Source organism: Anabrus simplex, chromosome 10 (assembly GCF_040414725.1).
Source record: "Anabrus simplex isolate iqAnaSimp1 chromosome 10, ASM4041472v1, whole genome shotgun sequence".
Taxonomy (NCBI): domain Eukaryota; kingdom Metazoa; phylum Arthropoda; class Insecta; order Orthoptera; family Tettigoniidae; genus Anabrus; species Anabrus simplex.
Window position 1 is genome coordinate 79,295,159 of NC_090274.1, and position 72,089 is coordinate 79,367,247.

The 72,089-nt window shown below is 39.3% G+C and overlaps 1 long non-coding RNA gene across 2 annotated transcripts; it reads left to right on the forward strand.

Annotated features, from left to right (window-relative positions):
* Nucleotides 1-16,196: 16,196 nt before the first annotated feature.
* LOC136881974 (uncharacterized) lies at nucleotides 16,197-55,331 on the forward strand. 2 transcript variants are annotated; one of them, XR_011018743.1, is made up of 4 exons: nucleotides 16,197-16,401; nucleotides 25,509-25,589; nucleotides 53,848-53,971; nucleotides 55,242-55,331. It is a non-coding gene; the product is annotated as an uncharacterized lncRNA (long non-coding RNA). The 2 variants fall into 2 exon arrangements; XR_010861060.2 differs by lacking the exons at nucleotides 16,197-16,401; nucleotides 25,509-25,589 and adding an exon at nucleotides 48,355-48,443.
* The last annotated feature ends 16,758 nt before the right edge of the window (nucleotides 55,332-72,089 follow it).

The following is a 72,089-nucleotide window of genomic DNA, read 5'->3' on the forward strand; positions in this document are numbered from 1 at the left end:
ATATGGTAATGCAGATTTGTCATATGTTCGTTTTTGGGTAAATATAACCGCGGCACTTTTGGTGTGTGTGATTTCTAAACTGTGGTCTTCCATCCACTTATGTATATGGGAGAGGGCTGGGAAGATGGAGTGTCGACATTGGTCGACGTTATCTTGTGTGGTATAGATAAATATGTCGTCTGCAAAATTGCAATATACGTGCATGAGGCGTTACTACTCGTTCCAAATCATTTGTATATAAAGTAAAAAGTATACCACTTAATATATCCCCCTGAGGAATCCCGACATTGGCCTTTCGTGGACAAGCGTTAAGTATATAATTTTTCAAATTTAATGTTCGATTTAGTAAAAGGTTTTTAAATATATGAATAAGGGGTAGTGGGAAGGTTAACTTGTGTAGTTTTTGAAACAAAATGTGAAGATCAATATTATCGTAAGCTTCTTTAACATCTAGAAAAACCGCTATAGTATCTTGTTTTCTGCAGCGTGCTAATAAAAGGTCCGTAAGAAAAATATTTAAGGCGTCTGTGGTACTTCGTCCTTTTATGAAGGCAAATTGACATTTCGGTAAATCATTATGATACTCTAATTGCCATATTAATCTGCGGAGTAGGATGCGTTGAAAGGTTTTACGTAGACAGGACCCTAAGATTATACCTCTGTAATTTTGAGGTTGTAAGGGATCAGTACCTGGTTTATGTATTGGAATGATGTCAAAAGTATTCCAGTCTAATGGTATTAAGGCATCTGTTAAAATTTTATTATACCGGTTAAGAATAATGTATTTAGCCTTAATTGGTATGGAGCTGAGCATCTTGTAGGTTATAAAATCTGATCCTGGGGATGTAGTTTTTTATGTAGGGCGACTTCTAATTCCTGATATGTAATAGGATTCATCAAAGTTTGATATTTATTAGATGTGTATGAACCACTTAAGAGATATTCAGGCTGAACAAAATCGGGTGTTAGATTGCAATAGAATTGATATAATTGGGGTGGAGATAAAGCGATAGGTTGGGATGAGAGCCTAGCGTTACTAAGAGAGCGAATTTTGGTCCAGATAATCTTGCTGGATGTAGTACTGTTAATACTCTCTACAAAGGTTTTCCATGTAATTCGACGTTTATTGTTAAATAAAACTCTAATTTTTGCACAGATTCGTTTATATTGTATATAATTAGTAAAAGTAAAATGTTTTCGTAAATTTTTCAGCAGGTTTCTCCGTCATCTAATCCAGACCTTACATTCTTGATCCCACCAACGGATGTTGAGCGTCGGATTATGGTTGGTTGAAGTTTTGTAAATGATTGGATGATAGATGTCGAGATACGATTTTATACAGTGTAAAAGTGAATCATATTCCGCGGGTGTCGTTTTAAAGGTATGACTGAAATAATCCTGAATAAATTACGAAAAGAGATCGTAATCCATATTATTCAGATTGCGTATGGGTATTCGAGGAAGCGTGTGATGAGAAAAGGGCTTGTGATTAGACCATGTAACGAGAATGGGAAAATGATCACTACCATGAAGATCCTTAATAGTTTGCCAAGATAATTTATACGCTATATCCGTGGTACATATAGTAAGATCGGCCGCGCTCGGAGCATTTGTAGGGGCTGTTAGCCGGGTGGGTGTTCTATCATTAATTATGGTGAGATTTACTTCAAGAGAAGAGGTTAAGATATGAGTTCCTTTGACGCTATTGCTCTTGCTTCCCCAGCATTGAAGTTTCCAAATATAATATTTTGCTTCGCACCGGTAAATTGGTGAAAAAATTGGACCAATTATGGTAGGAACCATGTATGTCGGGAGGACAGTAAAAGTTAGAAAGAATAAAATCGTTTATTTGTATGCGCTGAAAGTAAGTGTCTGCTATAGCCTGTTCCGATTGGAGAAGATGATAGGGTATGCAATTCTTAATTAAAATTGCAATTCCACCATACCCTGGACCATCTAACCGTTCGATAGTATATCCCTTTATGCGAATGTTAATACAATTTGAAAACCATGTTTCTTGTAAGAAGATAATATCTGGTTGGAATTCGTTAATGAGTAAGATTAACTCAAGTCGCTTGTTTACCACACTCCTACAGTTCCATTGCACAATCTGCATGCTTAGTATCTAAAAGGGGGAGGATTTTTTCAAGTATCAACTTTAATAAGTGTCTCCATTGGACATTTGGACCCATTAGCTCCATCAGATTAACAAAGTCGTCCTGGATCTCTTTACGTATATCTTTAACAGGGGTTACTTGTGATGTGGAAGGGGTTATTCCCTGATCATGTTTGCTAGTAAGATTAGTAGGGGCCTCCGGTGTAATACTATGGGTAGTCGGAGTTTGGGTAGCTGGTGATTGTTCCGTTGGGGGGGTTCGTATTATATTGAGATAGGTCTCCCTATCATAACCCGGACTTGGGGGTGGACGTGGTTCCCTGTGTACATAGGTAGTGATTTTGCGTTTACGCGGGTTGAAATTATCAGGTCTGGGTCCCAGAGTTTCAGCTAAGGACGGAAAATGATGGGGTAGTATGGTAGGATTATAGGTAACGGGCTGCAACCTATTTTTGGCTTCTTCAAAGGAAACGTTTTCAGAACACATATGCTTCTTAATAGCCGTCTGTTGTTGGTGTACGGCACATCTGGAGGATCCTACCTGGTGATTCTGATCACAGTGGAGGTATTTGACAAGCGTTTGTTGACAGTCTTTCGTGACATGGTTATTGCTGCATCGGCCACAACGAGGAGTTTTTGCCCTGCAATTGGGAGCTGTATGTCCGTAACGTTGACAATGCTTGCAAATAATAGGATTAGAGATGAAAACCTGAACATCCAAAATGACGCTAAAAATAGAAATCTGCTGAGGGAGAACTTGGGTTTCAAAAGTGATCTTCACTGTTCCTGTCGGAACATACTCGAATGAATCACCATTAGATTTTCTTCGTTTAAGGCGCTGGACTCCTATAACCGGCACAGGTGAATCTATAAATTGCTTAATTTCATCTTCAGTTAACGACAAATCCACTCCCCTTACTAAACCGACCCTGTAGACATTTGAGGAAGGTATATAAGCTTTCATGTTTTTCTCTCTGAGAATGGTGTGTTGCATAAAATGATTAGCAGCATCAGCTGTAAAACAAGTTAATTGGATCCGATTTTTTCCTTTTCTATGAATAGCTTTTATACCCGGAATTTTTCGCTCATAAAAGAGCCATTGGGTGTAAGTTGCCCACATTTTTGTTATCATTTGCTTCAACAAAAACAAGATAGGGGCCCATATGATTGCCAGGGTATCTTGTCGCTGGTGGAATTTTACTTCTGGGGACCGTATGTGAATTAGTATTCTAGTCTTGATCACTTATTTAGTGTTCTCAACACATCAATCAATTTTCTTGTCTTGTTCTGTTTCTTTTGTAATCCACAAGTCTAAACACGCACAATGATGTTATCGCTGCACACTCACGCCTTAGAAATGCATGATCGATAAAGCTATGCCTTGATAGAGGAGGAGGAGGTAGACGAGGCGGAGGAGGAAGAGGAGGCTATAACAGTGCCGCCATCTTGTGTAGTAACCTCTAAGTGCTGGGCATCTTGTTGTAAACTAAGGATAGTCTCCTTCAAGATGGTAGATGAGAGGTTAGGTCCGCGAATGGATTAAAGTTTTACTGTTTAATGATGATAGCTAACGGAATTTTTCAAATTACCCACCACCACATTTCAAAAGTAGCAGCTAAACATAGCAGCACGGTGCTCTGTTGATTAAAGATGGCAGCTGGATAAAATTTCATATTGCCGCCACCACATATTAAATGTATGTAGCTAAAGATAGCAACACGATGTTTTGTTGATTAAAGACTGCGGATGACAGCTGGCGGAATTTTTCAAATTACCCGCAGTGCCGTAACGATAGCAGCACGGTGCTCTCTTGATTAAAGATAGCGGATGACAGCTGTCAAAGAAGCATGCAGATTTTAAATTTCCCACCACCACCACCACCACCACGATAAGGTTTAGTACCGTAAAGATAGCAGCACTGAGGTGAGCTATGCTAGATGGAGGATGACAGTTGTCAAAAACGCACGTGGATATTAAATTACCCGCAGTATCGAAAAGATAGCAGCACTAAGGTAAGCTATGTAAGATGGCAGATGAGAGCTGTCACGTAGAAATTACCGCCACCACATTTTAAAGGTAGTAGCTAAAGATGGCAGCACTGTGCTCTGTTGATTAAAGATGGTTGCTGTCAAAAAGCATTTAGAAGTTTTCAAATTGTCGCCACTACATTTCGAAGGTAATTAGCTAAAGAGGGCAGCACTAAGTTCAGCGATGCAAGATGGTGGATGACAGGTGTCAAAAAAGCACGTGGAAATTGCCCGCCACAACATTTTAAAGGTATGTACTGAAACCGTACAGTGTCCTGTACAGCTCATGGGAATGATATGGGCCTTTATACTCCATTAAAATTACTCCTACAGGTCGCGTCATTGGTAGCAGTATGGGCGAAGGGGATCGAGCGGCGTTCTGCCAGAATGGAACCCGCGAAAAGAGCGCCTGCGAACAAAGGGAGGACAAAGCAACAGCCAAGCCTCCGCGGAAATACGCTCTCAACTCGCAGAGAGAGATAGAAGGGGACGCGATGCTGGAGTAGTCAGATACGCCCCGAGGTGTGGCCTAGCTTCCCAGAGTTCCAAACGAACATAAGGAACTTCCGGTTTTTTATGCACGTGTCACGGGTGCCAACGTCGGACTTTGGCGCGTAAACAATGGAATGATATTTTAATCCAGACATAGGAAAATTATGTGAGACACACCCTTGAATAGAGCGGAATTTTCTGCGTTCCCCAGACTAAAAATATGTAATAACTTATGCAGGGGAAGAAATGAGGTCACCAGCTGTCAAGATGTAACATATCGCTAACACATGTGGATACAGCGGCGTCACCCAAGCCAAGAGTCGCGCTCAAAGTTTACTCCACCTCCCGAGGGACGCTTATGAATTAATCAAAGGCGGGAAGCAAATTACATAAAAACTGCTGATCGTAGGTCCAGCACGCCTGGCTCAAATGAAAGAGGAGACAGAGGGCTACAAGATGCAATATTTAAATATCGTCAATTCTTGGTACGAGAGGAGCTCTTGTTCTAAATGAACCGTGAACGTTGACGCCCCCAAGCTTCCGGCGGGCAAGATAATATAGGCCGAGCAGGCCATTGCAGAGACAGTTGTTCTTTTACGGTCGTTGAGAAGGACACTGTGTCCCGCGGTGCCCCAGTTTAAGTCAGAAACCCTTGACCGCGTATTGAAAGCGCCATTGTGTCCAGCACGCTTTGTGAAGTGAACGGGAGGCCAAACGAGCCTAGGTATTGTTTCTGTGCTGCGTGTCAAACTAGTAAAAACCGCGAGCATAACTTACCAACAAGTAGCAGAATACGGCTGAGAAACTGCCGGTTTAATGAGTCAGTGAAATTCATAATTTGGTATCACCCAAAGTGTTGCTTTGAATCAGGGGCTCGAGTCTCGTGAGCCACCCGATTCTTACTGTGAACGCGCCCGCCGTGGTTTGAAAGACCGCCTTATTCGTGGGTGTAAATTCTGAAATAGAGGCCGTGTGACGAGTGTAAAGTGTACCCATCTTGGATTACTGTAAGATTTCAGCTGTGACGAGTCCCCCAGGATGTCGGACTTGTATGGACCAGGGATGAAGGACTGCACGCCCGCCGCCTACCGAGTGGTCATGGAGTACTAAGAACTTCACCATGGGTCTCCCGTGGAAGGAGAGACAACGGCCACCAAACAGATGAGTGATGTCCAAATTTAATTTCTAAGCATGACATAACCCGGGGATAGGATTAGCGTTCTTTTGTAAATATCAAATGTTGTAAGTTAATGCATGTCCTATATGGAAATTTTTATTGATTTTTATAATGTTGAAGTAAAATTCAAGGGAGCTAAATTCCCGGACGACTCATATTTCTTTCTTAATGATTAGCTTATCGTGAGGGTTATATTTTTAGTAATATGTAGAATGTCCTAGCAGATATGGGAACAAGGTTAGGAGAATATTTGAGTTTCCCGTAGGGGAGGTTGGAAAAATGGTGTTGGCGAGCAAGGAAACATGTCGAGATGTTGGTAGTCACTGTCCCACGTGGTTGTCAAATATGCCAGGGAAACTCATGGGTCAGTCAGACAATGCATGCCTAGCTTACAGATATAATCAGTGCATGGACTGCAAGAAAGAAGAAATCCCGACCGGGAGAGGTACATATTGTGTGATTTAGACAGGTGTGTGGAACCATGTGCAAGTTTCCCGTGATTTTTGATTAATTGGCCATAAGGGTTTGGAGTGTTTTTTTTTATCTATAGCCGGGGTAAGACCCAGGGGCAGGAGTCCTTAATCTTTGGTCAGAAGGTTTAAATATAAGTGTATTTATGTGGTATGAACGAGGAGCCATGAGAGCCATAGGCCCAAGGGAAGAAGATACGCGATATGAGACGTAGTGAGAAGGCCGAATAGGAATTTACGATGAGATGATTGAGAAGTGATCGTGCCCACAGTCTCAGTGATAATAATGAGAAGGGAGTGAATAAAAAGAGTATTTCATGGAAATTCCATAATGATATGAATAAGCAAATGAAGCGGGCCATGAATGTGTGTCCCCGAGATGAGAGGGTAGACGTGTGAGCGAGAGAAGAATCAGAACGGCCGTGCGAAGTGAATGGCCGGCCTTCCTTTTGTTGTGAATGTCAGGCTCTCGCCCTCGTGACAGAGGGATCCCTTTAAACCATTGTGTTAAGACTAACTTGGAGCCCTGGGTCAACCTCGCGCTCCCCTCGGTTGGTTTAAATGGCCTAGCTAAGAATACTTGAATAATGATAATATCACGGTGATTTCTTTTGAAGGTATTTAATAAATGAGTAGGGATCCCCCCAGATATCCGGCGATATGAGATTGTAACTATTCTAGGGATCTACAGAAACCCACAGTACCTCTCGGTCGGGAGTCGGCCAGTTCGACCCCGGATTATGATGGCGCCCTTGAGCGGGTTGCTCCAGGCGTACGCCTTGGGCCGGAGACAGTGATAACCATGTTTTTTTTCTTTTCTAGGAATGGCTCTCCTGTGTGCATGAAGTGTATATATCCATATATCTGTGTATGTTTCGTAATTATGTGCACATATTTTTGAGTTCAAACAGAACCTATGTGCACGTTGTGTGGTCTTGGTGATAGATGAGGAGTCCGGGGTTTAGCAATAATGGTATTTGTGTTTGTTTGTGCATTATGCAAATGTGTCTTTTAATATGATATTATGTAGTGTAGGCCCCGGTTATGGTTCGTGCTTAAAACAGCTAGTAATATTTGTGTATAGGGACATCAGGTCATCTCACGGTGTGATAGACAGAATAATGTACAAATTTCATGAACGGTATGAATTAATGGGAAAAAATGAACGATAGCAAGTCGCAAAACCTCAATCATACCGTTGTGCAGACGACGCCCATGGGCGATTCGTATTTTAATGTGATTATTATTTTCTTTCCTCCCATATGCGGAGAGTCATTGTATAGAGCTGTGTCAATTTTTTTTAAATTGTCATTTTGAATAAATTTGTATTCGTAACCCCTATTTTATGATTCTTGTCATTTGTAGCAGTGTTAAGCAGTATCCAATAGGCATTTGAACCCAGAGATCCTACTTTCATATCATAGACATAAGGCTCCATCTTAAGTATTAGTTTTTTTTTTTTCGAACGTACCACTTCCCCAAGTGCTCAGGCTGCCGGGCCGGCACAGAAAGTAGGAAGGGGAGCGGTTCGAAGCTCGTTAAGCAATTCGACCCGCTCTTCAATCCAATCTCATCCGTGGGTGTTTACCCCGTTACGTGGAGGCATTCTTATGCGTGGGTCATCCATTCGAAGCCCGGTAGGGTGTATACTTGGCGCCCTTCGTGGCCGGGCATTGTTTATAGTGTACGCTGGAGCATTTTGAGTAATAGATAGGCCGCCCACAGGGAGGATAGTGTGCTATGATGGAGTCAAATTGCCAGGTTCGTGCCACAATCTGATTACATTTGGTATCGAACGGGTTGGCAGTTATTTGGAATGGAGTACCCGCCACGTAACCGAACGGATGGAGACGTTAAGCACATGTCCGAAGTGCTAAGATTCATAATTATAAATTGGATACTGCAAGGGTTGTTCTGATTGTGTGATACTCAGCCGGACTGTCATGGTCATCGTACGGGTGTGCGTAAGTCACAACTCGTGATGATAACTCACACAAGATCAGCCATGAAAGGGAGCGACGTGAATAATAAATAGGATAGGAAAATGACAAGAACAGAAAAATCATGTGTCCAGTTTAAGTGGAAATCCGCATGAGTGTCGCTCATAAATTCAAAATGGATACCCGGGACAGACTATGAAGTCGTCAGTTCGTTGGGAGACAGTGTTATGGTTCTCTCAGTGTGAGGTTAAAACGGCCGGCAGAATTCTTCAAATTTCGCCAGTTACGGGTATCGGCCAAAGATTGTGCGCTGAGGTAACAACATTTGGCAGATATAAGTATGTTTTTCGAGAGGGCTTTATACGCCGCGGATAGAGCAGGGTACCTCAACCCATGCTCTAATTTTTGCGCAGTGACGGATGCGATGTTGCCAGTTTGAGACGGGTAATTGTCTGCTAACGTCATCTTACCAATCTCAAGGTGATAACATCCATTAGTGACTGGGGTATGCCATGTTTCCGGCATACGTAAAATCGAGCCCACGGTAGGCCGCGCGCGAGACCGGAAAACTTATTCCAGGATAAAAGGGCTAACGTAGAACCAGTATTATTATTGTTATTATTAGTGTCAAATGATATGACGGAATCTCCTATACAATGAATTGTGACGTTAATATGGTAGGGGGCGTGACACAAGCCGTTTGTAGGCCCAGTTTGGATTGATTTGGTGGAATTTCGAGTAAAGTTAGGTCACGCTGAAATTTCTATTTAAAAATTTTTTTTTTGAATGCATCTACGCTTTCTGTCGATCACCGGTGGTCAATTTTCTGCCCACGGGAGATCCGCTTTCTCCAAAATTGAATTTAATATGGACATGGAGGCCGTGAGGGATATGATGCGCCAATTATTGGCAGAACATTTCGAGAAGCAGAGGGAACTTTTGAAAGAACATTTCGAGAAGCAGGCAGCAGGCTTTAAGGCGCAGTTTGACAGGCAGTCAGAGCTTCGCCAGGCTCAGGCGGCTACGAATAAGGCTTCGTTAGACGAGCTCGCAGAGGATATGAGACTAGGTCGTGAACGTAGCGACGAGAACGCCGCGAGATTGGAGGCAAAGATGACCGAGGCGTTAGAGGGGAAGTTGGATGACGTCCTCCAGCGAATAAAGCAAGTGGAGATTAGGGTGACAAAGAAGATCGACCTGACGGACACCAGGGTAAGCGCGTGCGAGGAAGAGATGGAGAAGGTAAGCACCCGTGTACAGGATGTTGCAAGAGACGTGCAGGATACCAAAGCGGAAGTCCGAGAACTAAGGACGCAGACGACGGAGTCCCTCAACAAAGTGGCGGATGAACTCAGGGACAGCATAGCCCAAGTGTAGGATACTGCGACAACCAAATTCAAGGAGGTCCAGACGCAGATGTACGATGAGGTCGAGAAGCTGCGGAAGGAGATGACCGAAGAAATGGGAGTCGGACGAATCTGTAAAGTTTCTACAGAACATATAGTGAAAGGAGATAGGAACAACGGAGGAGAGAAGGTGGCCACTAAAAGGGATACCGAGATAGACGCATCCGAAACCCAGGGTGACGTCGAGGTGGATGAAACTGACGTACGGCGACCACCAGGCTTGGAGATGAGCGACAGGGCTGGCGGAGTGTACTCAAGAGTGGAAGAGATAATGGAGATAATAGATGACGTCGCGATAAGCCATCTGGAGCCGAGAGAAGAAGTAGAAACTGAATTGGTAAGAGCCGGAACAGCGAGAACGACTAATGACATAGGAGCGTCAGTTGAAGATACTGGGGAGTCGAACTCAGGACTAGAAGATATGGAGTCACGCGTACATCAGGCAGGGATCGAACCCAAACCAGAAGACTTAGTGGAAAGAGATGCGACCCCAGATGCCGAAAGGAAGTGCGAGATGGAAAGGTCAAAGAATGAAGCCAGGGAGTGTGGCTCGCTAATGGACGTAGCAGTAGCCGTGGAACGGAGGGACACGAACTGCTGGGAGCAGGTAGTGAACTCCGGAGAAGAAAGGAAGACATTGGGTCATCTGGGAGCAGAGCTGAAAGAAGGGGGCGAGCTATCTTTAAGTACCCAGGCCATTGTGAGTGGACAAGAGGCGACAGGCGTATCCCTAGCTTATAATGAATGAAAGGTCGCTAATGTAAATGTAATGGGAGAAGTAAGTACGAGCGCTAATTCTCGTACGGAGCTAAGTGAACAGGTGATGGAGAACAAACAGTTTCAACCAGCTGGAGGATCGAACTGGGTATCTCAGCCCAGAGGAAGGAAGAAGAATGTATTAGGTCGACGTAAAAGACGATACCGCTACAAGTACGGATGGTTCACTAGACGGAGGAAATTGCTGTCGGGAAGAGAGGAGCGACGCTACGGAAGGACCATGAGATCGCGACCCGTGCAGCGTACCTTACGTAATAACAGAGCTCGGAAGAAGGAGGACCGGTGCAGCTACGGGAGCGTTAGCGCAGGAAAGAAGGAAGAAGGGAAGAATTGTGAACCTCATCCTAAGGAAGGCAGAGGCAGGGGCCTCCAATTAGACCCCCACGTCTCAGAGTACGATCCCGGAGGGCGAAGAGAGGATCTACAGGATTAATAGCGAATTGTGGTCGCATGAGAAACTGTATATTATGTAAATAAATTTCACCATAGATGTGGGCAATTTTTTTTTCGCCACATATTTTAAGGGGGCACGAATATATTATTGATTATGCATCAGATGAGACCAAGTTGGAATCAGCGGGAGCCCAGGAGGAGTAAAACTGAACTTGTGTGAAGACAACGGTGCAAGATGTCCAGGCATAGGCCGAGAAGAGTCTGACAGCGAGGAATTATTCCCATAGTTTACGGAACCCTACATCGGAACCTAGAGAATAACACGTACGAAGTACAGTCAATGGACGGAAGAACAGAGACCACTTACAACGCTGCGGATAACCAAATTTTACCATGCCCCAGGACAACACCCTGAAGAAGGTCCGGAGGAAGAAGAACCAGGAGAAGCCGAGGATGACGAGGACAACCCGGATCCAATGGAAGAAATGGAAGCCGATGAAGAAGATGATGCCGTGAATCACATTGTTTTGGAAGAAGGGAGCGAGTCCGAGGCATCGACCTGTGAAGATTGTCCAGAATGTTCTGAGAGGACCGGTCTTAGGAACGCTTTAATTAATCTATGCTACCAGATACAACTGGAGAACACAGAGTTGACCGAGAAGGTCCACAAGTTACGCGACCATCACCAGTGACTATTTTCCGAGACAGTTTAAAGGGAAAGAAAAATCCCGAGTTCGTGATTTTTCTTTGATGAAGCAGGCGGAGTATGAAACCGTACAGTGTCCTGTACAGCTCATGGGAATGATATGGGCCTTTATACTCCATTAAAATTACTCCTACAGGTCGCGTCATTGGTAGCAGTATGGGCGAAGGGGATCGAGCGGCGTTCTGCCAGAATGGAACCCGCGAAAAGAGCGCCTGCGAACAAAGGGAGGACAAAGCAACAGCCAAGCCCCCGCGGAAATACGCTCTCAACTCGCAGAGAGAGATAGAAGGGGACGCGATGCTGGAGTAGTCAGATACGCCCCGAGGTGTGGCCTAGCTTCCCAGAGTTCCAAACGAACATAAGGAACTTCCGGTTTTTTATGCACGTGTCACGGGTGCCAACGTCGGACTTTGGCGCTTAAACAATGGAATGATATTTTAATCCAGACATAGGAAAATTATGTGAGACACACCCTTGAATAGAGCGGAATTTTCTGCGTTCCCCAGACTAAAAATATGTAATAACTTATGCAGGGGAAGAAATGAGGTCACCAGCTGTCAAGATGTAACATATCGCTAACACATGTGGATACAGCGACGTCACCCAAGCCAAGAGTCGCGCTCAAAGTTTACTCCACCTCCCGAGGGACGCTTATGAATTAATCAAAGGCGGGAAGCAAATTACATAAAAACTGCTGATCGTAGGTCCAGCACGCCTGGCTCAAATGAAAGAGGAGACAGAGGGCTACAAGATGCAATATTTAAATATCGTCAATTCTTGGTACGAGAGGAGCTCTTGTTCTAAATGAACCGTGAACGTTGACGCCCCCAAGCTTCCGGCGGGCAAGATAATATAGGCCGAGCAGGCCATTGCAGAGACAGTTGTTCTTTTACGGTCGTTGAGAAGGACACTATGTCCCGCGGTGCCCCAGTTTAAGTCAGAAACCCTTGACCGCGTATTGAAAGCGCCATTGTGTCCAGCACGCTTTGTGAAGTGAACGGGAGGCCAAACGAGCCTAGGTATTGTTTCTGTGCTGCGTGTCAAACTAGTAAAAACCGCGAGCATAACTTACCAACAAGTAGCAGAATACGGCTGAGAAACTGCCGGTTTAATGAGTCAGTGAAATTCATAATTTGGTATCACCCAAAGTGTTGCTTTGAATCAGGGGCTCGAGTCTCGTGAGCCACCCGATTCTTACTGTGAACGCGCCCGCCGTGGTTTGAAAGACCGCCTTATTCGTGGGTGTAAATTCTGAAATAGAGGCCGTGTGACGAGTGTAAAGTGTACCCATCTTGGATTACTGTAAGATTTCAGCTGTGACGAGTCCCCCAGGATGTCGGACTTGTATGGACCAGGGATGAAGGACTGCACGCCCGCCGCCTACCGAGTGGTCATGGAGTACTAAGAACTTCACCATGGGTCTCCCGTGGAAGGAGAGACAACGGCCACCAAACAGATGAGTGATGTCCAAATTTAATTTCTAAGCATGACATAACCCGGGGATAGGATTAGCGTTCTTTTGTAAATATCAAATGTTGTAAGTTAATGCATGTCCTATATGGAAATTTTTATTGATTTTTATAATGTTGAAGTAAAATTCAAGGGAGCTAAATTCCCGGACGACTCATATTTCTTTCTTAATGATTAGCTTATCGTGAGGGTTATATTTTTAGTAATATGTAGAATGTCCTAGCAGATATGGGAACAAGGTTAGGAGAATATTTGAGTTTCCCGTAGGGGAGGTTGGAAAAATGGTGTTGGCGAGCAAGGAAACATGTCGAGATGTTGGTAGTCACTGCCCCACGTGGTTGTCAAATATGCCAGGGAAACTCATGGGTCAGTCAGACAATGCATGCCTAGCTTACAGATATAATCAGTGCATGGACTGCAAGAAAGAAGAAATCCCGACCGGGAGAGGTACATATTGTGTGATTTAGACAGGTGTGTGGAACCATGTGCAAGTTTCCCGTGATTTTTGATTAATTGGCCATAAGGATTTGGAGTGTTTTTTTTATCTATAGCCGGGGTAAGACCCAGGGGCAGGAGTCCTTAATCTTTGGTCAGAAGGTTTAAATATAAGTGTATTTATGTGGTATGAACGAGGAGCCATGAGAGCCATAGGCCCAAGGGAAGAAGATACGCGATATGAGACGTAGTGAGAAGGCCGAATAGGAATTTACGATGAGATGATTGAGAAGTGATCGTGCCCACAGTCTCAGTGATAATAATGAGAAGGGAGTGAATAAAAAGAGTATTTCATGGAAATTCCATAATGATATGAATAAGCAAATGAAGCGGGCCATGAATGTGTGTCCCCGAGATGAGAGGGTAGACGTGTGAGCGAGAGAAGAATCAGAACGGCCGTGCGAAGTGAATGGCCGGCCTTCCTTTTGTTGTGAATGTCAGGCTCTCGCCCTCGTGACAGAGGGATCCCTTTAAACCATTGTGTTAAGACTAACTTGGAGCCCTGGGTCAACCTCGCGCTCCCCTCGGTTGGTTTAAATGGCCTAGCTAAGAATACTTGAATAATGATAATATCACGGTGATTTCTTTTGAAGGTATTTAATAAATGAGTAGGGATCCCCCCAGATATCCGGCGATATGAGATTGTAACTATTCTAGGGATCTACAGAAACCCACAGTACCTCTCGGTCGGGAGTCGGCCAGTTCGACCCCGGATTATGATGGCGCCCTTGAGCGGGTTGCTCCAGGCGTACGCCTTGGGCCGGAGACAGTGATAACCATGTTTTTTTTTCTTTTCTAGGAATGGCTCTCCTGTGTGCATGAAGTGTATATATCCATATATCTGTGTATGTTTCGTAATTATGTGCACATATTTTTGAGTTCAAACAGAACCTATGTGCACGTTGTGTGGTCTTGGTGATAGATGAGGAGTCCGGGGTTTAGCAAAAATGGTATTTGTGTTTGTTTGTGCATTATGCAAATGTGTCTTTTAATATGATATTATGTAGTGTAGGCCCCGGTTATGGTTCGTGCTTAAAACAGCTAGTAATATTTGTGTATAGGGACATCAGGTCATCTCACGGTGTGATAGACAGAATAATGTACAAATTTCATGAACGGTATGAATTAATGGGAAAAAATGAACGATAGCAAGTCGCAAAACCTCAATCATCCCGTTGTGCAGACGACACCCATGGGCGATTCGTATTTTAAAGTGATTATTATTTTCTTTCCTCCCATATGCGGAGAGTCATTGTATAGAGCTGTGTCAATTTTTTTTAAATTGTCATTTTGAATAAATTTGTATTCGTAACCCCTATTTTATGATTCTTGTCATTTGTAGCAGTGTTAAGCAGTATCCAATAGGCATTTGAACCCAGAGATCCTACTTTCATATCATAGACATAAGGCTCCATCTTAAGTATTAGTTTTTTTTTCTTTCGAACGTACCACTTCCCCAAGTGCTCAGGCTGCCGGGCCGGCACAGAAAGTAGGAAGGGGAGCGGTTCGAAGCTCGTTAAGCAATTCGACCCGCTCTTCAATCCAATCTCATCCGTGGGTGTTTACCCCGTTACGTGGAGGCATTCTTATGCGTGGGTCATCCATTCGAAGCCCGGTAGGGTGTAGTACCTCAAGATGGCAGCACTGAAGTTAGCGATGCGTTGCTGTTGAGGTTTTGTACCGTTAAGATGGCAGCACTGAGGTTAGCGATGCGTTGTTGTTTAAAGATGACAGCTGTCAAAAAACACGTGGCTGTGAAAAAAGCACGTGGCTTTGTTTATAAATTCAAATCTCGCGCTAGTAAAGTTTAGATGGCAGCACTGAGGTTTAGACCCGTGAAGATAGCACTGAGGTTAGCGATGCGTTGTTGTTCAAAGATGGCGGATGACAGCTGTCAAAAAGCACGTGGCTTTGTTTACAAATTCAAATCTCGAGCAAAAATTCAAATTTCCCGCGCGAGGATGAGGCCTCTCCCGAAAGCCTGAGGAGGAGGAGGAGGAGGAGGAGGCGTCTCCCGAGGGCCTGAGGAGGAGGACGAGTAGGAGGAGGAGGGCTTTTCAAGAGCCGGAGGAGGAATAGGCCTCTCCCGAGGGCCGGAGGAGGAGGATGATGCGTCTGCGGAGGGCCTGAGTTGGAGGTGGCGGCAGAACCCGTGACGTTTTCTACTCCGGGTTGAACCGTGTTGCTGTTTTCTGTACATCACGTACAGTTTGCCGATGTTTCGAGTTCGTTGCAGTATTCTTTATCAAGGTGACTGAAATACCCGTACTCGATCTGAGGTAGTCAGTCTTCTAGGCAGCAGTCACAACTGACCTTGATCTTTTATATCCTAGCCTTTCTGGCTGACGTAAGGCTCTGGCTGCCTCGTGAGAATTCTGGAAGTTATGTGTCACAGCCAGGTAGTGGGGGCTTGCCCGCGCTCTTATGTAATTGGGGTTTCGGCCTGCGTGTTTTCATAACAGCGCGGGCAAGCTCCGACTACCTGGCTGTTACACATACCTTCCCGAATTATCACGAGACAGCCAGGGGCTTACGTCAGCCAGAAATGCTAGGTAATAAAGACCAACATCAGGGCCACTCTTGTAGTTGTGACTGCTGCCTGGGAGACTGACTACCTCGGATCGAGTAGCGACATTTCAGTCGCTTTGTCAAAGAATACTGCAATGTATTCGAAACGTCGGCAAACTGTACGTGATGTACTGACAACAATATGGTTCAACCCAGAAAATAACTAAATAATTCATCACACCGTGGAAACTTCACCTCTAAGATAACAATAATAATGTTTGTTGCTCATGTTTCAGTGCAAGGTCTGTGGAAGTAATCTACATCCCAAAAGCGTCTATATCTTTGCACACTATTTAAAATGGATTTGGAAGTAAAAGTCAAAGAGGAACCAATCTGTTTTGAGGAAACTTCAAATACTTCATGTGTAAGTATCATCACAGGTAACTTTATAGTGATTACAATTAAACTCTTAGCAGTCATCGGAGTTTGACTGGTTAAATAACTCTACTTTCAACTGATTTTCATGTGATATATGAGTATCGTGCTGTCTTTTCTTAAGGTACAAGTATATTTGTATACTAATCTCAAATTGACTAAGTATACTATTTTATCATTATGCAAATGCAGAATTTACAAGTATGCATCTTTTATTAGGCACAGCATGTCTAAAAGCTGAAGAAGAAGTGAGTTCTTCTTCATCTCTGTTTGCTTTATAGCTCTTGTCAGGAAAAATGGCAGTCTCAGTAGCTCAGGTTGTGGAGGGCTTGCCTTCTGGTTGCAAGTTGGCATATTAAAGCCTTTATCACCCTGATGGTATTAAAGGTGCTCAAATACATTAGCCTCTTGTGGGAACGATTTCTGTCATCTTGGTGTTTCGAAAACTTTAAAGCTAGTTTGCACGACATAGAATCAATAAGTGTTAGGCTGGTGAGCGGGTAGTCTTCCTCTGCTTCAATAATTTACATGAAGAAGAGCAAATAATAGCCATGAATTCAAGGACATGATAGAACGTTTGATCTGCTCTGTCGAAATTCCAGCCCAGCACCAACATAGAAAGATTCCATCTGACATGATATAATGAATTACACGTTTAGATCTTAAGGAGTCAAATAATTCAATGATAAAGCAGTTCATTCTAGAAAGTGTTCTAGGAATAACAAGGCTAAAATATTATCTTTGGTAGTATAACAGTTAATTTCTTAATAGGCCTACACTTAAGTGGAGGGGCTGCTTGGCCGAGGCGGTAAAGGCGTGCTCGGTTCGCCCGGAGGGACGTGGGTTCGAATCCCCGTCAGGAAGTCATAAGATTTACGAAACGAGATTTCCACTTCCGGAGGTTTATATGGCCGTGAGGTTCACTCAGCCTATTACAAAAATGAGTATCAGGTTAATTCCTGGGGGCAAAGGCTAGCCACTCTACCCCATCAAGTGCCGAGGTTACGGATAGTGGAAGCCTTTACATTCCACCCCTCCAAGGGCCTTCATGGCTTGTACGGAGATGACTTTGCTTTGCTTTTACACTTAAGTGGGCTACAACAGAACAAACAGTAGGAAGAAACATTTCAGCACTTTGATTTTTCTAAGGAAACAATCTTACGTTTTAATTCATGTTTTAAAGTGTTACATAACATAAGAATAACCAGTTGAACTTCTCATAAATGTTTTAAAGTGTTCCATTATGTTTTAAAGTGTTCCATTATAACAAACATTATCAAGAAATGACCATTATGTGTGTATATGTTAAAAATGATGGTATATATTGATGGTGTCTTATGGATAGATGAATAATGTTAGACCTTAAGATATGGTGAAAATTGACTTATGATGTAGAAATCATTCATGAAGTAATTTGGAGCTCCCAAAATATGTACGAGTGAAATAATTGTACGAAATTTGAAACTGATAATATATTTCGAGGGCAGACCACACCATCACCCATAGTATATTATGTGCTGGATGTCATTCATTGTTGTTGGAAATAGTAGAGAGTTGTTGGCATTGGAATCTTGCATCATTATTTTCCCCATGGATAGTTTCATGATTGGTTACAAAACACTAATTATTTTCAGTGTAAATTAACTGAGTAGGCCCTATTCTTTAAAGAATAAGCACCTTTGTCTTACCTGCAAGGCCCCAGTAAGATTTCCAATGAATTTGAGATATCAGTACCTGAAACTTAGTGCTGATTCTGGATCCTATCAGTGCTATGGACTTTTTACATTAGGTAAAACTACTGCAATGGCATTTAGGTTACTGTTCATGATAAAATGGCTGATTGTGACTGGTCGCTTCCTTTTCACCTAAAATCATGAGGGGATCGAGTCCATTAATGCAGTATTGATAATTCTACATTATCCTCTTTGGCATGAACAGATTTAAATAACTTCTATATGGGGAGCTTGCTCATTATTGATTTTTACTCATCTATTCTACTGATTGAAAATGTTTTATAACATTGATGTTCAACTTTGATAATTGGATTTTCCACTGTCACAATACTCTTAAAGCTTCATGAAGTGTTGCTTTTGAGATTGCACAGAGGGATAAATCTAGGGGAGTACTATACTTATTTGCTGTTAGGGTGAGGAATTTACAGGGCACATGTGGATGGTGTGATGGTTAAATATTCCATTCAAATGAAAAATCACCCTATACAGTACTGCATTTAAAAACCAGTTAATGGCAAATTAGTTACCACCTTTTTATCCACCATGATATTGCCTTTGTTGGCAGGACCTAGTGTTTACAATGCACTATATCTTCTAGTACGGGCTAGAGTAATTTTGTTACTTTCATTGATCTGTCTCTGTCTTATCCTTGGCTTTGACAATATGAAAGTGACTGTGGTATGAGTGATGCTAGTAATACCATTCCTTATGCAGTCAGTCCCTGCTATGAATGGTGTGAAAATGTTGCTCATAGGGTCGGTTCGTGCATGCATTTCAGTGGGCTTGGCAGACTGATATGTAACAGGAACTTCTGGCTCGGCGAGGAAAGCAACGGAAAACTATCTCACTCTTCATTTCCCTTGTACGCCTCTTCAGTGATGCCTTGGCCATCTATGACAGCTTACGGCGGAGCTGTTGAGGATCCAACCAGCCTTAGGGCTGAAGACTGAACATACATACATTACAGCACTGGTATCACCTGACCAGATTGTGTGGCCTTAGGTACTGCAACAGCTTTATTGATTATTTTTTAATGATATTTGTTCGGGGCATCGACCTATAGAGATCTTTTGCCCCTACTTGCACCATGTAGTATGTACCTGCATGTAATTTAAATGGAGGAAGTGTGGAGTGTTGAATGTGAGGAAATGAACGTTAAGGATGACACAAACACCCAGTCACCAGGACTGGGATATTAATCATTTACAATGAAAAACCCCTGACCCAGCAGGGAATCAAACCCGGGACCGTCGGATGACAGGCGGGCACGTTGCCCCTTAAATGGTGGGGCCCGCTTTATTAATGTTCTATGAAATGTAGCACAAGTGAAGGAATGTTGTAAGAACCATATTATTGTTATCATTTTAGAAACAATTTCCTGGAGGATTTCATTAATTTAGTTTAGGAGCAAGTGTGGAGGTTTAGAGTTTTAGGGCAGGCCATGATGTTAACGTGATAAAAGAATTGTAGTAAATATTAGTTCAACTACAGTGCTATCCCTAAGACCCCTGAATGGGTGAAGTGCCCTGCGATGTTTACAGACTGCCATCGTAACATAACCTAGATATGTGCTAATTACATACTATGAAACTGTTTAGTTAAATTATCAATCATTATTTTTGGCATAATTGCATCGGAATTTAAATGTTTAGCGGTGTTTAATGATGACACAAAACTGTATGCCATTCCACAGCAATGCAATATTAATCCCTGGTATTTAATGATTATGAATGAGCAGTAGAACACTAGAAGTTCAAAATCCTCTGTTGTCTTGTTTGGGGTAAAAATACTAAAATAGTTCAATTTTGCAGTTACTGTTACCCGTCTGTTAATATGAATGCCAGAGGGGAATAAATAGCATTTCTTCATATTTTTTGTAGTGCGTAGTATTCCCCACCTAGCCACTCATTCCTGATACACGCTGACAAAATTTCTGGGGAAAACACTGCACTAGTTGGAGAAGAGGCTGGTAGGACAGGATAAATTGACATGGAAAGCTGCTTCATGGACTGATGTTCTGCTGAGCTGCATCATTTATAAACTGTAACAACTGTGCATCTGTGTATTGATTATTGTGGCAGTATTTTCTTTTAATTATCCATTTCAGATGAAATAATGTTAGCTTATGGGTCTTGCCTTTCTTTTTGTTGTTGTTTGAGTTCTTGTAACTGAAAAATACTGGATGTATTTGAACCCACATTTAGAATCCTCTTATCCATGAATTGTTTTTAGGTTCAATATCATTTCAGCACCCATGAATTGACTGGAGATTTATGTGAAGAATGAAACAGTGATTTTACTGTGCCGATAATATACATGGCCAACCTAATTTGAAATCTACCAACCTTACTGGAAATCTATTTGTAAAACTTTATGCTCATGTACACTATTTTGATAGGATTAATGAGGGAGATATCTTTTCATAATGCCTTACAGTCTTAATTCCTAAATCACATATGCTGTGAGAAACTTTCTTTCTACCTGAGAGGAATTTCACATTTATTGTAAATCACTTAGAATTAATCAGTTTTTATATTCACATGAAACAGTAGATGTACTGTCATAATACCACTTTAAGGAGTCTGATGAGTCAGAAAACGCAGAATCACACTCATCAAATTAATTATCACGAATAATTTTCTCAATCATAGAACACAGTCTTTCTTCTGGAATGTTGCTGTGTCATATATTACTTGCAATCCCTATTGTTTCTCAACTTTTATGTCAAGAGAGCAATGATGTTGGTGAAATTATTCGTAAGGAATAGGAAAGGATCGTAATTCTACTCCATTTTCATAAAGTATCAGGAATAAATGTAATTAGACCTGGAATTGTGAAGTATATTGGGAAGGAAGGGTTGAAATGGCTTCATAAAATAAGATAATCATGGAATGGTAGTAAGGTACCTTCAGATTGTCGGACTTGTTGGCTGAATGGTCAGCGTACTGGCCTTCAGTTCAGAGGGTCCCGGGTTCGACTCCCGGCTGGGTCTGGGATTTTAACCTACATTGGTTAATTCCAATTCACTGGGGGCTGGGTGTTTGTGCTGTCCCAAACATCCCTGCAACTCACACACCACACAACTCTATCCTCCACCACAAAATCACGCAGTTACCTACACATGGCAGATGCCGCCCACCCTCATCGGAGGGTCTTCCTGACAAGGGCTGCATCTGGCTAGAAATAGCCACACGAAATTATATTATATTATATTATATTATATTATATTATATTATATTATATTATATTATATTATATTATATTACAACCTTCAGATTGGATGGAGGCTGTAGTTGCACCTACCTATAAGCAGACAAAGAGGAATGATTGCAACAGTTATCAAGGTATCTTAATAATCAGTATACCAGGCAAGGTGGACTCAGGATAACTTATTCACAACTTAGAAGTAACAGACATGAAAATAGCAAGAATGATTGCTGGTAAAAACAGGTGGGAATGATGGCAGGATGGTACTTGTTATGAAGAAATACAGGCTAAATTAGGATTGAACTCTATGGATGGAGCTGTAGTCTTTAAGCATTGGTGGGGTTATGTTAGGCGAATGGAACAAGTTAGGTTACCTAGGAGAATGATGGAGTTGGTCATGGAGTGTAAGAGGAATACAGGGAGACCAAGGCGATGATGATTAGACTCAGTTTCTAATGATTTATGATAAGAGGTATGGAACTAGTCAAAATCGGGGATTCTTGTGGTGATTAGTACATTCACAGAGGTTTGCAGACAGAACATCAAAAAGAATAACAGTCTGTAATGAATATGTATGTATGTATGCATGTATGTATGTATGTATGTATGATGTATGTATGTATGTATGTACGTATGTATGTATGCATGTATGTGTCTATGTCTGGATAACAATTGCATTAGCACAGTGTCCATGTTTGCCACTATTGGTAGCATGGTCTGGAGTTATCTGGAAGATTCCACTGTTCTTTATGCAGTACAAAATGCTAAATGCATTCTTACATACAATCATCAGTTTATTGCCTTATTACATGATATACAAAAATGCCACCTGATTTGAGTGTTGGTTCACTTTTAGTTCACCTCCTTGATGGTGATTTTTGATCAGTCAGCCCCATTGAGGAAGATTTTGTTATTAGAATAAGAATGAAACAAAATGTTCAAGGAATGGTCCTTCTCATCTTAATTTAGCCATTCAGAATAGTAATAATAATAATAATAATAATAATAATAATAATAATAATAATAATAATAATAATAATAATGGGAAGAACATGCAGATCATGCTCAACAAATTAACAGCCATCTTAAAAGATTTCCAACTTAACATTAATGTAAATAAAACTAATGTTATGGTTGTAAGCAAATCTTAAATGAAGCCAGAGGCACAGCTCAGAATTGGAAATATTTTAATAAAACAGGTGCACAAGTTCTGCTACTTAGGATCAGTTATTACCGATGACAACAGATGCACTGTGGAAATAAATAGAAGGATTTCCCTATGTAAGAAAGCCTTTGAGGAGAAGAAGCAGCTCTTAACTAATAAATCCTTAAATATTGAATAAAAGAAATTATTTATCAAAACATTCATTTAGAGTGTGCTGCTATATGGCTGTGAAGGATGGACTCTCTTGAAGGAGGACGTGAAACGACTAGAGGCAGTGGAAATGTGGCTACGGAGGAAGATGACAAGAACTAGCTGGATTGAGAAGAAAACTAATGAAGCAGTGCTTAGAGAAATAAACACCTAGAGACATTTAATAACAACGATAAAAAGGAGAAAAGCGTCAGTTTTCGGTCACATTCTCCGGCATAATAACTTCATAAAGAGCTTGTTCGAAGGCAAGGTGATGGGAAAGAAAGGCGGAGGGAAACCAAGGAAGAAGATCATTGAAGAGGTAGTTGAGATGATGGGATGCCAAGGTTATGGAGAGATGAAAAGGATCGTGGAGAGAAGAGATCAATGGTTGCAGCGACAAGGCGAAGCCTTTAGATAATGATGTATAATAATAATAATAATAATAATAATAATAATAATAATAATAATAATAATAATAATAATAATAATTGTGGCTGTTGCAGATTTTTTTGAACTGACTCCTATAGAAAAATATGAATGTATAAGCAGCGAGGAAAAGAACAATAAATGGGTCATATCTTTCATACTATGCATCTTAACCATGATGATAAGAAAAGGATGTGTTTCTTGTAGATTCATTACACTACACCAAATCCATATGTGTCAGTGCTTGTGCACTACAAAAGAATTATACATTTATTGGGCTCTGTTGGCTCCTCATATACAATACAAGATTAAAATTGCATTAGTGCAGTCCGCATTTTCGCTCATTGGTAGCATGGCCTGAAGTTATCAGTGAAGTTACCCGGAAGTTTGTGTTGATTAGGTTGATTGATTCAGTACGGCCAGTGCGTATATGAAGCTGATATTATGTAACACTGCAAAAGACGCAAATACTGCATATATTTAATTGATTTAGAGGTATATCTTACACACTATTAAGTTAAAAGAAGATATATGACGGTACTATTAAAATAAGAAATGTAATTTTTACACTCCTACTTAATTATAATCGGTACCAGTTTCGACCATTATTCTTAATCATCATAAGCTGATCACAAATAAGTATAAAAGACAATGCACAGATAAATAAAATGTGAAGTTTAAATAATTCCATCAGTTGCTGTTTGTGAAGCACTAAAGCACTTTAGGGAGCACTGTGTGTTCAAATTTCAGCCAATTGCAAATAAGTATAAAAGGCAATGCACAGGTAAACAAAATGTGAAGTTTAAAAAATTCCATCAGTAGCTGTTTGTGAAGCACTAAAACACTTTAGGGAGCGATGTGTGTTGAAGTTTCAGCCAATTGCAAATAATATAAAGAAGGCAATGCACGGGTAAACAAAATGTGAAGTTTAAAAAATTCCATCAGAGGCTGTGTAAGAAGCCCCATAACTCTTTAGGGAGCACTGTATGTTGGAAATTCAATGTTATGAAGAAGTCTAGGATCAAATGTGTATTTTCAGTTGTAGTTCACGAAGTACAGTGCCGATCCGCATATATGTCTTGCTAGTCTTCAGGAACTTGCTCCGTACTATATTTACTTATTTGATCTACTACTTCTGCATGATTTTGGAACTATCAACATGCAGTGCTGATCCCAAAAATTGTATAGGGTCATACGGCTGTGAGCTTGTGTTCAGGAAGTAGTGGGTCAAACTCACTGTTGGCAGCCCTGAAGATGGTTTTCCATCGTTTACTGTTTTCATGCCAGGTAAATGCTGGGGCTGCACCTTATTTAAGGCCATGGTAATTTCCTTTCCACTCCTAGCACTTTCATATCCCACCATCGCCGAAAGACCTATCTGTGTTGGTGCAACGTAAAGCAATTTGCAATATCCCTGTCAGCTGACCATATGTACTCATGCCTTCAAAAGGAGCACTGATGTCAGGCATACAGAGGCCCTCTATGACATTGTTGATAATCTATTGGAATAATTGTATGGTTCGTGTTGTTTAGGGCTTATGTCGTTGATGACTTCCATATGAGGTGGCCTGCCCTAATCCATCTCTGGTGAGATACTGTGTGCTCAATGCCTGTTGTCTTCTGGATTTGCCCAGAACACGTTTGTCAGTTGTATTTTGGGTCTCAGTCTCATCCTTCACTTTACGTTATGAAAATGACTGAGATATGAGCAGTATGGGTAACACCTTTCCTAATACAGCCAGATCCTATATGAAAAGGTGTGAAATAGCTGGTCTGTGTGTACAGTTCAGTGAACATGAGGGACTGGTGTGAAACAGCACTGTCTGGCTGGAAGAGGAAAGCAATGGTTAGTTTGCCTCCTCAGAGACACCCAGCTCTCCTTGGTAGCTGATGGTAGAGCTGTTGAGGATCTTCCCTGCCTTCAGGCTGAGAACTTGATATACAAGAGGAAGTATGGAAGGTACATTTTCCTGCTGTGTTTTACTTGCTGGTACAGGATGTGAACGATAACAGTGATAAATTATGAACTTCATAATATATCTGAATTGGTTTGTTTATGACAAGCAGATTATTTGTATGTCTGTACATTTTTGTGAACATTCAGTGTGATTTTGGAAGGTTAAATATTATATAATTGTTCTACTCTTCAAAAATAACTCTGAGTATTCAAGCATGACATGCCTCCACTTCTGAAGGTCTCTTAGTTGTCATGCTTTTATGGATACTCGACATAAAGATTTTCTGACAAATGATAATTAAGATTTGAAACTGAAACTGTCTCATTTACTAGCAAATGATGAATTGTTAACACTCATATAAATACATTTCCAGATGTGTCTGAAAAATTTGCCTAATATATTAACTTTTCCACAGGACAATTACAAAATTATATCAGAAGAGATGCATTTGAAAGAACAACCAAAATCAGAGTTTGCACTGCCAAGAGAAACACAGGTGAACACATTTTGAAGTAATCTAATATTTTGAAGACTTTTTGTGATAATGGAAATTGTAACAAACTTCTGAATATACTTCATTGAGCAATTTCTCATTTTAATGCAGACATTTAGAAGATCCTTGGAAAGACGTATAGTGAGATTTCCAATATTTTGAAACGATTTTCATATTTTCTTCATGTAGTTCGAAATTTTATTCTAGGTAATATATAGCAGCGATTATTGTTCAAAGTCCCTCCACTGCATTTCATCTGGTGGCTGGTTTCTTCACTGTTACTGCTGCTACCTTATCCTAACCGAATTTAGCCTATGAGCATGGCTATCTTCCTTTTCCCATGTGTCAAAGAGTTCCAACACATTTCTTCAAAATATTGATCCGAGATGACCGTCTTCTTCTAAGTCCTCTTTTGCCTAATTTTTTCCCTCAAAATATTACTTGTAACAGACAGGCCTTTTTAGGAGTCCTCATGATGTGATACTTGTGTTTCAGCCTCTTGAGTTAAATTGTCTTGATAAGCTGAGGTCGACAGCTCGTTTTGTGCGGTACCCCACTGTCGGCAGCCCTGAAGATGGTTTTTATGGTTTCCCATTTTCATATTAAATTCTGGGGCTGTACCATAATTAAGGCCATGGCTGCTTCCTTTCTACTCCTAGCCCTTTCCTATCCTTTTGTTGGCATGAGACCTATCTACGTTGATGCGAAATGAAAATAACCTACAGAAATTACACAATTTGCCATTATATATCCGCATCTTGAAAGTTTCGATTCTCTTTTCTGTGGGTAGTAAAATATATAAGGATCTATGTTATTTTGTAGGATGGAGAGGACACAGCACTTTGTTATACTCTTTTTGAGTTTTATTCTGAGATCGTTTCAGGATAGGCTTTGCCACATGCTAATGAAGGTGGGCTCTGCTTCCTCTGTCCAGCATTTGATTTCAGCACAATGGTCGTATGTTACTCCCTAGATATACCATAATTTTTTAACCTGTCTGCCTGTATATTGTACATCAGAGAAATTTCTGACGGTGTAGTCACAATCTTTGGGTACAGCTTTTGTAAATTGTGGACAACACTCCTTTAGGTGCAGGACAGGAAGTGCGCTGTAGTGGAAGGTGACAAGAACTAGGTTCGTGCATACATAGGAGAGTGTAAGTGAGGATATTGTACCATGCATGAATTATGAAACATACAGTCTCATTGTAAATTATAGTATTCCTGTTAAGAAGCCGTACAAAAATTCTTCCAATAATTACACACGTAACTGCACATTACACTTAACTCAGTATGTTAATCACATGATAGAAGACTATGGATCATTCACTGTCACAATATTTAGGCATACTAAATCTCTTAAGGAATGCCCCTCCCACTGTTTCATTATATTCTATATTCATGCCTATTTCACTACCGCTGGCAGTGTCTGTAATTATGTTACCAGTTTCTCTTACGGTTTCAGTATTGCTTCCATCACTGTCACTATTTCTGTCCATTTCACTTCACACGTTTATGTTTACCATGGTCCAATAAACCTTCAATTGAAATTACTGATCTTTAAATTTATTTACATGCTCACAAAATTTACTTCCAGTCCGCATTTGTATTAGAAGCAATTTGTTCACTATAAATTACAGTAATGCTTCCATTCTGAGACTGGAATACAACAGCGGTCAGTGCTAGCGCCACTCCTATTTTTGATCTTCATTTCAGGACTAACACAAGTAATTAAACATTGTCAATATCATGTGTAGGGGCTGCCTGGCTGAGACGGTAAAGGCGTGCTCGGTTCGCCCGGAGGGATGTGGGTTCGAATCCCCGTCAGGAAGTCGTAAAATTTAAGAAACGAGATTTCCACTTCCGGAGGTGCATATGGCCCTGAGGTTCACTCAGCCTACACCAAAAATGAGTACCAGGATAATTCCTGGGGGCAAAGGCGGCCGGGCGTAGAGCTAACCACTCTACCGCATCACGTGCTGAGGTTAACAATGGTGGAAGCCATTACCTTCCACTCCTCCAAGGGCTTTCATGGCCTGTACTGAGGTGACTAAAATATCATGTGTACGCAGACGACATACAAATATATACACATGCACATCCTTGTGACTTACTGACTGCAATAAATAATATGAATGACGACCTAGAAAGTATATGAAGGTGGACCGATGACCATGCATTAAAAATCAATGTCCAAAAATCGCAGTGTATTCTTTTAGCTACCCAGAAATCTCACGCACGACTTACAGACGTGCATACCCTCTCAGTAACATTAAGAGCCACTTCTCTTTGTTAGCTATATTAACGATGATAATAATCGTATGGCCTCAGCTACCATGTGCAGACATTTCGATTTGAGGCCATCTGGCTGTCTGCTCGTCAATTTCGACGTTCCGTTTTATTCTAGGCCCACTAGATGACAGACCGAGTAAACCGGATCTCTCTTTGGCGTCTATGGATGAGATTTAATTAATTTTGTCGGGTAAATACCAAATGTATCACCAGAGATCTTTTACATGCCGATATCAATGTTAAAAATTAAATAACTGGAAAGGAGGTTCAACCTATTCAATACTCAAAAGAAAGAAACGTAGCAATCACATTTCTATTTAAATGGGACCGGTTTCGATCTTAGTCTAGGTCATCATCAGCCATAAAAAACATGTAAAATGTTTATGAATGTTGGAGGTCAGTTTTTCACTCTGTTAGGCACAAAGACACGACACCACATTCTGTCCTGCACAAAGTCGCAAAACTACTAATCAACATGCGAAGATCAAAAAGGCTTGAATTCGCAGACGAACAGATCTGTAGAAGAAAGCCGATATCATACGACATGGAGTATCAAATGGACTTCGTTCCGTAAGATGTGAGAGAAAGAATTCTCGAGCTGTCTGTCCAAGGTGAAGCGATTTCAATTTAGCAACCAGTACGTCTATATTTATATGTCAAATGCGCTGCTAAAATCAAGAAGTGTAAGTAATGTCACCTGCCTTTCGTCCATAGCACGTCTCATGTCGTCTGTAACTTTCAGCAGGGCAGTGGCCGTACTGTGTCCCTGTTTGAAACCCAAATTTTAAAGGGTCAAGTAGTTTGTATTTATTTGAATATTCGGTTAATTGCACGTGTACTATGCGTTCAAAAGGCTTGGAGAGAGATGAAAGTATGCAAACAGGTCGATAATCTGTCATAAGTACAGGTGAGGAAGTTTTGGGAACAGGATTTATAATGGCATTTTTCCACATTCTTGGAGAGAGGTCACTTGTGAGGCACGTGTTGTATATATGAGTAATGGCGGGAAGAATAATGTTAATGATGTGTTGTATTATGAGTATGGGTATTTCATCAGGTCCTACAGCGGATGATGTAATTGATAATACCTCGCGTTTCACGTTAATCTCTGTGACTTCATGAAATTCAATGAATGGCCTATTTGGTGGTGGTTGGTTCAGAAGAGATTTTATAGTCTGTGATATTGTGTGTATTTCCGGTTCAATTTTTATTCCAGAAAAATGAGCATTCAATCTCTCCAGAGAGATGTCTGAATTACATGGCTGGGGCACAGCTTTCCCAATTCCAATGGAACGAAATTGTTTCCAAGTGTTTGACACATTTAAATTTCCAGCCAGGTGATTGTAAAAAGAAAATTTCTTATTTCAAATTATTACTTTAATTCTATTCCGAAGTGTCCGATACTGTTCAACGCACTGGAAGAGTGTGCACGTCTGTAGAGCCGGTGTAACGCGTCACGGTGAGACATCATTTGTTTAATGTCATCGGTCAGTCATGGAGAAGGAGGTCGGGAGACTTTGGCCGTACGTTTAGGTGCATGTTTATCAAGGAGATCAAGTATAATTGAACTTAAAGTTTCAACTTTCTTATCGATACCGATTATATATTTTACGTCATCCCAAGGACTATTCAAGGCGTCAACTCTCAGATGATGTAAGTTTATATGTTTAATGTCCCTGAATGTGATGTATCTGGACTTATACTTCGGTACTTTGAGCGAGTAAGACATATATATTAAGTCATATGTCGATATGCTAGGGGTAGGAATTTGTCCATGTGATACTATTTTCTGTGTGTTGTTAGTGACCATTAAGTCAATTAGTGTATGTGAAGATGAGGTATGATTTGTCGATTTTAGTGGAAGTGTTGTCATGTCACACGTCTGGAAAAAAAATAAGAGTTGCTTTGTATCTCCAGCCTGTTCCATTAAATTAGTATTGAAATCTCCAAATATTAAAATATGTTCATAAGCAGGTGATAGTCTTTGCAGGATATCTTCAATGTCTGAGAGCTGACCTACCCGTGGTGGCCGATATACAACTCCTATTAGGGCTTTAATTGTTGTCACAGTGATCTCGGCAAAAATGAACTCAGGTCTCGGGTTAAGTAATAATAATTCATAACATAGTAGGATTAGATCGTAGTTAAGTTATTGGGTTAATTAAAACATTTGATTGATACCTTAAGATATTTAATTGTAGATAATTGAGTGTGTATATAACTCTTCATGTAAGTGTACGTATGGCCTGACAGAATAGCAGGCTTCATAGCCTGAGTCCTGCCATATAAAACAAGACAATAAATAATAAAATAAATTCTAAACACCACATTTTGTTCAGAAATGCCATGCTTGACACTTGCCCATATCAGCTTAATGGGATTCAATTCTGGGTGATATGGAGAAAGGTGTAATACAGTATGACCAAGTTTGGCTTAATGACAGTCTATTTTATAAGTGCACTTGACTGGCTTTTTCATCTTACTTAATGAATATAACCAGGTTCTAAGCATGTCTTCTTGGAAACGAATTGTAGTCTCTGTTAACCAGGACACAATTTCTCACTTGTTATCGTTTGAGAGTCATCAGTCCAAAGACTGGTTTGATGCAGCCCTTCTTGAGCCCCTAACCTGTGGTGTCCTTTTCATCTCTAGATAACTGCTACATCCTACATCTGCTCTGATCTGCTTAGCAAATTCATGTCGTTGTCTACCCCTACTGTTCTTACTGACTACACTTCCCCCAAAAACCAACTGAACATGTCATGGGTGTCTTAAGATATGTCCTATCATTTTATCTCTTCTTGTCAAATTTAGCCAAATTGACCTGTCACCAATTTCATTCCGTATCTCTTCGTTCATGATTCGATCTTTCCAGCTCACTTTCAACATTCATATTTCACACTATATTTCAGGAGCTTCTACCTTTTTTTCCTGAGCTAGTTACCGTCCATGTTAGTGTTCCATACATCACCATGCTCCAGACAAATGTGTTCAAAAACATCTATGTAATCCGTTTATCACTGTTCGAAAGGTGCAGACTTGTTTTCTGAAGAAAGGCCTTCCTTGCTTGTGCTAGCCTGCAGTCTGCATTTTGTGTCCTCATTACTTCTGCTGTCATTAGTTTATTTACTACCCAAGTAACAATATACATCTACTACCTTTAGAAGTTCATTTCCTAATCTAATTTTTCCTGCATCAGCTGACTTCGTTGTACTGCATTCCATTATTTTTGTGTTGGATTTTTTTATGTTGATCTCGTACTCCTTCCTTAAGACTCTGCCTCTACCTTTCAACAATTTCTCCAGATGTTCTGCAAACTGAGATAAAATAAGAATATCATGAGCAAACTTCAGAGACTTGATTTCCTGTCTTTTGATTGCGATACCCTTTCCAAATTCCTCTTTGGTATCCTTCACTGCCCATTTCTTCTATATGAATGTTGTAAAGGAGGGGCAACCTCCAGTCCTGCCTCACTAACTTATGGAATACTGCTGCTTTCTCAAAGTCTTTGATGCTTATCACAGCAGACTGATTTTTGTGCAGATTGTAAATTATTCTTCTTTTTCTCTATCTGATAAGGAATGCCTTTTGTTGTTCTACGGACACTATGTATGTGTGCTCGTCCTTCTTAATTCAATCCTCTAAGATCAGACGTGAAGTCAGGATTGCTTCATGTGTTCTTACATTTCTTCTGTAGCCAAATTGATGTCCTCCAACTCAGTGTCAAATTGTCTTTCCTTACTAAACTAATGGTGCGATAGTTTTCACACTTGTCAGCACTGCTTTCATGGGAATATATATATAACATCATTTGTCCTAAGGTCGTATGGCAGTTCTGCTTTTCCATGCATCTTGCACACTAAAGGGAATTGCCTCAGCATGGTAGTTCCCCTTAAGGCAGTCAGTATTTCTGAGGGTATGCCATCAATTCCTGGTGCCATTTTTATTCTTAGGTCTTTCAAAACTTCTCAAATTCTGACCTCAAAATTGGGACTCCCATTTCATCAGCATCAAGAGCCTTTTATTTTTCCAGAACCTTATCTTCTACTTTTTTACCTTGATACTGGTGTTGGATATGTTCCTGCCATATTTCTGCTTTGTCTTTTTTTTCCATCTGAGCTCTTGTTTAGGGGATTTGTTTGGATACAGGGGGAAGGATGCACATATGAAATGAGCACAACCATTGGACTGCAGTTTCATAGGATTATCAGCAATCTGTTGACTATGTTCCTCCATATCCAATCCATCGGCACTGTTGTACCATTCATCACTACTCTTTCTTACCTAGTTTTCCTTTCCCCAAAGGCTTCTTTGATTTTCCTGCATGCAGTTTCTACTTTTCCTAGGACAATAAGGCCTTCCACATCCTTGCACTTCTCTTTCAGCCATTCTTCCAAAGATGGTTATCTGTGTTTTTCCACTTTTAAACCACGCAAATTCTCAAACTATACTTTAATTAACCCATTGGAACCTGACTAATGTCTAACCTGCCTGGGAAGAAACCTATTTATTTTTGAAAATAATGTCTTAAATTTGTATATTGAGGATTGGTTAAAAAGTGGCATTTTTTTTCAAAGATAGATACATCACACGCCAATGCCTAACTGTTCATTAACTGTTCCTCTGTTTTTCAGTAGTGAATCATCGTGTAATATTTTTGAAGCAGCTCTCCAGGTGGAGTGGAATACCACTTTTTTCACATAAACACCTCACTTGGGACCTTATTTTATGACCCTTGCAAACATTTTAGGGCTTTGGAGGATGTTTCTTCTTTTCTGTTGGAGGAATAGGCACTGGAAAGTGTCCCCATACATTTGCCTGAAGCCGCAGGTGGCTGTGTTGACTGGGCGTTCTTCCTTTTGTTGTCGTAGGCAGGAGAGCAACACTCTGCAAGAATCGCTCGGGAAATGCTGTGAGAGATTCTGTATAATGCAGCCACCTGCCAGTAACCTTCATGAACACAATGTATGAATTGAAGATAGCCACATCCAATAGATACAGCATTATCGTTTTATAACCCTTGATAGTACATCGCGTTCCGAGGAAACATGCAAGGACTTGGTCTTGATGATATACTGCATTCATTTTCTGGTTGTATATTCCAATACCCTTGAGGTTTTTCACAACTTCCTCTCCACCTCATTTTCTTCGAATTTTCACATCAGTGTCCAAGGCCTTATCAAAATTTCAAAGTAAATGCACATCCTTTTTGTCTTTACATTTTTTGCGATAATATTAGTAGCTGTCATGCTAATAGCCTCACCTATCGTCAGTTTTACCAAGTGGAACTCTGGAAGCACGTTCTTCCTGTTACAGTATAAGGCATGCATGGCATGAGTTCAGTTCTCCAACAAGGTGTGAAAAGTTCAGGAGAAACATACCAGTTATCAAGATACAATATATGACCTTAGTTCAAGTTTGCTTCCATTTTTTCCAACACTGCTGCTTTTGTTACTGGAATAACACCCTATTTGCTTGTCTGGTATACATTTTGAACTGGGAATAGTATCCAGAAGCACTTTCACAGAGTTTATAAATTTTAATAACAAACCTGGCTTCTTTGAAATCATTATATTGCATGAATGGGAGTCTGCCTAGAAATTTCATAACACTGTAATCAATACCTATAACTCTGTCAAGATTGTAGATATTCTGAAACTTTGTATGCAGAGCAAATATATGGTCTGATTTTTCTTAGACGGTCTTTTGGATCTGTAAACATGTCATCAGGGAAGTGCAGAAATTGTGAAATATGACAGAATAGTTCAAATGTCATAGTCTCTGAAAATATTTTACTTTCTGAGCCTTCCTGTTAGACCAGCACAACTTGACTTTTGGTTTTCTTACCAGTTTCATGAGAATCATCAGAAAATAATACGCTTTTATGTCTTTAACCGTGCAATGATACTGTCGTGTGAGATCAGTTAGTGTAACCTCTTTGATTCTTGTTACTCCTGAGATTTGTTTACGAGAGCTTTGAAATAAGCAAAGAAACACACTTCAAGTTTTAGTTTGGTATCATTTTTGTAGTTCGCAAGATGGCTTCCATGTATATATGTGTATTAAAATAAATGTGTTCGATTATTGTGGAATTGTACCCGTGTTTTATCGTTTTCGAAGTGCATTCCCAACATTTGGCGACCGTGACAGGATATTAGACAGTTATATAATCACATAAACAGTTTCATACTTAGTATTTCAAGCATGGAAGTGAATATAGCTGTGACAAAGAAATCAAGAGCGGTATTACGGCGATCAATAACCAAGATCTACAATGAGCTCGACGCGTTACTACAGATGCCGGAGAAAGATACGGAAAGTATTAGTGCACATATGGATCTATTAGAAACAAAATTTCATGAATTAACAGGTATGGATACTCTTATCTTCACTAATATGATTGAGAACGTGGAGGTTAGGGATGACGAGTTAGACAAAGAAATCAGTATGGCTGACGAGTATAAGTTCATATTTGATAAGGTTAAGACTGTTGTTACGAAATTATTAAATGAAGACCGGAACTCAGAAGCTACTGCAGTATCAGTTAATTCTAACTTGTCACTCCAAGTTAAGCGTTCATACAAACTGCCTTTGTTGGAATTGAAAAAGTTCGGAGGTGAACTAAAAGATTGGCTTCCTTTCTGGTCACAATTTAAGAAAATTGATGAGGACTCTCTTTTACACCCTAGTGATAAATTCCAATACCTCATACAGGCCACCACTTCTGGATCCAGAGCAAGAGATTTAGTTGAGAGCTTTCCTGCTACCGGAGAAAATTACTGTAAAGCAATATCAAGTCTCAAAGCACGCTATGGGAAGGATGATTTTCTGGTAGAAGTGTACATTAGGGAGTTGTTAAGTTTAATCTTACAGAATGCTGTGAGTCCTAATAAGGTGTGTTTATCATCCAACTATGATAAGCTTCAGAGCCACATAGGAGCCCTAGGAACCTTAGGTGTCACAACGGACAAGTGTAATTCCATGCTTTTACCACTAGTAGAGTCATGTTTGCCTGAGGACATTCTAAGAACTTGGGAGAGAACTTCTTCAATCGCGCTCATTGGCCAGTCTTCTTCAAATTCAGCTGTTGAACCAGGGGGGGGCTAGTGTCGGTGACCAGAGTGTGAATTCCAAGAATCGTTTAGACAGTTTGATGCAATTTCTTAGATGTGAAGTAGAACAGGAACAGAAGATTATTTTGGCTATGTCAGGGTTTGGTGTATTGTCTTCGGTAGCTGTCAAGGGAGGTCCAAAGAGGAAGGAAGAGAGCTTGAATTACACCACTAATCCGAATGAGAACATTCCCACAGCAGCAGGTCTCCTTACTGCATCTGGTAGAGAAACAGCGGGGTGTGTCTTTTGTTCGTCTAATCACAAGTCTCAAAACTGTATTAAGGCCCAGAAGATGACTTTGCAGAACGTCGTCTTGCACTTGAGACTAAAAGATGCTGTTTTTCTTGTCTCAAGGTCGGACATCCAGCGAAGAAATGTAGAAATAGGCCTAGGTGCATCATTTGTAGTCGAGGACACTTTGTGCTTATGTGTGATAAGTTGCCACAAACCCAGGTAGACTCAGCCGTAGAGAGACCAAACTCAACAGGAGACAAGATGGCTTCTAGTGCGCAAGTCCAGAAAGATGAAGCTTTAGCTAGTTTGTCGAACCATTGTGGGGTGCTGATGCAAACACTAGTTGTCAAGGTTCGGGGCCAAGGAGTTGAGAGGACTGTAAGAGCATTAATTGATTCAGCATCACAACATTCCTACATTTTGAAGAGTACAGCCACGGAAATGAGATATCAAACTGGCAGACAGGAAAATATCCAACACTTGCTATTTGGAGGTACAACCACTGGAGTATACCATCATTGTGTGTACACTATTTATCTCTCTAGTCTGGATGGTAGCTACAACTGTCACTTTGAAGCATTAGACCAAACAAGAATTTGTGGTGCCATACCTTCAGTACAGCAAGGTCCTTGGATTGAAGAACTAAGTAGTCAGAACATTGTTTTGAGTGACATCGAATCTTATGGACCAATAGAAATATTAATTGGAGCTGATGTTGCAGGCAAATTGTTTACAGGAGGCCACAAGATACTAAGTACTGGACTAGTGGCCATGGAAACTCGTTTGGGATGGATTTTAATGGGCAAAGTACCTTCAGAACATAGGAATGAGGAAAGTATGGCTATGGTGGTGACTGCTATGCTAACAAGAGAAGCCACCATCACAGATTTGTGGACTCTAGATACTTTAGGGATTAGCGATCCTGAGAAACGCAGCAGATCTGAGATTGAGTCTACTACACAGCAACGTTTCCTTGATACAGTATCAGTCAATGAAGAAGAGCGGTTTGAAGTTCACCTCCCACGGGTTGAGAACCATCCTCCACTGCCTGATAATTACCAATTATCACTGAAGAGACTGATGTCTACTGTTAAGAGATTGAAGACTGAAGGTTACTATGATGCTTATCTGGAAGTACTAGATGACTGGCTGAGGGAAGGGGTGATAGAAGAAGTGCCTTCTCAGGAAATGGATGTTCATTGCCACTATTTGCCTCATCGTCACGTTGTGAAACCTGGATCAACAACACCAGTGCGCCCCGTGTTCGATGCCTCGTCTAAAGAAGATAAACAGCCCAGCCTCAATCAATGTCTTGAGAAAGGCCCTAATTTAATTGAGAAAATACCTTCCGTGTTGGCTCGTTTCCGACTGAAGAAGGTGGGAGTTGTTGGAGACATAAGAAGAGCTTTTCTCCAGATCAGCATTCGTGAGAGAGACAGAAATTTTTTGAGATTCTTGTGGTTAGACAGAAATGGAAGTCTCAAGACATACAGACATTGTCGTGTTGTATTTGGAGTCTCTCCAAGTCCTTTTCTATTAGAATCATGCATCAAACTTCACCTTGAAAATACATTAGTACTGTGTGAGGAAGGGAAGTCACCATGGCCCAAGTCATTTGTGGAACTTCTTACCCATAGCTTCTATGTTGATAATTGCCTTGCCAGTTTGGACGATGAAGAACAAGCTAAACAGTTTATTGATGTAGCTTCAGGTGTCATGAGGGAACGGCAATTTTGTCTTCGAGGGTGGGAGTTGACCGGAAGTAATGATGTTTCCGGACCTACCAATGTGTTAGGACTCCTGTGGAACAAGTCCGACGATTCCCTAGCAATCAACATAGATAACCTTCTTTCGATTAGCTTCGAGAAAATAACAAAGAAAGTTATTTTGAGTGCTGCCCATAGAATTTTTGATCCGGTGGGTGTCACATGTAGTGTTGCTTCAACAGACTTGGAGAGAAGGTTTGACATGGGATGAAGAAGTCAATGAAGAGATGAAAATGAAATTCTTGAGTTGGCTTGAAGAAGTTCCTCTTTTAGCTCAAGTCAAGATTCCTCGTTGGTTGTCTAACTGCAACAGCTCAGACGACTCCTGGACACTTCACATTTTTTCAGATGCCTGTCAGACATCATATGCAGCAGCTGTATTCCTGCGTATTGAGCAAGGGGGTGAAGTGAGTGTTCACTTGGTGGCTGCCAAGTCAAGAGTTGCACCAACTGGAAAATCAGGCAAGGGATTGACCATTCCCAGGTTAGAACTTTTAGCAGCTTCAATAGCAACGAGATTATATGCATCGATTGTAAAGGATTATTGTATTCCCGATATTAAGGCAATTTTTGGACAGATGCTTCAACTGTTCTCGCTTGGATTCAGCGAAGTGAAGCATGGGATGCTTTTGTCATGAACCGGATTAAAGAGATACGAGAACTGTCAGTTGGTTGCGAATGGCGACATGTTCCTGGAAAAGAAAACCCATCAGATCTTCCATCACGCGGATGTTCTGTGAAGAAGTTGATACAATGCCATTGGTGGGAAGGCCCTGGTTGGTTGAGAGAAAATCCAGACTGCTGGCCACAAACTGACTTTTCTTATAATGAGGAAGAGATAAATTCGGAGAGAAGGAAGAATGTCGTTTCATTGATATCAAGTAATTCAGAAGACATCGGTAAAGATTGGTATTACCAACACTTTTCTCAGTACAAGAAAATTGTAAGGATGGTAGGCTGGATGTTCCGCTTTCTGACCAAATGTCGCATCAGCAAAGCTCAACGCATACATTGTGACCTGACAAGTGAGGAATTTGTCACGGCAGAAAGGAAGATTTTACGGTGGGTGCAGGAGGAAGTGTTCATAGATGTTTTCAATTCCAAACTAAAGAACTTACTTCCGTTTGTTGACGAACAGGGATTGATTCGCTTGATGACCAAGATATCAAGATATCAAACCGGGATGATGTCAGGGACTTTTGTCATCCCATTGTGCTCCCAAAGGCTGATCACCCTGTCGTTCAGCGACTGATTATGGACGCCCATCTTAGCAACTGTCATGCTGGTACGCAGATGCTTTTGTCAATTCTGAGGCAACAGTATTGGATTCTAGGAGGTAGACAAACAATTAGAGCTGTTATTAACTCCTGCATGATTTGTAAACGTCATAGTTCAAAGAAGTTGGCAGCTCATCCTTCACCTTTACCTGAGAGTAGAGTGCGTGACGCAAGGATTTTTGAAGTTACTGGAGTTGATTTTGCTGGTCCTCTCTACATCAAAGCCGATGATGGAACCTCGAAGAAGGCATGGGTTTGCTTATTCACTTGTGGAGTTTACCGTGCAGTTCGATTGGAACTGGTATCTTCGTTATCAACAGATAGCTTTCTACAAGCTTTCAGACGTTTCTGCAGCAAACAAGGAAGACCTGTCATTGTCTACAGTGACGAGGGAACAAATTTTGTTGGGTTTAAGAACTCCTGTCACAAACTGGACTGGAATGCAATCTCACAATACAGTTCAGCGCGGAAGATAGATTGGCGTTTTAATCCTCCAGCTTCGCCATGGTGGGGAGGTTGGTGGGAACGACTAGTAGGAATGCTCAAAACTCTTCTCCGTCGAGTGCTTGGTCGATCATCTGTCAACTATGAAGAGATGCAGACAATCCTCTGACTGCGAAACCGTCATAAATTCTCGGCCATTAACCTATTTGTCTGACAACCCATCAGATCTGGCTGCTCTAACTCCAAACATGTTTCTACACGACATAGAAGAAGTAGGAGTACCTGAGTATGACCTGTTCGAAGCAACTGATCTTCGGAAAAGACTGCAGTATCGCCTTCAGTTGAAAAAGAATCTTAGAGAAAGATTTCGTACTGAGTATTTAGGTCAGTTGAAGTTATTCGCCAGCAAGGATAAGCCACATGATCTCAAACTGGGAGAAATTGTTTTGGTTGGCAATGATGACACTAGAAGAATGGATTGGCCATTGGGACGAGTTGTCGAGCTTGTTAAGGGAAAGGATGGCAATGTTAGAGTAGTTGGTGTCGTCACTGCTTCAGGCGAGCTTATAAGGCCAGTTCAAAGAATATACCCACTAGAACTCGAGTTTCAACCACCTGAGGATACCCAGGAAATCCGAAACCACCTAAGGAAAGACTTTGTTCCAAGTGAGGAAAATATAAAGGATAATCACGAGGCCGGAGCATGTGACTCTTCTACTCCTGCTGAAGATGGTCCTCAAGTTTCAAAGCAGACAGTGAAAATAACTCGTCTAGGACGATTGATTCACAAGCCAGAAAAGTTAAATTTGTGATATGTGTCAATTAACATATTTATTTGTGTTTATATTATTGAATTTTATCATTTTGTAATTGTTTCAGGACTATTTTATGAAAGTGGCAATTTGTGCATTAAGGGTGTAAGTCAATTCATGTTAACATTCATTTGACTTAGATGGGAGGATGTTGTGTGAGATCAGTTAGTGTAACCTCGTTGATTCTTGTTACTCCTGAGATTTGTTTACGAGAGCTTTGAAATAAGCAAAGAAACACACTTCAAGTTTTAGTTTGGTATCATTTTTGTAGTTCGCAAGATGGCTTCCATGTATATATGTGTATTAAAATAAATGTGTTCGATTATTGTGGAATTGTACCCGTGTTTTATCGTTTTCGAAGTGCATTCCCAACAGATACCATGTAATTATTGTTTTGCTACTGAAGATGGCCTTGAGATTAGGCTGAAACATGGATAGACTTTGCTTCATCTAACAGATGACTTGATTTGTATTGATAAGGCGGATTTTATAAATATTTTCATTTGTAAAGTGATAACCGTCAATACGGAATGAGATTTATAACTTGCAATGGTAACGCCATCCAGGCTAGTAAGAAAACAAACCTATATTATAATTTGAAGGTAACGGTTGCCAAATTAGGTAAAGATTTATGTTTTTAAGAAAATGCCTAACTAATGACGTCACTAATTTTATAAAATTTGCTAAGAAAACTCATAGAGACATGGCTAAAACCCGCGCGACTCAACAAAAACGGATAAAATTTGGATAAGAGAGGAAATTAAATTCCTTCAAAAGAAGAAAAGCTCTTCTTAACAATAATCTTTACGACACTCATTTAGAAGTTTCGACCTTATTATGTCCTCTCCAATGGACTACATTTCAGGCTCACGTTACCAATAGACTCGATAAGGTTTTACTGCAGAAAAAACAAAGCACTCTTGATAAGAAGTGGAATAACTTAATAAAAGCTTCCCACAATACCTAAAACACGCAGAATCACGCGGAATCGAACGTTTTTCACCCGCCAGTAGTGAACCTCAGTCAAGTTGACCTTGATCCTAAGGACCTCAAGATATCGAATAAGGGACAAAACATAACTGGGAAACGTCCTTCAAGCACGACGATTTAATCATTACGTTGACCGAATATGAATTAACAGTTAATAGGTTACCTACAGATGTTCAAATTGAGGTTAGATATGAAGTTAAGTGAAAGTTACTCTTCTTTCGATCAGAAACATACCGGTACTGCCAAACCCAATCAAGAACATGTCACCAACATACGCAATCTCAAAAAGAAAATTAAAGATAACGATTTAATAGTAACTAAAGCAGATAAAGGTAATGCTACTGTAGTAATGGAGAAAAGTGACTACGTAAATAAAGCACAATCCTTTAACGTAATAAAAAATATCCTACTAATAGAATACAAAGAGAACTGAAAGCTTTAATTAAGAACCTTTTGTTCTTGTTTACTGAGATAGAAAAATCAAAATTGATCATCATGAATCCCAAGTTACCTACGGCGAAAGCGTTACCGAAGATTCATAAGGCCCGTTATTAACTTCAGAATTGGTCCGACGTACAAAATATCCCAATATATCCACAATTTTCATAAAACATATTATTTATTTCAGGCTAACTCGTCAGTTTAAAATTCCCTGGAATTCTGCAATAGAATAAAAAACGCGAATCTACCCGTTAATAAAACCACCGAAGTAGTAAAAAACAATCTTTCCAAATTCAGTAAATTGACTGTAGGGGAGATAGAAGAGTTTATTCAGATCCTCAAGTTTACATTAAATAATGGCTTTTTCACTTTTAATAACATCACATACCAACAGAAGGGTCTTCCTATGGGGTCACCAACCTCGGGAATCCTCGCTGATATTTACGTAGATTTCCTTGAATACACTCATATTATAAGTAAAATTAATGGGATCGAACACTGGGCTCGGTACGTGGATGATACTTTTATTATCCTGGATTCTCACATTCTTGATAGCAACACCGTTCCTGAATTACTTAATAACCTGGAACTGCACATAATGTTTACGATAGAATCCGAGGACAACAATACCCTTAATTATTTCGATTTAACTATTACTCGCAATCAGAATAAAAACATTTCTTTTAATATTTAGAGGAAGCCCACTCACACAATAAACACAATCCACCAAACTTCTCTACACCCAGGGACACAGAAGAAGACAGCTTACAATAGTATGATTTTCAGAGTTCTTAATGTTCCTTTATCCCATCAGAGTTTTAGAAAGGAAATCAACACCATTTATGCAATAGCCGTGCATAAAATTCTCAATAAATTTAAAAGTAAACCCAAGACCACCTCAGAAAAAGAATCTTCCCCTAAAGAGAAGTTCACCACATTTACCTTTAATATTAACATATATCCTATTTCAAACATTTAAAAAAAAACACAAGTTAAAAGTAGCTTTCAAGACCGTTCACACCAATGAAAAAACGTTTTTTAATTCTCATAACTACACATTTACCATCTTGAGCCCAGATTTAGGGTCTGATGTCCATCCCGCCACCATTTTGGAAGGGCCTAACTGCACAGTTGCTATTTTGGACCTAGGTTTTACGGTCAGACACACTTACCTCATCATAGGCGCCGTTTTGGAGTTGCCTATCAACACAGTTGCTATCTTGGGCGCAGTTTTACTGTTAGATGTCCTTCCCTCATCTTAGACACCATTTTGGATGGGCACAACTACAGTCTTCATCTTGGGCCCAGTTTTACGGTCAGATAACCTCTCCTCATAGGCGCCATTTTGGAGGGGCCTAATTACGCAATCGCCAACTTGGAACCCGGCTGCTGAAAGGTCAGCTCAAGCCTTTATGTCTCCATTCGACAGTGAAGAACAAATCCAAAATTGCATAACTATGGCGACATAGTCTTAATGCGGACTGGCGCAGGGCTTTAGAGCTGCGACATGACAGTATGACAAATGTCAAGGATTTACGTCTCCACCCGATGGACTACTTTGTTGTGCACCTATGCTCGAGAGGTCAGCTTAAGGCTTTACGTCTCCATCCGAGAAACAGATGCCCTCCTTATCTTCTGGCCTCCAGTTTTATGGGTAGATACCCTCCTTCTCCTCCTCATCTTCTGGCCCAGCTTTACGGATAGATGCGTTCCTCCTCCTCATCCTTTTGCGCAGTATTACGTACAGCTGCTCTGTACGACTGTGATACTAAAGTCAATCGGTTTTTAAACATGTAGCGGTCACGTCGACATGGTTATGCATGATATGACTTGTTCGTTGAAAAGGTTACTCTCTAGAAAACTCAAGCTTTTACGATAGGTGTACGGAGGCAAAGGGAATGCAGTAAGTAGAATTTTTTTAATTAATAAAATAGTTATTTTGTAATTATTTACAAAATTAATCAAGCTACTACCGGTTTTATCCCATTTCCAGTGGCGGCTGGTGCAGAAAATCAGTTGTGTGCTGTAACCCATCCCCAATCCAAACAGTAAAAATATTTTAAAACATAGCTGTATGTGTTTTTCAAGAGGCTCTCCACTGAGTTTTCCACACCAAACAAACACGTAAATAACCCCAACACATATACACATTCCTCATAAAAAACTATATAATTAAACACATAATAACACCTGCAATAGCAAAATCACGATCTCAGACACTTGGTCTGAGCGCGCAAAAACAGAACTTCCCAATTTTACCAACACCATTGAAATAAAACCAGCAACGTCGTAATGTAAAATTATATGTTATGTTTTTATAGTGTCATTTATAAACTAGACATTTTAATTAAAGAAAATCACAATATCATGTCCTTATTTTGACAACATTAAAAGTACAATTTTTATAGTTCATCGATTTACAAATGTGGCTATGGAATAGGCAAATTGGTAGTATTCTGTCCTCTTTGGTATTAAAAGACCTGGCGCGAACAGCTCTATAGTATTTTGTTTTACCGTTTGCTTTGAGCGATCCCCTCTTAAATACTACCGCTGAGTCAAGGGGGTGCCACGTGCCACGTTCTTATGTCGGTCGTAATGCAAGTGTGACTAGTGCAAGTGCTGCCTCTCCGTGGTCGAACGAGGAATCACTGTGAAGTGATGCCTTGGCTGTTGTTTCCACAGCGTATCGGAACACATTCTCTTTGTGTCGGAAAAGTTCGGCACGCGTGCGCAAAAGGCAGAGTTCCTGGTTTCTGGCTAAAAGCTCGCTGAGCTGTGATCGCAATGCTCCCGGCGTGGAGCGCACCAGTAGTTACGTGGTTGTGAGGGGAGTTGAATAATTTTCTATTCTTTGGCTGACGTCTCTTTCAATGCACTGCATTTGATTGTAGATAATATTTTTAAACTAATTTATTTTCCCAATAGGCAATGTGCTGCAGCACTTCAGCACAAAAGGTACGACCGCCTCTGCCCATTTCTACATGTGATGTCGCCGTCTACAACGGTAGGTGCAATGAATTCGTTGTTGTAACTCATGTGCGTCTTATCTTTAAAGAGCAATTACACAATAATACCGCTGCGGCGTACTTCTTCCTCTGTTTCTTGAATCTCTCGTCCATACACTTTGTAACCAGCATCATGATAAGCTCTTAGGAGTTGTAATCGTTCAACGTGTAAGTTAAGGTCTTTACAGTATCATACATCTGCATAGGGGAACAGAGCTTTGTTGTTAACATTAAGAATATCTGCAGTCAGTTGATGTATAGAGAACGGAAGGACTTGTTTTGATGTAGTATGTGGTTCTGCAATGTTATCTGTTGATAAAATCTTAACACGGTTTAGTTGTGAGAAAGCGGTAAAATCTTCTTCCTTTTCTTTATCTTCTATTACCACATCTTGCTTCTCTTCTTGAGGTATTTGCACAGCGACAGAACTTGTAGACGGCTTATAAAATAAAGTAGAATGAAAAAGCTCACATGGTAAGGAAATGAGTTGTATGCGCGAAAAAACGCCTACGTTTCACAGAGAGGCTGTAAGGATCAGATTTTCAGTATGTGCCAGGTAATTGAAAAATTCTACGAGAGGAATAGAAAGTTGTGTTTATGCTTCGTAGATCTAGAGAAAGCATATGACAGAGTACCGAGGGAAAAGATGTTGGCTATACTGGGGGACTATGGAATTAAAGGTAGATTATTAAAATCAATCAAAGGCATGTATATTGACAATTGGGCTTCAGTGAGAATTTACGGTAGAATGAGTTCTTGGTACAGAGTACTTACAGGGGTTAGACAAGGCTGTAATATTTCACATTTGCTGTTCGTAGTTTACATGGATCATCTGCTGAAAGGTATAAATTGGCAGGGATGGATTCAGTTAGGTGGAAATGTAGTAAGCAGTCTGGCCTATGCTGATCACTTGGTCTTAATGGCAGATTGTGCCGAAAGCCTGCAGTCTAATATCTTGGAACATGAAAATAGGTGCAATGAGTATGGTATGAAACTTAGCCTCTCAAAGACTAAATTGATGTCAGTAGGTAAGAATTTCAACAAAATTGAATGTCAGATTGGTGATACAAAGCTAGAACAGGTCGATAATTTCAAGTACGTAGGTTGTGTGTTCTCCCATGATGGTAATATAGTAAGTGAGATTGAATCAAGGTGTCGTAAAACTAATGCAGTGAGCTCACAGTTGCGATCAACAGTATTCTGTAAGAAGGAAGTCAGCCCCAGACGAAACTATCTTTACATCGGTCTGTTTTCAGACCAACTTTGCTTTACGGGAGCGAAAGCTGGGTGGACTCAGGATATCTTATTCATAAGTTACAAGTAACAGACATGGAAGTAGCAAGAATGATTGCTGGTACAAACAGGTGGGAACAATGGCACGAGGGTACTCGGAATGAGGAGATAAATGCTAATTTAGGAATGAACTCGATGGGTGTACGCATAAACCGGCTTCGGTGGTGTGGTCATGTGAGGCGAATGGAGGAGGATAGGTTACCTAGGAGAATAATGGACTATGTTATGGAGGGTAAGAGAAGTAGGCGATGATGGTTAGACTCAGTTTCTAACGATTTAAAGATAAGTGGTATAACTAAGTGAGGCTACAACACTAGTTGCAAATCGAGGATTGTTGCGACGTGTAGTAAATCCACAGAGGCTTGCAGACTGAACGCTGAAAGGCATAACAGTCTGTAATGATAATGTATGTATGTATGTTGAGATATTCACGGAACAAACATCCATGATGTGTCCTGGATATGTATTTGCAGGTAGTTTGAGCATATCCCAACAGATGGCTATAGTATTCCGGAAATTTTGAAGAGAAATGCACTTGAAAAATAATGGAACGAAAGTCTATGTTACATCGTTTCCGGCGCGAGCGCTCGACAATGCCACGAATTTAATTCAATGTAATGAACACATTCTAGTCCGGAGATTGTTCTGGTTCGTTCAGCCTTATATTACTGAGTTTGTTACTGATCGAAACCATAATCATGCTATCAGACGGTAGTGATGTGCTGTTGTCCCCAAGCAGTGTACACAAGTTGACGAAAGACAGATGCAGGAAAAGGAAACGTGACCATAGTGAGTGAAGAATTGTACGCACCAAATCATAATTAGGCTAAAACTTTAAAATAACACAATTCTCCTCTGCATGCATACATTATGTACGAATGAGTGAGCGCGTGCACTTATAACCTGTTGGTTTACGGAACAAAGATCTATGTTACATTCTCTCGCGTAGCCATGTCCCGCGATCAACAATTATCTTTATTGCCGTTTTTCTCAATTTATAGGGAATGTAACATAGACGTTTGTTCGCACATACGACTCAAATGTTGAGTTCTTCTTCCTCTTCCTCCTTATGCATCTCCTCTCCTTGCTTCTCTTTATCTGGTGGTGTGAGGTTAGTTACAGAACTTGTAGTAGGCTGAGACGATGTCGTATCGTTTGGATCGCGCTCCTTTATATTGCGCTTTCGACATTTAGTCAAAGTTTCTAAGCGTTCTACTGGTAGATTACTTAAACAAATATGTTTAGAATTCACATGTTGTGCGAGATTATCACGCCTGTTGTACGCAGCAGTACATCGTTTGCATGGAAATATTCCGAAGTTACTCCTTACAGTTTATGTCGTTGAAAATTGTCTCGTCTTGAAAAAGTCACACTACAAAAATCATACATAATAATAATAATAATACTTTTTTTTAATATTATCGTGCACACTTAGGTAGATATGATGTATAGTTTTACACTGCAACATACAATAACAACAACTGTCCATCTGTCATAAGTAGAACTGCTTATCATGTGAATGTAAGTAATAACACATTTCCTTTTCTTGTAGAACTACAAACTCTATAAGAGGAATAGTGAACAGCGTTGTGGTGGAAACGGTGACGGGAGGCGCATCTGTCTCTAAAACTAGGTCCTGTGTAGTTAAGCCCCACCAAAATGGGGACGGGAGGGCAATATTTCCGTAAAATTTAGTCTTCGAGAGGCTAATTTTCATACCATACTCATTGCACATATTTTCAAGTTCCAAGATATTACACTGCAGGCTTTCGGCACAATCTACCATTAAGACCAAGTCGTCAGCATAGGCCAAACTGCTTACTACACTTCCACCTAACTGAATCCCTCCCTGCCACTTTATACCTTTCAGCATATGATCCATGTAAACTACGAACAACTAAGGTGAAAGATTACAGCCTTGTCTATCCCCTGTAAGTATCCTGAACCAAGAACTCATCGTACCGTCAATTCTCACTGCAGCCTAATCGTCATCATGAATGCCTTTGATTGATTTTAATAATCTCCAAGTGAATATATGAAATTAGACCCGAAATGGCGAAGTATAGTGGGAAGGCAGGGATGAAATGGCTTCATAGAGTAGTAAGATTAGAATGGAGTGTTGGTAAGGTACCTTCAGATTGGACAAATGTAGTAATTACACCTATTTATAAGCAAGGGAACAGGATGGATTGCAACAACTATCGAGGTATCTCATTGATTACTATACCAAGTAAGGTATTCACTGGCATCTTGGAAGGGAGGGTGCGATCAGTGGTTCAAATTAAGTTGGATGAAAAGCAGTGTGGTTACAGAGCAAGGAGAGGCTGTCAAGATCCGATGTTCAGTACGCACCAGGTAAATGTAAAATATTACGATGTGAATAGATAGTTGTGTTTATGTTTCGTAGATCTAGAGAAAGTCGGCCCCGTGGTATACGGTTAGCGCGCCTGCCTCGTACCAGGAGGCACCGGGTTCGATTCTCGGCCAGGTCAGGGATTTTTACCTGGACCTGAGAGCTGGTTCGAGGTCCACTCAGCCTACGTTATTAGAATTGAGGAGCTATCTGACGGTGAGATAGCGGCCGCGGTCTAGAAAGGCAAGAATAACGACCTAGAGGATTCGTCGTGCTGACCACACGACCCTTCGCAATCTGCAGGCCTTCGGGATGAGCAGCAGTCGCTTGGTACGCCAAGCGCTCTTATCGTATTATCCGATTCAAACAACCGGAGGACCGCCTCCTCTTCACAACGATATTTTCAGTAAGTGTCGCGTACTGCAGTTGTAGACATTACGGATATGTTAAACTACAACTCTCCCCACAGTTATTTATTTTGGTATGAGTGTTACAGTGTGATTTATTACAAGTATTGAAACTGGGTGATATGACAAGCCCATTCACATTTCAAGAGAAGAAGTGTCACATACCCTGTAGTTGTCGCTAGTAATACATCCTTTCCTAAATTCAACCTGTTTTACTGACTGTTACAAATCGAATTTGTTCTTCAAGAATTTGTTTTTAAACAACATTCAAATATCTGGTTTTGTTTCGAAGTGTGTGGTATGTTGTTATATAAGGCGCGTATTAGTCAATTCTACAGCTTTTTCCGTTAAGTGAGTTACGGTATCTCTTCATTGAGGAATTGTGATTTCTATCATTTTACACTGTGTCCACAACCTCTAACATATTGTCGGTAATGTTCAAACTCAATAATTCAATTTTGCTAAATGTATAGATCTCAATAGAAACTATTAGAATTTTTTCAGTTTCAGCATTCTACATACCCTACCTATTTTTAATCTTTTTTTTTCTTTTTTGCTATTTTGCTTTACGTCGCACCGACACAGATAGGTCTTGTGGCGACGATGGCACAGGAAAGTCCTAGGAATGGGAAGGAAGCGGCCGTGGCCTTAATTAAGGTACTATCTCCCGGACGCGAGCTCACAGCTGCGCCCTCCTAACCGCACGGCCAACTCCCCCGGTTTTTTAATATTTTATGTTATTAATTTTCGTAAATTTTATTCTTAATTAAGCATTGAAAATGAATACGCATGTAACTACTTTGCTTTTTAGAAGCTCCCAGCCTTAGCGTTGCAAATGCTTGCAAGTTGTATGTATTAGCCTTGGTGCATAATCGGGGGTGGGAAGGAATTTCCCCCCATCGACGATTTTATCTCAGAGGTTCCCCCCAAGTAAAATTGCGCGGGGGGATCCTTTCATTATAAAATAAACAGAAAAATGTAGAGCACATAATTTATTGCTGAAATTAATGATTTTTACTGGGCATATTTTCATAAAAACATCAGAAATAATTCAAATGACTGCCAGACCTTGTGCATTAAAACAACGTAGCAGTGACAACTCCGCCTGTGCAGCCTGTTGTTGATGTTTCACGCTGGCAAGTCCATCTGAAACCCGGGCAAGAATGTAAATTATTTGAAATTATCCTCCCTTGTCATCGCTATAAGTAGCTCGAGTTTACACTACTGTACTTGGAGTGGGTGTGTTTGCTATAGGTATCAATAGGACAATATTCACTTAAGCAGGGTACAAACTGACAAATTTCTTCAGTCAATACATAGCCCTGGTAGAGGAAATTTCCATTAAAAAAGCAATAAATCATGACAAATTGCGCCTCGTCTGGCCTTTCTTAAGATAGCGACTGTCTCTCATAAACTTCTCAGCTGATTGGAATAACGTTCTAATGTTTATCATTCTCGTTATAACAGCAAAATTCAAACAAAAGATCTCAAACTTACATTTTTCTGGGGGGAGAGGGTAATTCAATTACAGGAAAATTTTGTACCCCCTCCCCTCCTCCAGGTACTGCCTGAAATAAACACTAGTAGTTAAGCCCTATGTTCCTTCTCCCCCCAACCACTTCTTTCTGATTTCACACCCTGGTAATATATCGTATATCTAAATTTAGTGGAATGAGGATTTTTTCTGAAGAGCAACGCAGGGGAGGAAATGCGGATGGTAGTTTCAGAAAAAAACTGCGATATGTAGTGTGTAATTTTAATTATTGTTTTGCTGTATTACTTACCTCTGTGTGCAATTTTATAGTGACGCTGTGAATGTTGAGTTTTTCTTCACTCTGTATACCGCAACATATGGTAGTAGGGTTCAAAATCTTGAGATGTTTCCATTTAGGATATCTGTATATTGTTATATCATTGTTGTTATGGAGATCTTTCTGTATCACAACATTACCCCACAGCAGCTATATCTGGTACTTATTCATGATGATTTTGGTAACAGTTGGCTTCCTTTCTGATTTATTGCTGTGTAAAATATTTTCAGGTGCGAGTGGTGGTGAGTTTGTATGGGGTCGAATCCCAGGATCTGTAGTCCTGGAAAATGTTTCCGTGGTTTCCCGATGTTATCATTAATTAACCTTAATTAATGCCGGTGCATACCTTATCTTATCCCTTTTCCTTGGAGTTGTTAGTGCAACATTAAACTGCTAGCAGAAATGGAAGAACAATCTTCAGGAATAAATTCTGGCTGTGGAAACTGTGAAAGGTAGTTGCATGAAAGTAAATTCAGTGACATATTATTAGAATAATCTGTGATGGCCAGAACAAGTAAACACGGCACACTTCAGTATTGTCCCCTACAGTGAAGTATACAAAATATACAATTGATCATAGTTTACTGAATAGATATGTGTTTACATAGAAATCTGTTCCTGGCAATGCATAAGAATCGACTCAATTAGTTACAGGAATGAAGTTTGTATAACCTGTAGGAGAAATTTTAGTATTCATTGTTAGTGCAGTATGTTTACTTTTACAGTGAAATATCAAACACTGCTATTGAATGAAAAGAATTCTCTAAGGCACTACTCAAGGTATTCAACATAGACAATTTTTGTACCACCTGGGGAACAATAAAAAGTGCTAAACATTTAAGCCAGTTGTTTGACATTGAACTCCGTACAAGGGGCACTCTGGTAAACACCACTCGGTTGTGTCATTAGATGTGACATGCACAGAAAAATAAAGAAAACACACTTAAGTAAAGGTTGGTGTCATTGTTCGAGGAAATGAGCTGATAGCAGTATTGTATAAATTTTTGTCTTCATTTTAACAGAATTTTCTTAATTTTCCATCTCCAGTTTTCTGGGTTGAAGTATGGATCAAGAACCTCCTCAGTTTTTCTCTCTCCACCACTCACTTCCTTCCTCGAATATTTTTTCTACTTTTACAACACTCTTCTCTCTACTCTCTTTACCGTATCCATTCACCCCTTTCTGGGCATTCCCCAATGTCTTTCTCCTATGACTTTCTCTGAAAATACTTACTGTGAAACTCTATCCTCTTCCATTCTCATCATGTGTCCATACCATTTCAGCTTCAGGGAATCCAATTCGTCCCTTATTTCTATGTTTCTGACTTTATCCCTTCATGCCCTCCCTGTTATTTCTGTAAGGAATTTCACCTTGGCCTCATGTATTCTGCTTTCATCATGTTTTGTTGTTGTCCATGTGCCTGATGCATATGTCAAAATCAATGTGTAATACATTGGGTGCAAAATTTTCTTGCATTCCTTTGGGCGTCCTAGTTACAGACTATACATCTCACATATTGGTAATCACTCTCTGGAACTCTACCCTCTCCCATTCTCATCGTATGTCCATACCATTTCAGCTTATTGGTCTCTATCTTGTCATGAACTTTAGGGAATCCAATTCTTTCCCTGATTTCTATGTTTCTGACTTTATCCCTTCATATCCTCCTTATTATTCCTCTAAGGAATTTCATCTTGGCCTCTTGGATTCTGCTTTCATCATAGTTTGCTGTTGTCCATGTGCCTGATGCTGCATATGTCAAAACTGGTGTGTAATACATAGGGTGCAAAATTTTCTTTCATTCCTTTTGGACGTCCCAGTTCCAGACTATAGATCTCACATATTGATAGAACCCATTGGCTTGTTCAATTCTCTTTCCAATTTCTTAATTTATTTTCCCACCTTCTGCAATTATTCTCCCCGAATACTTGAAGCTTTCCACAACTTCTAATGGTCTTCCATTTACCTCAATTTTCCTACTTTCTCTTACTTTCTATTACCTCTTGTCGCCACTACTGTCATACACTTTTCCACACTTATTTTCATTCCATATTCCATATTCCTCCATCTCCTGATTCCATACAGTATCTTGTTCTTGTGCTTCCATTTCATCTTCTCCACGTATTACTGTGTCATTTGCAAAGAGTAAGGTCTTTGCCTCCTTGGTTCCCATTTTTTGTTGTATACTTTTGTGGATTTCATCCATGACTCTAAAGAAGATTGGAAGGAATAAAACACATCCTTTTTGAAGTCCAGTTTCCACTTTGAACCAGTTTGTTGTCCCATCATAGTATTCATACTATTTACTCACTTTTCGTTCATGGCTTTTGTAATTTATTCTTCACCTCTCCCTACCTTCTTCTTTTATCAATGCATCCGACACCACTTGCCATGGCACACTGACATATGCCTTCTCAACGTCGATAAATATCATCACTGAATCCAGCCTAAATTCCCATCTTTTCTCTATCATGTTCTTTAGGTTCAATGGAATGAAAAATTTCAAAATTATGTTTACACTGAGTATGGAGTATAACACCATATGGAAGTAAAACATAGATAATAAATGGTGTCGAGAAAACAGAGTTGAAGCCTTTTAAGGGGAGACACCCAGCTTAGCAAAGGAAAAAAATAGGTTAATATTCATTCGATTGTTAAATATGCTACAATTGCTGCACATATCCCAGTATTGGCATGCTTCCTGGCAACCAGAAACAACTTTAATAATGTCAGAATTTTAATAATTTTAATAATTTAAAATAAAATGTTCCAAATTTCCCACCTTTTTAACAGTATATCACCGTTTCCCTTATAAATTCCAAGTTTATAAAAATGTTAGTACTTTTCCTTTTTAAAGTGTGTATCAAAACTCCAGCTACAAAATGAACCTCAATTGTTAACATAGACTGTGATTTGGATTTTTTGTCGTGTTTTTATTCCGAGTACCAGAAGATATTAATAGTTTTTGAAATAAAAATGTTATATAAAATCTAATTTAAATCCTATTGATCTGAACGAGGTACATATTGTAGTACAACACTATGGGAGGAAACTCTGAAAAATTCATAATTATCCGTGAATCATTAAGAGAGTTATGAAGGAAACCGTGATATATTGTTAAAAACGTGGGAAATTTTGAACATTTTATTTGAAAATGTTATAATTAGAATTTTGACATTATTGAAGTTGCTTCTGATTGCTCTGAAGCATACCAATACTGGGATATGTGCAGTATTTTTCAACAACGTTCGTAGCATATATAACAATCGAATTAATATTGGCTTATTTTCCCCGTGTTAAGCTAGGTCTCCCCCCTCAAAGGCCGTGTTATCAGAAGGTCTTGAAGATCAGATTGATAGAACATGTCTCAAATAAAGTGATAGTGAATCAGCTTGATGAGAGGAGAATGGTATGAGAGAATTTGATCCTGGGAAGGAAAATTTTGATAGAACAAATCTCAAAGAAATGTGAACTTATTCAGTTAGTTTTGAAGCTAATTGCAAAGGATGAAAATGGCAGGAAGATATATGGACCCGAGTGATCAGAGTGGTATGCAAATGGTATAGTCACTGAATTTTCAAGAAATTTTGTGCATTTCGATCACAAGTGATGTACAGTACATTGGATGTTTAAGAAGAAAGATCATCTTGTTGCAGTTTCAGTTCCATATAAAGCTGTATGTTATATAGCTATTAATACAATAAAAGGTGTCATGTAATACTAGGGGTCCTTTGACTATGATCTTGATATTGACAGATATGTTAACTTATATTTCCTATGGAATTGATCAGTGTTTTAGAAGTCATGTAAAACTGGAGGTCCTTAGCTTTGATCGAAGTACCAGTCATAAAAACTGAGGTCCTGTAGGTATGATAACAATATCAGCAGTCATATAAAATTTCAAGTTTTTTGGTATGATCATAATATTGACAGTCATGTTGTTGCTTAATTTGTTGACAAACACCATAGGTATCAATGAAATCAATAAGGTAATATATTTTTGTGGCTTATGTTTTGGTGTAAGGTCATTGGAAGTAATCAACAATCCAGTACCTTCTAACTACTTCAGATTGCAGTGTGAAATGGACCTGGAAGCAAAGATCAAAGAGGAACCAGCCTGTCTTGAAGGAACAACAGCTGCATCACTTGTAAGTCTCATTACAGATAACTTTATAGAAGTCAGAAATTAACCCTTAATAGCTGAATAAGTTTGGCAGGGGCATACTTTTCTATGTGCTTTCTCAGTATTAACACCAGCAGTCACCAATAGCTGAGTGAGCATTTATGCATAGTACGACTCTGTTTTGTTTATTTGTCTGGAAATACACCACAACGCGCTATACAAAGTTGCCAACTCTTAGGAACTTAAGGTTGGGGTTGGATTAGTCTGTACTTTTTACTGTCAGTTTCAAAATTACTTTGGTGTATATTGAATGGGTTAAGTCGCATATTCTAGAACTTGATACTTTAATTCACATTTATCAGTAAGTTAACTTATATTAGAATATAAGCTTTTGGTCACAGTCCCTCCCTCCCCCCCCCCCCCCCCCTTTACTGCTGACAAGAATCCAAGTGAGAAATTTGAATTTTTTGTAGCAGATCATAAAAGATCTTCTGAAACTGCAGATGTACTCTCCAACACTGCTGACTCTCCACTTACAGTGTCCTCATCCCCACAGTTCTTCGAAAAGCACTACATAACATGCTTGTAATAGTAAAATATTTCATTTGTGGTTGCTTTGACTTTGGGTTACATCACATTTTTTGCTGTTATATAGCTGTGATAAGCCTATGGTACTTCTTTCATGTTTATGTTTTTTATTTTACACTTGGAAGAATTGTTATATGCTGTTCGAAACAGAACTGCCTTAATGCTTTATGTAGCCCCTGTGATCACAACTAAACCAGAGTAAAGAATGTGATTCCATTATTTCAAGTTATTTTAATCTGTCTATAAACAAACTATGCTGAGAACAAAAAAAAATATTTAGAACAGTTGTAACACTTCTAATTCGTTCAAACAAATTTGAAGATTTGATTGATGTGATTGTACATATGAAAACAGTTCATACAATGTAGTGTTTATGCCTATGGTTGCTTCCTTCCAAATTCTGTTTTAGATGGCCTCAATTCCATCCTTTGTAGTATATCTTCTGACATGGCTAGAAAATGTTTTGCATTTTATATTTTGTTCTAAGTCTCATCCTTTCTCTGACATAAGGTATGAGCAAGAATAGTAACACCATTTTCAGTGCAGTCTTTGGTTGTAACAATCCTCTGTTGGTCTTCCTTAAACATTAGTGAAATTCTGAAAGTAATTGTAATACTGGATATTAATGAATTAACATGCTCATTTGTTGGTGGCGGTATTCATAGATGTGTGTTATGAGCACATCTAATATATCTTATTTTCCGCAGGAAAATATTGAACATGTGTCAGAAGTGATAGCTGTGAAAGAAGAAGTTAAATCAGAGTTAACAGAGCCAGGGTCATTGCAGGAAAACTCTCTTGAGGTAATGTATATAATTTGATAAGCCATCGTCAGGTAATGAAAATGGTTAGAAAATGGCTCAACAGATACCAGGGTTTGATCCTTCATTTCAGTGCACATGATTGAAATTCCTACAGATTATATACTTTTTTATGAAATTGACTGTTTACTTACCTAATTTATACTTTTCCTTCAAGTTGTTCCACAATCTTGCATTATGAATTGTGCAGCAGTTAGGATTATTCCAAAGACATTTACTGTATATTATTTTGGGAGTTAGTACTTTTGAATTCGTAAATAGTTTTGACCAAAAAGTAGCTATAAGATTCATAGTTTTGTTACTGTTACAGGATATTTTACTGGTTGCTTCCAAATGAAACACCTTTGTTATCTTATTGATTATATTCATTATTGATTTCTAGATAACACAGTCATTTGTTGATACCAGTTGCAGGTGATATGCCTGTTTACTGTGAGCGTTCGCTTATATACTACACACATTTTAGCCATCTCATGGCAAGTGAAAAATATTCTTGTTCTTCCTAATGTGGTCTGTGGTTTTACTGGTCCATTGTGACTTATAATATTACTTAAACATGCAATGAATAAATAATCCATTCAAGAGTTCTCTTACCTTTCTGTTTCATACTTTGTTACACAAATGAATTCATCATTACCAGGATACTTATTTGATCACACTCGTTGTCCACTTCATAGCATGTGTGTCATCTTCTTTCAGTATGACTATGTTGCTAGGGGGTATTTCATTGCCCATTTATTGAGATATTCATTTCACCATCTCTTCCAGGAGTTCTGGATTAGCTGCTGAATATAACGCCATGTGGGCAAGGTTGTGATGAAAGAAGAAGTATAATCATGATCAGAGAGTGTAGTAATTGGTTCTCCTATAAGGAAATGTCGTTTCAAAAGGTTTGTCATTTAGCTTTGCTGAGAGGATGTGAGTATGTATTGTAATAATGGTCCATTCTTTGTTGGTGAAGCGATAAGAATTCATCACTCATCTGAGGTTATATATCAGACTCTTGACAGCTGCTTCCCTGATTCCACCAAAGTGTGGTGCTGCAGAAGGAATGAAATGCCACGTCAGTTTCATGCCTGCAGTTATCTGAAAAGTTGGTTTTCTGAAGGTTGTTGCAGAAATGCCTTGATTTCTGTAGCTGCTCCGAAGAAGTTTGTGCCATTATTGCTGTAAATGTTCAGGGGTCGACCTGCATGAGAACTAAGTCAATAAAGTGTGGAGAGAAATGATGTTGCAGTAGATCAGGTATCACGTCTATGTAGACTGCCTTGATAGGTAGGCAGTCTGGTCTTGTTCAATTTTACACGATTTTTTTATTAGAATTTGGCCAGCATAGTCTATGCTAGTTTTAAGGAAAGGGTATGTCACAGTTACAGGCACCATTTGTGTATTTCGCATTAATTGTTCTGAGGTATCTGCATTCACTTAGAACACTTGAGACGTGTATGAGTGTGTCTTCTTTCCATTTCCATTGCTGATGTGATGCTAAACTTGTGTCTCGGAGAGTTGAGTGCCAGGATGAAGTAGCTGAAGGTGTTCTGCCATCATAATTATATTTGTGAGATGATACAGAATTTCTAATGTTTCCACTCCACTAGTATTGGAGTGTTGTACATTCTTTCACTGACAAGAAGATGGCCGTCTTGATGTATGATTGGTTTTATACCCTTGATATGAGTTGATAGTTTCCTACACAACATTAATCTAATATTTGTGTACAGGGTTCAGCTCCAATACGAACAGTGGACTTCAGTTTCATTCTGTGGGTTGTTTTCGACAATCTCAAAAAATTATATGTTACAAATCTCATGACTGGTCCATATAGAAATCTACATTAATTCAACAATGTTACAAAAGTTTATTCAGATCCACCTACACATTGGGTTCTTAGAATTTAGATTTGCATCTTGTCATACTAATTTAACAGGACACATTTTGCCCATTGCATGGGCATCATCAGCCGTGAGATCATGCCTAAGGGATAAATGTCAGGATCCTGATTACTCTAGTCAAAGTGTTACACAGAGGATCGTTTGTTATAAAAATTAGGAAACTTGGTCCCTCCACTTGATCTCATAACGATTCTTGAAACACTGCCTCATCTACCACTGCTAGACTCACTTCTTCTAAGTCCGCACTGCGCTCTCCTCTTCTTCCTGGGCACTGCTCGTCACTATCCTCCACCCGATTCATACTGTGTTCTGTGTCCTTACTTCTATCTTGTTCTGTGATCCCCTCCACCTCCATTCTGTCATGATCATCCATCGCCTTCAATTTTGCCACTGAAAACTGTCTAAACCATTTACCATTTGTTACCACTAGTCTCTGCCCCCTTATATGTGCTTTTAGCCCTCGTTCCCTCGCTCTCCATAGATGTCTATTCAATGTTTTCATTATTTCACTTCCTTCTTTACCCTATTTCTCTTTAACCATAATTTCTGTCCTTGCAGGTTGTATGTGTTCCTTAGCACTATTTCTGCCATTAGAGTAGACAATAATTTTACTCTAATAGGTCTGCGACCTTTAACTTTTCCCACTTTTCTAACTTCATCTATGTCTTCTTCAATAAAATTTATATTCATGCGGTTCTGAATGACATCTACCACCTTACAAATCATGTCCACCTTGCCTTTTTCTCATCTTGTTTCACACCATATACAAATACAGCTTTCTTCATCCTTTCCTGGCTGCACACCTCTACTTCTTTCTTCATCTTCCCTACCTCCTCTTCTAGATATTTAACTTTCTCTCTTAACAATTCTAGTCCTTTCTCATTCCTACACGTTCTGTTCATTGACTCTTCCTTCTTTGTTTCTATCCAATTCTTCATACTCCCTATCTACCTTGATTGTTCCTTCAAAATGTCCTTTATTCCTTATACTTGGTCCCAGTGTCTTGATTCGTGTATACCTTCACTCACTCACTATCTCCTTAAATGCTGCCAAAACTTCCAAGCTGAAGTTGCCACTGGCATTCGGGCCGGGGTTTAATTCCACCCCCCACCCAGTGACGATAAGGACAGCTAACACTGCTGCTACTGGTACCATTGTACCCATCTTTACCATCTCTTCTTTGTTCACCAAACCATACTAATGCTCCTTTCTATTCTTCTACTGCCACCTCCCAATAGCGGCTCGGTACTGTTCCACTCGTACCATCTTTCACGGCACGCACTACACTACGTGTTCACACTCACTGTTTGCTCAAGCATCTTAAATATAGTGTGTTCTTTAATTGTGTGTGCAGTTATGGCTGTTTAATAAATGAACTGTAGATATTGCTTGTCAGAGACAATCCTATAGTAGTCGTATGAGGATTTTTTTGTGTATGCGAGAAGCGTTAGCTCAGTCTGCATCATACACTCTACAACCTCTCTCTACCATTGTCTTCCCTGAAACATGGGTGCAGCTTATAAATTTGAATCGCCCACCTGGAAGTAACAATTTAACCTCATTTTCTCAAAAAGAATAATTTTCTCCTCCAGTCTGATTGAACAATAATTCTCAACATAACACGAAGATCATCCTTGATTATTTTCTTTACAGTTCTGATAAACACTGTACACCACTGAACTCAAAGGAAGGCGAAAATAATTATTTTCCAGCTGACCAAAATTGACGCAAGTATTGAGCACTTTGTGTGCATTAGTGACAGAGATGACCAGTGATTACAGGACAGACAAGAAACCCTCAAACATTGGCAACAACATTTGTAGAGATTTCCTGCGTTGAATTCCCACATCACCCTATTCCAGAAGGTAAGTCCGATCTTATGCATCCCATCAAAGGAAGTCGACAGTGCCATTAGGAGTAGGAAGTACCAAAAAGCGCCGGGACCAGATGACCTTCCAGCAAACTTCTGGAAGTTGTACCATTTAAAAAAACTCATTATCAACTGGCTGACATGGATGAGATGAAGATAAGTCACAGGCACACTGTGACTGAAGGATGCCACTACATCTGAAGTCCAGAATATACTGGATGGTACTACGTCTTGTTGCTGTGTACGGTGTTGAATGTCGACAGACTGAGAAAGGTGTGGAGTAGCAATTATACAATATGGGAATGTGTATTCTCCATTAGTCGATTGGCATCACAGTCCCGCATCACGCAAAAAAGACACCGTTCACCAGCAAATGAGCATCGCACACATCACTTGTGAGGCATAGGATATGTCACTAATGGTATGGTCATTTCCTTTTTCAGTACCTGACACAGTTGGCAATTTCACCCGATCTTTCTAAAATACTTTGCAATGTCCACATGAACCTACAATATAAAATGGTCATTGAGGATAAGATACAAAATTTAAAATTAGATATTCTTCTGGGATTCATAAAATTTCTGGGGCATATATGAAAGTCAGTTCATTGAGATATAGAACCAAATTTGTAGTGCTTAATTGATTAGTGTGTGTATGAAGCAGCTATACCACATGAATGAAGAATTAGTGTAGCTGCACCCTGTGTATAAAGAAAATATGATAAACATAAAACCAATAACTACACGCTAGTCATGTTGACTGGTGTTGCATGCCAGCTCTTGGAATGCATTCTTTCTGATTATATTATACACATGTATGAAATTACCAGCAGGTTCGATAGATGGTAGTTCAGGATTAGGAAACAGTATTCCACTGAAGCTCATCTTGTAGATGCCAGCAAGATATAGCAGATATGTTAGATTCTGGAGGTCAAATGTATCACAATTGACATATCTAAGGCTTTGGTAGGGTAGATCTTGGGAGACTACTGACAAACATTTGTGCACTTGGGATAGACAAAATAGTGGTTGGCAATAAAGATGTGGCCAAATTATTAAAGTAAACATTAAAAATTGAGAAATGAGCACATGAGATGTTACCAGTATTTAAGTTTATGACTTTAGTACTTGGTATGCATCCCCTTAGCTCTTTTTTTTTTTTTTTTTTTTGCTAGGGGCTTTATGTCGCGCCGACCCTTAGCTTTAATGAGTCACTTGATTCAACTGGGCACACCCTCAATCAGTATTTTACACCGACTCTTTAAATCATCATCATGAAACCAGATCTGAATGAGTGTCTCAATCAAGAAATTTTTGTCGTTATATTTGTTTTTCAGATTTTTTCTTTGCTGTCGGCCAGATTTTGTATGGGGTTCTTTTCTCAACTGTTTCTAGGCCAATCAAGAACTTTGACATTGTTTTCCTTTAAAAAAATTCCATTACTTCCTTCGCTTTGTGTCTAGGAGCCCCATCTTGCATAAAAAATAAATTCACTTAGGTCCAACCACTCTTGCACCTGAGGTAGCACGCGGGTTCTTAATACTATACTGTTCACATCTCATAGTTCCTTCGACAATATATAATCGTCCAGTGCCGTACTAAGGAAATACACTCCAGACCATCATTGTAGGTGGATGCTTCACTCTGTGCTTCACTTCTTCTTCTTCTTCTTCTTTGTTTTGTCTCATGACTAAGGCGTCGTGACTATCATAATATCAGCCCTCTAGTCGATGAACCATACTCCGCCATTCTTCCCTATCTAAGGCTTTCAATGTGGTTGCTCTGAGAGAACCCTGTAGGGGGCCATTCACCATGTCAATCCATCACGTTGGTACTCGTCCTCATCTGGTTCCCTGGACTTTGCCCTCAACAATCGGCTTTTGAAGACTACCAACTCGTCGCATTACATGTCCAATCAATAAATTTTACACTATTGAGAATCTTCCACCGTTTTGATACTTTATTTTGCCTTTTGGCAAATTTTTTATTTATATGTTAACAGTACATGTTTCGTTCCTTGTTTAGGAACATCCTCAGCTGTTATAGCGGCTTAGGTGAATGGTTAAAATTTTAAAATACATAGATTTACAAATACATTGATTCACTTAAAAACTAAATACGAATTAATATAGATGATATTAAAACAGTGTGGGGTTAGTGTGTTACTGGTATGAGAGCAGATGATTACATGGTTGATTGACTTAAAACTATGTCTATTCATTAGAATATTTGTTCAAAAAATGTTTCACTTTGTTACATAAAATGTCTGTATGCAATTAAAATTTTTAAAAAATGTTTGACTTCATAGCATTGTTCGAATTGTTGAAAGTTTTTCTTCCTTTCTTTCCAGGTAAGTTGTTGTATGTTGTGTGCTTGCTTATAGTGCTTTTGACTGAGTCTAATGTGGAAACTTTTGGAGCTGATTTCTGATCTATTAATGTGAAGGGAGCCTCGTTAAAAATTTCTGAAATGAAATAAAATCCGGTAGTGGGAATTTGTTTGAAAGCTGTGTCTTTGCGTAATATAGAATGTATAAAAAAGTTCATTTACCTTGCTATGGCTGAATTCCGATTCTACTGTGACCCTGGAGGGACGTTTGATACTGCTTTGCGTCTGGTGAAGTAATGGTGTGTGTATTCCGTTGTATGCTCCTCCCTACGGGGAGGTGGGGCTGCGGAGAGGGGAGGGGGCGTGTCGGTTACAGAGACGGCATCAACTTCGGGAGGGATGGGTAGAGGGGTTGTACAAAATGGCGGAGGCTCTGTCTTGTTCATTCTTCTACTATCTGTATTGTGTCTTTTGCCTAATGCTTTGAGACTTGATAATGTGCCTTCAAATAAAGGGTTTCTATTATCAATAGTTTCATTGAGGTTATTGTCTTGATCACTTTTTAGTTCTAAATAAATGTATAGATTTTCTAAAGTATTAAGGAGAGCTCCTTTGTTTATTTTATATAATATAGTTAAGTCCTGCTCTATGGTTGTAAATTGATGTCCCGTTAAACTCATGTGCTGGCCCATCGCGGAATTTTTTTTATGTCTTTCTGCATTGACATATTCTTGGTGTCTTACAGTAAAACTGCGCCCAGTTTGTCTGACATAACTTTTTTTACATTGATGGCATTTTAATTTATAAACCCCTGATTCAGAGTGTTTGTTTTTACCTAGGGAATTGACAATGTTGTGATTAAAAAATTTATGCTTCGTGTTGTTGTTGGTTTGCTTTACCCAAGTTACATAAAGAAGGTATCCCCATAAGACCAATAATAAACTTCCGCAACAGTCCTACTTATAAAACATCGCAATACGTACACACTTCCCTAACCAAACATTATGTTTTTCACAACAAGACACCAATAAAAAATTCCATCGATTTTTGCAAAGTACTCAAAAACTTTAAGTTAACGCCACATCAAGTAAGATGTTCCTTCTATATCAAGGACATCTACACAAACATTCCAGTGGATGAAACAATAAAAATTATCAGAAAAATCTCATAGAACATAATCAACTCAGCATTCCAGAAGTAGAGGATTTCATTAACATACTCAAATTCATTACGAAACACAACTACTTCACTTTCAATAACAAAATATATAAACAAGAAGGCCTCCCAATGGGTGCTCCGGCTTCGGGCATTATAGCCAATATTTATCTCGACTACATAGAACATCAAGAAGTAAGTATAAATATCCACCTAATCGATACTTTATTAATGCCTCAGCAAAATTGAATAAAATTAAAACTTACAGGACATGTTTCGACCACTTAGTGGTCCTCTTCAGCTGTATAAATAAAGAACTGAAAAGAAAAACATTGACAATAAGCACAAATAAACGTTCTTTGGAGACTCCTTTGATAAAAATGGAGGTCATCAGAATAGGTCATCTTGCCTCTCGTTCTTGTTTGGAAAAGATGTTTATTCTGCGCTCTCTAGAGGGTCTGTCTTTGAGCGCGACCTGGTGAAGTAACGATGTGATACAGTTTGACAATTCATGGAAAGCTCTGGAGAGAAGGGAAGTAGAGTTTTATCGCCATCTAAAATAACATGTGAGCGAGGAGGGAGATTGGGCTGTGCTTCTGCGATGTCGTGTTTGATTATATCTCTTGTTCGTCTAGTCTGTTTCATGTCTACCCATTCTAAGTATTTGCTAATATTCTCATATAAGATGTTTTTATGCTCGTTGTTTTCGTTGAGATTCTCTTCACCGTTTTCCAATTTATCAAGAACGATGTGGATGTTTTCCAGGTTGTTCATAAGGTTACTTTTATTAATCATACAGATAATTTGAAGGTCCTGTTTTATATTGGTGAATTTGTGGTTGGACTCTTTCATATGGGATCCCATGGCAGAGAATCTTTTGTATCTTTCAGCATTGACGTGTTCTTGATATCTAATTGAGAAGTTCCTTCCAGATTGTCCCACGTAAGTTTTTTTACATTGAGCACAAGTCAGCTTATAAATACCCAATTCCTGGTATTCGTTATCTTTAAGTTTATTAGCTTTATTATGACTAAAGAATCTATGTTTCGTGTTGTTGTTTGTAGAGAAGGCTACCTTGGTATTGTGCTTCTTGAATAAGTTGGTGATTTCGTAAATCTGCGGGTTATTAAAGGTGAATTTTACATATCCTTTTTCTTTTTCTGAATGCTGTTTAAGTTTAATTTGTTGTTGGTATTTGCATTTAGTGATGATTTTATTGATGAATTTCAAACTGAAACCATTATGTAGAGCCTGTTGACGAATGAAAGAAAGCTCCTTTTTCCTGTCCGTTTCTGTTAGCGGAATTTCAAAGGCTCTGTTGACGAAACTATAATAAGCTCTACATAATGGTTTCAGTTTGAAATTCATCAAGAAAATCATCACTAAATGCAAATACCAACAACAAATTAAACTTAAACAGCATTCAGAAAAAGAAAAAGGATATGTAAAATTCACCTTTAATAACCCGCAGATTTACGAAATCACCAACTTATTCAAGAAACACAATACCAAGGTAGCCTTCTCTACAAACAACAACACGAAACATAGATTCTTTAGTCATAATAAAGCTAATAAACATAAAGATGACGAATTCCAGGAATTGGGTATTTATAAGCTGACTTGTGCTCAATGTAAAAAAACTTACGTGGGACAATCTGGAAGGAACTTCTCAATTAGATATCAAGAACACGTCAATGCTGAAAGATACAAAAGATTCTCTGCCATGGGATCCCATATGAAAGAGTCCAACCACAAATTCACCAATATAAAACAGGACCTTCAAATTATCTGTATGATAAATAAAGGTAATCTTATGAACAACCTGGAAAACATCCACATCGTTCTTGATAAATTGGAAAACGGTGAAGAGAATCTCAACGAAAACAATGAGCATAAAAACATCTTATATGAGAATATTAGCAAATACTTAGAATGGGTAGACATGAAACAGACTAGACGAACAAGAGATATAATCAAACACGACATCGCAGAAGCACAGCCCAATCTCCCTCCTCCCTCACATGTTATTTTAGATGGTGATAAAACTCTACTTCCCTTCTCTCCAGAGCTTTCCATGAATTGTCAAACTGTATCACATCGTTACTTCACCAGGTCGCGCTCAAAGACAGACCCTCTAGAGAGCGCAGAATAAACATCTTTTCCAAACAAGAACGAGAGGCAAGATGACCTATTCTGATGACCTCCATTTTTATCAAAGGAGTCTCCAAAGAACGTTTATTTGTGCTTATTGTCAATGTTTTTCTTTTCAGTTCTTTATTTATACAGCTGAAGAGGACCACTAAGTGGTCGAAACATGTCCTGTAAGTTTTAATTTTATTCAATTTTGCTGAGGCATTAATAAAGTATCGATTAGGTGGATATTTATACTTACTTCTTGATTAAACATCGATACGGTCATGAAATGGACAACTTGTAATACATAGAACATACCAAAATAATAGGACAAATAGAAGGTCTTAATTTATGGATACGCTTCGTAGACGACATTTTGGCCGTAATAGATCAAAAAGAGAATAACAGTGACGATATCCTCAATAAATTAAATACACTTGATTCCAGAATAAAGTTCACCCTAGAAAAAGAAAAAGAAAAATCAATAAATTATTTGGACATAAATGTAACACGAAAAAGGGAAGAGTTCGTCTTCAAGATACATAGGAAACCTAGTTTCACTCCCACCACAATAAAAAACTACTCATTGCACCCACAAACGCAAAAAAGGTCAGCTTATTACAGTTACATATACAGAGCGTTTAACATACCCCTTACACACACAGAAAGAGAAAAAGAACTGCTCTTTATTCGCAAACAAGCCCAGTATAACGGTTTTGAACCAAAGATAATAAACAAAATAATCTGTAAATTCAAACAAAAATTGCAAACCAATCTAACACCCGAAACGAAAAAGAAAGACAAATGCGCTAAGTTCACATTCAACAACCCTAACCTATACACAGTAACCAATTTATTCAGAAAACATAATTATAAGATCGCATTTTCAACCAGAAACAACACGAAGCAAAAATTTTTTAATCACAACATTGTCAATTCCCTAGGTAAAAACAAACACTCTGAATCAGGGGTTGATAAATTAAAATGCCATCAATGTAAAAAATAGTTATGTCGGGCAAACTGGGCGCAGTTTTATTGTAAGATACCAAGAACATGTCAATGCCGAAAGTCATAAAAAAATTTCCGCGATGGGCCAGAACATGAGTTTAACGGGACATCAATTTACAACCATAGAGCAGGACATAAAATAAACAAAGGAGCTCTCCTTAATACTTTAGAAAATCTATACATTTATTTAGAACAAAAAGTGATCAAGACAATAACCTCAATGAAGCTATTGATAATAGAAACCCTTTATTTGAAGGGACATTATCAAGTCTCGAAGCATTAGGCAAAAGACACAATACAGATAGTAGAAGAATGAACAAGACAGAGCCTCCGCCATTTTGTACATCCCCTCTACCCATCCCTCCCGAAGTTGATGCCGTCAGTGTAACCGACACGCCCCCTCCCCTCTCCGCAGCCCCACCTCCCCGTAGGGAGGAGCATACAACGGAATACACACACCATTACTTCACCAGACGCAAAGTAGTATCAAACGTCCCTCCAGGGTCAGAGTAGATTCGGAATTCAGGCATAGCAAGGTAAATGATCTTTTTTATACATTCTATATTACGCAAAGACACAGCTTTCGAACAAATTCCCACTACCGTATTTTATTTCATTTCAGAAATTTGAAACGAGGCTCCCTTCACATTAATAGATCAACAATCAGCTCCAAAAGTGACCACATTAGACTCAGTCAAAAGCACTATAAGCAAGCACACAACATACAACAACTTACCTGGAAGGAAAGGAAGCAAAACTTTCAACAATTCGAACAATGCTATGAAGTCAAACATTTTTTAAAGAATTTTAATTGCATACAGACTTGTTATGTAACAAAGTGAAAATTTTTTTGAACAACTATTCTAACGAATAGACATAGTTTTAAGTCAATCAACCATGTAATCATCTGCTCTCATACCAGTAACACACTAACCACACACTGTTTTAATATCATCTATCTTAATACGTATTTAGTTTTTAAGTGATCAATGTATTTGTAAATCTATGTATTTTAAAATTTAACCATTCACCTAAGCCACTATAACAGCTGAGGATGTTCCTAAACAAGGAACGAAACATGTACTGTTAACATATAAATAAAAAATTTGCCAAAAGGCAAAATAAAGTATCAAAACGGTGAAGATTCTCAATAGTGTAAAATTTAGTGATTAAATTTTGATACGGAAAATGAAGCTGATTACTTGCAATTCAAAGGCCAACCAGGCAAATAAACAAGGTAACATCTACTTTAATCTAAAGGTGAAGGTAGCTAAGTTAACTAAAGACATAGATTTTTTAAGGAAATGTCTTAAAGACAACCTAGTTCCTAGATTTCTAAGTAAAACTCAAAAGGAGCACGTACCATCCAGACATCACTTTGAAATACAAGAAAGAGTCAATCAAATATGGCTAAAAAATGAAATAAAATACCTTTACAGAAACAAAGCATTTCTCAATGGTAAAATGTATTTAGCACATCTCCAAAGTCCAACACTACTGTTACCCTTAGAGTGGGATTCGTTTCAAAGATACATCCACGAAAAAATGGATATCATTTTAAGTAGAAAACAGGAAACCCTTAACAACAAATTAACATCTTTAAAAAATGCTAAGTCCAAAAACGAAAACAGCAAAGCTTACTCTTCAAATTCAGTAATCGAATTGGAAGATTACCGTTTGCCAGTTAAGAACATTTCCAAAGTTAATCTTACCGAGGAGGAAATGAAAACCCTAAGTCAAGGCCCCAATTTCAATTGGACAAGTAGGAATAAAGAAAAAGAGCTAATAACCACCATTGCAGAAGTAGAAACGGTAATACAAAAACTCCCTAACAAAATTCAGAATGACGTCAGACACGAGGTAAGAAAGAAAATTCCGAACTTAATAAAAGGTTTAAAAGTTTCTCATAATAGAAACGAACATACTTCAAGCTTGTCACATAAAATAAAACAAGAAGAAATAGTAATTACCAAAGCGGACAAGGGAGGGACAATAGTAGTTTTAGATAAAGAGGAATACATCAAAAAGCAGAAACTTTCTTCAACAATAGTACTTTTTCGGAAATAGAACGAGACCCTACAACTAAAACTCAGAAAGAGTTTTAAAACACTATTAAGAAATGCAACTTTTATTTTGAATGAACAATACGTCCAAAAATTGATAAACATGAATCCCGGCATTCCAACAGCAAAAGCTTTACCCAAGTTACATAAAGAAGGAATCCCCATAAGACCAATAATAAACTTCCGCAACAGTCCTACTTATAAAACATCGCAATACGTACACACTTTCCTAACCAAACATTACGTTTTTCACAACAAGACACCAATAAAAAATTCCATCGATTTTTGCAAAGTACTCAAAAACTTTAAGTTAACACCACATCAAGTAACATGTTCCTTCGATATCAAGGACATGTACACAAACCTTCCAGTGGACGAAACAATAAAAATTATCAGAAAGAATCTCATAGAACATAATCAACTCAGCATTCCAGAAGTAGAGGATTTCATTAACATACTCAAATTCATTATGAAACACAACTACTTCACTTTCAATAACAAAATATATAAACAAGAAGGCCTCCCAATGGGTGCTCCGGCTTCGGGCATTTTAGCCAATATTTATCTCGACTACCTAGAACGTACCAAAATAATAGGACAAATAGAAGGTCTTAATTTATGGATACGCTTCGTAGATGACATTTTGGCCGTAATAGATCAAAAAGAGAATAACAGTGACGATATCCTCAATAAATTAAATATACTTGATTCCAGAATAAAGTTCACACAAGAAAAAGAGAAAGAAAAATCAATAAATTTTTTGGACATAAATGTAACACGAAAAAGGGAAGAGTTCGTCTTCAAGATACATAGAAAACCTACTTTCACGCCCACCACAATAAAAAACTACTCATTGCACCCAGAATCGCAAAAAAGGTCAGCTTATTACAGTTACATATACAGAACGTTTAACATACCCCTTACACACACAGAAAGAGAAAAAGAACTGCTCTTTATTCGCAAACAAGCCCAGTATAACGGTTTTGAACCAAAGATAATAAACAAAATAATCGGTAAATTCAAACAAAAATTGCAAACCAATCTAACACCCGAAACGAAAAAGAAAAACAAATGCGCTAAGTTCACATTCAACAACCCTAACCTATACACAGTAACCAATTTATTCAGAAAACATAATCATAAGATCGCATTTTCAACCAGCAACAACACAAAGCAAAAATTTTTTAATCACAACATTGTCAATTTCCTAGGTAAAAACAAACACTCTGAATCAGGGGTTTATAAATTAAAATGCCATCAATGTAAAAAACGTTATGTCGGACAAACTGGGCGCAGTTTTACTGTAAGATACCAAGAACATGTCAATGCCGAAAGACATAAAGAAATTTCCGTGGTGGGCCAGAACGTGAGTTTAACGGGACATCAATTTACAACCATAGAGAAGGACTTAATTATATTACATAAAATAAACAAAGGAGCTCTCCTTAATACTTTAGAAAATCTATACATTTATTTAGAACAAAAAAGTGATCAAGACAATAACCTCAATGAAACTCTTGATAATAGAAACCCTTTATTTGAAGGGACATTACCAAGTCTCGAAGCATTAGGCAAAAGACACAATACAGATAGTAGAAGAATGAACAAGACAGAGCCTCCGCCATTTTGTACATCCCCTCTACCCATCCCTCCCGAAGCTGATGCCGTCACTGTAACCGACACGCCCCCTCCCCTCTCCGCAGCCCCACCTCCCCGTAGGGAGGAGCATACAACGGAATACACACACCATTACTTCACCAGACGCAAAGCAGTATCAAACGTCCCTCCAGGGTCACAGTAGAATCGGAATTCAGCCATAGCAAGGTAAATGAACTTTTTATACATTCTATATTACCCAAAGACACAGCTTTCGAACAAATTTCCACTACCGTATTTTATTTCATTTCAGAAATTTGAAACGAGGCTCCCTTCACATTAATAGATCAACAATCAGCTCCAAAAGTGACCACATTAGACTCAGTCAAAAGCACTATAAGCAAGCACACAACATACAACAACTTACCTGGAAAGAAAGGAAGCAAAACTTTCAACAATTCGAACAATGCTATGAAGTCAAATATTTTTTAAAGAATTTTAATTGCATACAGACTTTTTATGTAACAAGTGAAAATTTTTTTGAACATCTATTCTAATGAATAGACATGGTTTTAAGTCAATCAACCATGTAATCATCTGCTCTCATACCAGTAACACACTAACCACACACTGTTTTAATATCATCTAATTCGTATTTAGTTTTTATGTGAATCAATGTATTTGTAAATCTATGTATTTTAAAATTTTAACCATTCACCTAAGCCACTATAACAGCTGAGAATGTTCCTAAACAAGGAACGAAACTTGTACTGTTAATATATAAATAAAAAATTTGCCAAAAGGCAAAATAAAGTATCAAAACGGTGGAAGATTCTCAATAGTGTAAAATTTAGTGATTAAATTTTGATACGGAAAATGAAGCTGATTACTTGCAATGTCCAATCAATCCTGAACCAACTTCAGATAAAAGTTTGTCTATCGTGTAAGGTCTCTCAGCGGATTCATCTTTGGAACCACCAGAATTGGATAGTAAGGAGCCTATGTATACATACTGATGTATAACTTCATACCCTCCAATCTGTTTGATACGTGGACTGTTGTTGTTCTTACGATCAACTATCATGACTGTGGTTTTCTGTCAATTTAGGCGAAATCCAATTTCTGGGCTTGCTTCCTCTACTCTCTTGATCAGCTCAGTCAACTCCTCTTCAGATGATGCTATCAAGGTGTTGTCATCAGCAAATCTTAAGTAGTTGATCTTGCATCCCACAATGGAAAACCCTTTGTCCCAGCCACCTAATGCACTTCTCATTGCATACTCACCATAGAGATCGAAAAGTAACGGTGACAGAATACATCCCTGGCGAACTCCAGCCCTTGTACGAAACTGCTGAGACTGTTTGTTTTGAATTTTCACAGTGGCTGTATTTTCCTTATACAATGACTTGAGGAGATCAATCAAATGGACGGGCAAACCCATGTCATCCAAAATTTTTCAAGAATGGTTCCATTTGACAGTTACCCAAGGCCTTTTGGTAGTCAATAAAGCACAGGTATACCGCAACATTGAATTCTCTAGCCTTTTCTATGATTTGTCTTAGGCTTAAGATCTGTTCTCAAGTGCCTTTTCCTTTCATGAATCCAGTCTGGACTTCAGGAATTTGATACTCTAGGAATGCCCGGAGTCTCTCTTGCAGGATATGAAGCATAACTTTACTGGCATGTGAAATCAAAGCAATTAAGCGATAATTTCCACATTTTTTCCTCGATCCTTTCTTGTGGATTGGGACATAGATTAACTGTACCCATTCCTCGGTCCATCTTCCAGAATTCCATATTGCTTGGCAGATTTTCAACAGCATTTCAATTCCAGCATTGTCTGTAGCTTTCAAGACTTCTGCCCTTATTCCATCAGGTCCACACGCTTTTCCAGTTCTCAGCATTTTCAAAGCCTTTTCTACTTCATCTCGGAGGATGTCTGGTTCAGGATCTGACTGTTTGTCTATCTTCACTTGGTCTTGTGCATTACATTGTTCACTGTACAGATCCTGGTAGTACAGTCTCCATGTTTCGAGAACATTCTCTTTATCCACAACATCATCACCCTGTGAGTTCTGTATTTTCCAGGAATATGGCTTGAATTCTTGAGTGATTATTTTAATTTTGTCAAAAAGATCCTTGCTGTGGTTTTGATTTGCATGGTCTTCAATCTCAAAACAAATGTTACTAAGGACATTATTCTTATCTCCTCTACAAGAAGACTGAATCCTTCTATCAAGATCAGACATTTGCTCTGTTTTTTCTTTAGTGTTAATGCCAGATTTTTTAAGGCACCTTCTTTCTTCTACAAGCTGAAGGGTCAAGTCTGAGATCCACTGTTGCCTTCTAGTATTTGGTACTCGAGATTCATTCAAAGAGGATTCTATCCAGTTTTTAGTCACATTCTGCTGCCCTTCTGCAGTTGTTACTGGGTCCTGTAATATGGAGGCTCTTCGCACCAATGATTCCTTGAATGACGACATATTAACTCCTTGTGGTATCCTGTGTGATATTTTAACTGGTGTTTGAAGTTTTATTCTTATATCTGCTCTAAGAAGCTGATGATCATTGCCACATACTGCACCTGGACAGGTTTCGGTGTCCATTACAGAAGACCTCCATCTTGAACTGATCAAGATGTAGTCAATCTGATTTTCATATTGACCATCAGGCGAAGTCCATGTGTACAT